The sequence below is a fragment of the Hyperoodon ampullatus genome, assembly GCF_949752795.1.
Source record: "Hyperoodon ampullatus genome assembly, chromosome: 13".
Classification (NCBI taxonomy): Eukaryota; Metazoa; Chordata; class Mammalia; order Artiodactyla; family Ziphiidae; genus Hyperoodon; species Hyperoodon ampullatus.
The window spans coordinates 74,902,266-74,974,354 of record NC_136926.1 but is presented as its reverse complement, the minus strand read 5'-3'; the positions used below and the strand labels follow the sequence as shown (position 1 = coordinate 74,974,354).

At 42.0% G+C, this 72,089-nt stretch overlaps 1 protein-coding gene across 1 annotated transcript; it reads right to left on the bottom strand.

Annotated features, from left to right (window-relative positions):
- Nucleotides 1–53,657: 53,657 nt before the first annotated feature.
- On the bottom strand, nt 53,658–56,362 carry PMAIP1 (phorbol-12-myristate-13-acetate-induced protein 1; the record flags this gene model as incomplete). The annotated part of the gene is made up of 2 exons (XM_079718057.1): nt 53,658–53,764; nt 56,305–56,362. The coding sequence occupies 2 exons, from the start codon at nt 56,360–56,362 to the stop codon at nt 53,658–53,660; spliced, it is 165 nt and encodes a 54-aa protein (XP_079574183.1).
- Nucleotides 56,363–72,089: the final 15,727 nt, after the last annotated feature.

Sequence of the window (72,089 nt, the reverse complement as noted above, 5' to 3'; positions counted from 1 at the left end):
TGGGTGACTTCAGCTATCATATCTTTCTTTCCCCTGTGAAGAGATATGACCAAATAAGAAAATGGGCAAAGAGGGGCATTGCAATTAAAGGGAGATGTCAGGCAGTGAGAGAGATTCTTGGTTACCTTCCACCCTTTATGGAAAGCTAAGAGGAGCCTATGCATATTGTCCTGGAAAAAGGATCTAAACCCATGTTAGCAAGCTGGGACTTTGGCCAAATTTTACACTGAAAACATTAAGAAGGGCAAGTATAAAAGGCTTTACTTGGGTGCAAGAATCCCAGCACCACATATACAGGCTAAGGACTAAAAGAACTAGCAGCCACGTGTTAAACTTTTTTAATTTGTAGAGTTGACCAGATACTCATTGTCAGTAAACAGTGAATTACGGCTGGAAAAACAAAAACACCAGTGCAGTTTCAGACAGAATCTGAAAGGAAGGAAGTATGTCCCAGCCAGGTCCATGGTGCATAACATCAGCATCTGGGCCATTGCATCTAATTCTGGACACCATGTTTTAAGAGTCGCTTGAATACATTTAAAGAACAGTAAAAACGGTGAGGAGACCAATAACTATTTTATGAGCAGGAATGGAAGAAACACAAAGAGAGCTGAGCTCCTATGGATATAAACAATGAGTGAAATCAAAGAGCAAACTAAGTCCTGCTGGACACAGAAAACATCTGTGGCACATTACAGGGCCTGTTTCCATCATGGTGGGCCCAGAGTAAAAAGGATTTCTTCTACTGGTATCACAGAGAGTGACTGGCTCATCTTTCTAGAATGTAAAATAAATTTTTAAGGTGCACCTAGTGATATAGATCAAGTGCCTAAGAATAAATAAAAATATAATTTACTTTAAAGGATTGAATGTATAAAGGGGTAGCATGACAGAATTTGGGGAGGTGATGGAATTGTTCTGTATCTTTTTTTTTTTTTTTTTTTGCGGTACGCGGGCCTCTCACTGTTGTGGCCTCTCCCGTTGCGGAACACAGGCTCCGGACGCGCAGGCTCAGCAGCCATGGCTCACGGGCCCAGCCGCTCCGCGGCACGTGGGATCTCCCCTGACCGGGGCACGAACCCGCGTTCCCTGCATCGGCAGGCGGACTCTCAACCACTGCGCCACCAGGGAAGCCCTGTTCAGTATCTTGACAGTGGAAGTAGTTACATGACCCTGCATGCGTCAAAATTCATAAATCTGTACACCAAAAAAGAAGAACTTTTACTGTTGTAAATTGTAAAATAAACAACTAGTCAAGACATTTTAAGTTTAAAATAAAACAATGCTAATTTTATCCAAAGAGAGCTTCTTGTCTATACTACACGACACACCAATTCCAGAGTAGAAAAAAGACACTCATGAGCGTCCAGGCCTTTAACCTTTTCGATGCTCTTTTGGTGGTTACCTGGAGGTATTAAGAAAGGTCCAGGACTTCCCTGGTGGTGCAGTGGTTGAGAGTCCGCCTGCTGATGCAGGGGACACAGGTTCGTGTCCCGGTCCAGGAAGATCCCACATGCCGTGGAGCGGCTGGGCCCATGAGCCGTGGCCGCTGGGCCTGCGCGTCCGGAGCCTGTGCTCCGCAACAGGAGAGGCCACAACAGTGAGAGGCCCGCGTACCGCAAAAAAAAAAAAAAAAAAAAAAAAGTCCATTTAAGTGTTTCTGGGGGGCGAGTGTTGGAGAAGAGAGACGAGCTTCTACCCCCCCTCCTGGCATAGGACAGATGGGAATATGCTCTATGATGCCTGGACAAGCCCAGTTGGCCCTTTGGCCTCTAAACTGTCTAAACTGAAAACTAAAAATAAACAAAAAAGAAAGAAATGCCCATTCACCCTTTCTCTTCCTCTTGTTTCTCCTTCCTTTAACCATAGAACTTATTTATTATTGAGTTTCTAGGATCTTAGCCTGACCTGGAAGTCTAAACGTAAGATCGTGTATTTGCTTAGAAAAGAAAAATAAATCTGTGTATGCATTCACATGAGCTTAGAGTTCCATTTTCAATGCGATATAATTCTCATTTTATGTCTTTTTCTTACATTGTGTTTCATCAGATAAGAAATAATGATTAAAAAAGTAAAAGTCAACTTATGAGTTCTCTAAGTTGGTGTAGTTTAAAGACACTGAGAGGGTTCAGTTATTAGGCCAGCAGATGGAAAGTTTCACATTTCGCATATGAATTCCAAGCTGTAGATATAATAATTTGTAATAACTCATAATTTGTAATAATTCATAATTCCAGTGCCATTGCTACCCGACACATGAGCAGAAAAGGCTGCCTGCAATAGAATAGGGTTTTGTAAACAGGAGCCTCATGCTTCATTGTGTGACCAAGATGTGATGCCTAGCTTCCTGCTCCAGATAAAGCCAGCCCCCGGCCAGCTGTCAACAAGTCCAGAGACCCTTGCCTCCTAAAGAAGACATCTGGGGGCAGGAGGCCTTGACTCTCTTCTGCTCCACCACACTCCTTGGAGACTGCAAGATAGAACAATTGCCCAGGGGCTCCCATAGAAGATATATTAAACCAGGTACCTTCCACTCAGAGATGATCATACAAATCCCTTATGCTTTATGAACACTTCAGCTCAGCCATCGGCAGAAGCCCAAGCCCGATAAGTCAGCCATCATCACCAAAACAACTAGGCACCTGCACTAATGTGACCCAATTCCCCTTCCTCTCCACACTTACAAATCCGCCAGTGTGTTCTGTGGAACTCACAGTGTATCATCAGACACTCCCTTCCCATCACTGGCTTCTCTAAGCTTTCTCTTGTCCCATGCCCTGTCTCAAACGTGGTTGTTCCATTAAAATGTCTCTTCCTCTTTCCCTACTGCCCTCTGGACTGGTGGCTCTCTTTCCTCCCCCCACCCCATTAACTTGGGGTCTGGAAATAAGGGTGTGTCCTTCTATCTTCCCATCGCAGAGATAAAACTCTCAATTTTCTTCTCTAAACCTGTTTCTCCCCTAGGCTTCCTCAGCCCAGGAAATAACAGAAATATCTACCAGATTGTTCAAAACTCTAGCAGTTCTGTTTGATGAACTTCTTTAATCATACCAGCATTCGGTCCCTCAGAAAACCTATCAGTTCTATCTCCAAAACACATCCCAACTCTGTCCTATTCTCTCCACCTTCACCTTCGCCACTGTAATCCCAGCCCTGCCAACTCCCTCCTACCCCATTTTCCTCCGCTCTAACCCTCCTATGGTCCACCTCCGCATAGGAGTCATCTTTCCTTTAAAGGACCATGATATCACATCTCTCTGCTTCTGAAAACTCACCAAGGGGCTCATTCCTTACCTTACCTTGCAAAGCCCTGTGTGATCTGGGCCCTGCCAACCTGTCTGCTTCCTCTTATACCACTTCCAGCCTTGTCCACTGCAGTGGGTTCACTTGTGTCCCCAGAAAAGATATCTTGAGTTCCTCACCACCCCTTCCATACCTGTAAGTGTGAACTTATTTGGAAATAGGATCTTTGCAGATGTAATCAATTTAGATGATATCAACACAGGATGCCCTTCTCCAATGACTGATGTCCTTATAAGAAGAGGAAAAATCCAAGTAAAGACAGAGACACAGGGACAACACCACGTGAAGACAGAGGCAGAGACTGGAGTGCTGCGTCTACCAGCCAAGGAACACCACGGATTTCCAGCAAGAACTGGAAGCTAGAAAGAGGCAAGGAAGTATCCTCCCCTGGGGTCTTCAGAGGAAGTATAGCCCTGCTAACAGCTTGATTTTAGACCTCTGACCTCCAGAATGTGAAGCAATAAATTCCTGTTATTTTAAGCTACTTAGTTTGTGGTAATTTGTCAGGAAGCCCTAGAAAACTAACACACCCACTAAACTCAAGTCACCTTGGCTCCTTTGGGTTTCTTAACTACACCAAGTTTATCCCAGACCTAGGAATTTTGTTCTAACTTTTCTCTTTGCCCAGAATGTTCTTTCCTTCTATCTTCATGTGACCATCTCCTCTGTGTCATTCAGCTCTCAGTTCAAATGTCACCTCCTCCATCACAAGCACTCAACCTAAAAGAGCCACCAAGAGACTTTCAATTACATTAACCTAATTGGTTACCTGTGTAACTTATATCTGATATGTTACATGAATATACATCATCTGTGTACCCTTCCAACAATAACACACACTCCATAAATAGTGACTTGGTCTGTCTTATTCATTGCTACATCCTGAGTGCCCAGACAGTGCTTTATACTTCGTAGGTAGGGGACCAATTGGTCCCGGTTTATCTGGGACTGTCCTAAGTTTTTTGTTTTTTTGTTTTTTTTTTTTGCGGTACATGGGCCTCCCACTGTTGTGGCCTCTCCCGTTGCAGAGCACAGGCTCTGGGGGCGCAGGCCCAGCAGCCATGGCTCACGGGCCCAGCCGCTCCGCGGCATGTGGGATCTTCCCGGACCAGGGCACGAACCTGTGTCCCCTGCATCAGCAGGCAGACTCCCAACCACTGTGCCACCAGGGAAGCCCTGTCCTAAGTTTTAAACCTAAGAGTCTAGTGTCCCTGGAGGCCCCTCAGTCTTGGGAAAGCAGGGATGGCTTATTATCTATTGGTAGACATTGTCAATCCAATTACCCACAACGCCAGGAACTGAATGAATGAATGAACATTTTAAAGAAATAAAGTTCTTACTGAACTCTAACACGATGTAGTTGAGCATTTCAGTCACAGGGTGGCACTAGACTACTAGATTTATTAACACACCAACTTTAAGTCAACTTGATGTGAGGTGATATTACATTCTAAAGTATTAAGGTATTCAGCTGTTTTTCATAGTACTATTAGATTTTCTTTAAGACTGAAGTATAGAACTATATACTTTTGAGGAACTTTTAATTCCAGTGCTTATTTCTGACACTCATAAAATTTTTCCATATAGAAAAAAGATGAACCAGTTTGCAAGGCAGAAACAGAGACAAAGATGTAGAGAACAAACGTATGGACACCAAGGGGGGAAAGCGGGGTGGGGGAGGGATGAATTGGGAGATTAGTATTGACATAGATACACTAATATGTATAAAATAGATAACTAATAAAAAAAGAAAAAAGTGAGTTTATAAACACTATGACTAATTTGCATTTTTAATTTTATTTCTAAAACTTGTGTCACACTAACATGAAAAAGTCTACCGTTGGACAGATAAAACTGTGACTACTATAGCATCTTGTATCCAGGGATTTAAAATATAGCAAGTATTTATGTATTCACTGGGTGACCACCTAAAGATTTTGATAGCTGCAGAAAAAAATCAACTTGCCAGAAAAATCGAATGTCAAAAATGTTCCAAAGCAAGCTTTCCTCAAGTTTACAGATCTTGGGTAAGAGATAATCCCAACTCCATTTTATTTTCTAGCAGAACCTTGTAAAGTCACCATGGCAAAACAGTTCACCTCCAGAATCCTTGTCTGTAGAAGAGATTTACTGCTCTGATTATTCTGGAAATTAAAATTTGCTCCAGGGAACAGCTGGGTTTTTTTGTTTGTTTGTTTTTGGTTTACTTCTCCTAGTATTACATTAAAAAAATTTTTTTTAATTGAAGTATAGTTAATTTACGATGTTGTATTAGTTTCGAGTGTACAGCAAAGTGATTCAGTTATATATATATAATATATATATATATTCTTTTGCAGATTCTTTTCCATTATAGGTTATTACAAGATACTGAGATATTGAGTATAGTTCCCTGTGCTATACAGTATTATTGTTTACCTATTTTACACATTCCAGGGAACAGTTTCTAAAACAGAGGTCATAATTTAAGGAAATTTCATCCTCTCTTATCCCCAGAGATTAAGGTAGTTCAATCTGATCTTGGAAAGACATGATACTATGTTTGTATCATGCAAGCAATAGTATATGTTATTTATAAAGAATATAAGTTTACACCTGAAGTAAAATAATGGGCTGACAGATACCATGCCGAAATCCTCATGGTGGTGGCTTTCAGGGGGAAATTAGATCAGGGAGGAGGTCAAGGGGACTGCAGCTTAATCAGCATTATTTATTTTACGAAAGAAATGACAAAAGTTTGGTACTTTCTTGTGTGTGCTAATGGTTGTTATATTATGTTCCATTGTCTTTCTTTTTAACTTTTCCAATTAAAAGAAGAAGAAAGAAAGAAAGAAGTATTGTTCCCAAGGGTCAGTTGACTTTCCTGCAACAAGTCTGGCAAGTCAAGGAAAGAACAGAACATGGGGCTTCCCTGGTGGTGCAGTAGTTAAGAATCAGCCTGCCAATGCAGGGGACACGGGTTTGAGCCCTGGTCCAGGAAGATCCCATGTGCCGCGGAGTAACTAAGCCCACGAGCCAGAACTACTGAGCCCTCGCTCCTACAGCCCCCACTCCTAGAGCCCGTGCTCCGCAACAAGAGAAGCCACCGCAATGAGAAGCCTGTGCACCACGATGAAGAGTAGCCCACACAGCAACAAAGACCCAACGCAGCCAAAAAAAAAAAAAAAAGAACAGAAGATATTCAAGATGAAGCAGCCTTGGCCTCCTCGACTGAAACTTTCATGAAGACATAAGAACCCAGGATGGGTTATTCCGATTGGAAACTGTTTTGTTTTGTTTTGTTTTGTTGGATATTTAATTTTTTTCTTCCAGTTTTATTGAGATGTAGTTGACATACAGCACTGTATAAGTTTAAGGTGTACAGCATAATGATTTGACTTACATACATCATGAAATGATGACCACAACAAGTTTAGTGAACATCTGTCTCATATAGATACAAGATAAAAGAAAAAGGAAAAATATTTTTTCCTTGTGATGAGAACTCTTAGGATTTCTTCTCTGAACGAGTTTCATATAAAACATTCAATAGTATTAATTATATTCATCATGTTGTACATTGCATCCCTAGTACTTATTTCTCTTATAACTGGAAATGTGCACTTTTTGACTGTCTTCATCCAATTCTCCCCTCCCCCAACCCCTGCCTCTGGTTACCACAGATCTGATCTCTTTTTCTATGAGTTTGTTTGTTTTGTTTTGTCTTTTTAGTTTGGGAAGGTTTAATGGAAGAATTGGTCCTACAGGACTGTGTTAGTTCCTAGTGCCCAGCATAGTGATTCAATATTTCTAGACATTACAGAACGATCACCGTGACAAATCTAGCTACCATCTATCACCATACAAAGATATTACATCATTATTAACTCTATTCTCCATACTGTTTATTTCATACCCATGACTCATTTATTTTGTAACTGGAAGTGTGTCCCTCTTAATCTCCCTCACCTATTTCTCTAAATCCCACCCCCCATCCCCCCGCATTAGAAGTTTCAATGGGTCAGTGGATAGGTGGGTTTCTTTCTTTTTAAGCTTGTTATTAGAAAAGAGTGTTTTGCAAAATGCAGTTCTGATGGGAGCGTTATATAGGTAATGGCCTCACACACTAGAGAAATGGAGGACGGATGAAAAGAGGAAGAGGTGAGAGGCTTGGAAAATGAGTCAGTGCAATTGGAAACCATTTACCACAAAACAGTTGAAGATGACAGACTCACAGGGAAATCTCTGGCATGTTTAAAATGTTCTTCTTGTGGTGACCGTTTTGCTTTACACAAATGCAGCATAATGCAGGCCAAAAACCCAAGGTTATGGGTGGGAAAAGTGTATGAAAAACTCTAGGCATCTTTCCCTGCTTTCAGTGTTTTTCAAGTAATTTTCAATGGCTTTGAAGTAGCTACTTTTTAGAGAAAAAAATATTTTAAATATATCTTTATATAGTGAGATTCTTTTCCTTTAATATTCTTCAGTATATTTATATCATTTGGTTTGGATCAGTTCAGATTCAATGAAAAAATGCTGTCTTATCATCAATGAGGTTCTAATCCACATTCCTAATTCCCTTTCAGGAAACTAAAGCACACACAGAGGTAAATAAAATACAGAAACAATGCATTGATCCAACATTTTGTGAAAGGTAAACAGGAATGAACAGATGAAGCATCCATATAATTCAAGTCTATTACAGATATACCCCATAACTTCATATTTGAGCACTTTGAATAAAATGCTTTCTAAAATTTATTTTATACTTCACTCTGTTTTATAGTACAAAACCCAATTTCACCTTTTCTTTTCTTCACATTCAAAAATGCTAGTTGTTACTATACATAAAATAGATAATCAACAAGTACCTACTATATGGCATAGTGAACTCTACTTAATACTATTTAATTACTCATATGGAAAAGAATCTGAAAAAGAATAGATATATGTATAACTGAATCACTTTGCTGTACATCTGAAACTAACACAACATTGTAAATCAACTATACTTCAATATAAAATAAAATTTTAAAAAAATGCTAGTTGTTTTCCTGACCAATGAGTAGAAAGGCATTCTCAGGAGCTACACTAAATGCTGTTTGTTTGTTTAGTTTTTGGTTTGTTTGCTAAGGATCTTATGTGCTTTGCTTGAAGGCTATCTTATTATTTGAACAGAGGTGGGAGTAGTAATGCTTGTTGATACGTTGTTCATTGAGGGATGCATTTTTGTATATTTGTTTGTTCCTCAGATGTGTTTTTGAATAGTTGTGACTTAATAAGAGGCCCAAAGAAAGTGTACATTTAGGACAGGAATCTACATAGACAGATTGGGGGTCAGGAATCTAAAAGATCCATGGAATTCTCTACACATCCCTGCAATTAATTAAACCCTCTCTCTTTTAGGGACAACAAGAAGGAAAAAAGATACCCTTCAAAACTTTCATCTTCCAAAATATGTTGATGCAGAGTCTCGTAAGAAACTAAATAGGTCCTGTTTTGATCAGAGAGGCAGCATACACAGTGCTTAGAAACAGACTCAACAAGACTGGTGACATTTACTTGAATTCCTATGCCCCTATTTCCTTATCCATAAAATGACCATTATACTAAGAGTACCTACCTCACAGAGTTTTCAAGAAGAAAAACATGAGTCAGGATTTGCAAAGCACTTAGAACTGTGTCTGGCACATAGAAAGTACAACTGTTATATAAGCCACATTATAGCCAAAAAAAAAAAAATGTTAAGGCAACATTTTTTTTGGTTCATATTCCTGACTGGAATATATGTTGTTGTTGTTTTCTAGGTGATTCTAAGAATAACTGTGTATCTGGGTACGTAACCCTGCCCAGGGCCAGCTTCACCGACGTGCCACCCACCCAGGGCCCCTACGCCCATCTCAGAAGGTCCCCGTGCTGAGTGTAATGCTCCTGTCTTGAAATTCGTCTTACCTTTTGAACAAGGGGTCCCCATTTCATTTTGCACTGGGCCCAGCAAATGATGTCCTTGCGTTGTCTTTGCCCACAGCACCCAGCAGACTGCGGCAGCGGAGGGGGAGGGGCTGAAAGGCCTGCTTTGCTCCCTTCTCCCTGCCTCAGACTTCCAAAGGGAATGCATCTGTAAATATGCCTTTACAGAGAGAAGCAAAAAGAGTTTTCCCTTCTTGCACACACAACTTACACAAAACTACGCTTTTTTCAGGGCCATTTCCCCTTGGGAGTGGAATGATCAAGTCCAGAGTTTCTCTTCTTCCCTTCGAGGTCTTACTTCCTTAGGAGGTGGCAGCAAAAGGCAGTAGGAGACTCTTTCATTCTAGCTGTACCACCTCAGACAGGCAGAGCAGCCAAGCACTCTTGGTCTCCCTTTCCAGTTGTTTTCAAATGAGGACAACAATAGTTGCAGATCCCCGGACCACATGAGATCCAAAGAAGATAATGGTAAAAAAAAAAAAAAATGTTATCATCTGGAAGGTGGGGGCGGTAGTCACAGCCTGAAATAATCTCTGCTCTTCTTCCTGGGGGGATGTGAGACCTAGTTACAAAGCAGCTGACTTCATTTTCCCAGTGGAAACTCTGAGTGCTGGGCACATTAAGTTACTCCATCAGAGTTTCATAATAAAGGTTAAACAAAGGTACACACATGAAATAATCACTGATTTTGTATCTAATCACTGATTATGTATCTAATCACTGATTATGTATCTTCTTTGAGTGAGTTACAGAAAAAAACACCAAGAAGTGGAATAAGAAACATGCATTTTCCTCTACATGCAGGAGTGAGGATTGAGGGGTAAATAGTTACCATGCAGGATGGTGGGCATTTTAATTAAGGAAAATGTAGACTGTGCTGAGGCATCATCTGTTCTCCCAGAGGGCCTTGGGGAAGGCTACAAAGGGAAGGCTAGAGGGAATTCACCATTCATTCAGGGAGGAGGTTATTCTGGTCAGAGCAGAGACCCAAAATGGGGAAGGTGCGTGGCATGAGAATTTGTCCAGGTAGGGCATCTGCGGAAAGAAATAAGGGACAAGGGGACTAACACAGGAGGATGGGGTGAGGACTTCTTTCTGTAGGTGAACCACTGGTCAGCCTTCACAGGTTTTTTTAATACAAGGTGCTGTGATCAGAATTGTTTAAGAAAGTAATCCTAGGGAATTCCCTGGCGGTCCAGTGGTTAGGACTCCACGCTTCCATTGCAGGGGGCATAGGTGCCATCCCTGGTCAGGGAACTAAGATCCCGCAAGCTGCTCAGGGTGGCCAAAAAAAAAAAAAAGAAAAGAAAAAGGAAAGTAATCCTGGACATGGTATAGATTACACATTGAAGTGAAGAAATCAAGAATCAAGGAGGCAAGGGAATTTAGTAATAGAAAGACTATTCCCCAAGTGTCCATCCACTGGCGAATGGCTAAACAAATGTGGTCCATCCACACAATGGAATATTATTTGGCCATAAAAAGGAACAAAGTACTGATACATATGGATGTATACGTATGGATATGGATGAACCTTGAAAACGATGCTAAGTGAAAGAAGCCAGTCATGAAAGATCAAATATGGTATGATTACATTTATATGGAATGTCCAGAATACACAGATCTATAGAGAGAGAAAGTAGACTGTTGGTTGCCAGGGGCTAGGGGAAGAGAAGGATGAGGAGTGACTGCTACTAGGTACAAAATTGTTTTTTGGGGTGATGAAATTGTTCTGGAATTAGTGGTGATGGTGCACAACTCTAAATATACTAAAAACCCACTGAATTGGACAACTTAAAATTATACAAATTAAAATTTTTAAAAAGAACTGAACAGAATTAGAACCAGAGAAAATAAATAGGATGGGCTCCAAAATATTTAGGAGATGCATTTGTAAGAAAATGCATTTAGAAAATATGGCAGTAAAAAAAAAAGAAAAAAGAGTTTTCCACCAGTCTTCCACACAAAGGCTGGATGGGGCTGAGACAGAGAACAGACAAAGGGGAAATATTCTTGCAAATATAGAGCTGCATTTCAGGTGTGGCAGGGCAAGCAGTTACACTAGGTTACATGAAGTTACTGCAGTTTATAGAGATGGAGTTAGCAGTCAGAAAAGAACCATTTTTTGTGGACCTTTTAAGGGGCTACATTTAGCAGAAAAATGTGTTTTTAATTATTACCTACTTTTTGTTTTGTTTCAAAAGGAATTGTGAAGCCATTTATTAAAATGCATAATATACAAATGCTATAGGATAAACAGTTTGATTGAAGCAAAGGGATATTAATAATAAAAATGGTCAGAGGAAGCTTGGGGATAAGTACTGCACAGCAATGTAACTCAGAAGATCTCTTGTCCTTTCTGAAAGTGGGTGCAAACTGAGCTCTGAGGTTTTTTGTGTTTTTTTTTTAACAGCAGGAACATGAAGTACAATTATTTGAGAAGCCTGATCAGTTTGTTACAAGTCTCTGGTCAATGAGGGATTTGGATTCTCAGCTTCCTGTTAATTGAGGTTTTGCTATATAAGGCTTTCCTGTTTTGCAGATGAAACCGCCACTGCTGTCACGTCCAGGTGTGTGTGTTTTGTAGCAAGCTGTGCCTCTCACCCACCAGGCCTGCGGTAGCCCTGCTGTTGGGCTCACAGAGCTGCAGGATCTCATCTGGTTCCAGGCACACCCTCCTCGGAAGGAAAGAGTCAAGCTTGGGAGACCAATTGCTGTTCCTTTCCAGCAGCAGCATTTAGCCACCCCAGCATTTGACCTTGGGCTCCTGTGTGTCTTCTCCAAAAAAAATGGGCCTCTGGAATATGTCAGTGAATTAAGAGAAGTGCCTTGACTACCAGAGTCTGAACATAACTCCATCAGTTCTAAGGAGATGCCTAAAGTCTCATCCTTTCCCATCCCACCCACCCTCTGTGCCCTAAAATACAGCAGCAGCTAAACTGCTTTAGTATCCAATTGGCTACTAAAAATAAATTTAAAATACATTGGACAATAACACTAAATATGGAAAAAATAACAAAGGTTACCTAGGGACTCATCTTACTGCTGAAATGCAATTGCTTCAGTTTCTCACAGCCGGCACAGAACTAAGGATTATTATTACCAACTGCGGTGGAGGGGTGGTTCTGGTTTTGAGATTCTGCTTTGATTTCTCTCTAGTAGGTCCAAGGGATGGACCTACTTTTAATCAGATGACAGCATCATCCAAACAAAGGCATTGCCTTTGGGATGGGATATTTTGCTGTTAAAGGGCAGCCTGAGGAACTAGAGGAGGTGGGGAGGAAGAGAGACGAGAAGGCAAATAGGACGCAGTGAAGAAAGAAGTGCTTCTAAAAATAAACAAGCTACAGGGATATATCGTACAACACAGGGAATATAGCCAATATTTTATAATAACTATAACTGGAACATAACTCTTAACAATTGTGAATTACTATGGTGTATACCTGAAACATATAATATTGTACATCAACGATACCTCAATAAAAACATAAATTAAAAAAAACTTTTAAAAAGAAGTTCTTCTAACAATGTGGTGGTGACAGTAGCAAACACCTTGAAATATCAAGTCATCTGTCACTTTCTAGAAAGGTCATGATACCTCATCTGCCAGCTTGTCCTTTTTCAACTTACTGTTTTAGGTTTTAGTATTTACAAGAGTTTTGGTTTTTAAGCCATTGGATATAGAGCAGTTTCTAAGACAACACAAGCAATCTTGTAGGAAGGCACAAGGGTCTTCTGGCCTTGGGAGACTCCAGTTCTAGCTCTGGCTCTGCAATTAACCAGCCCACTGGGCATAGGGCAGAGCCTCAGAGTCCTGATTTGTAAAAAGAGGTGTTTGACTAGACTGTTCCAGTCACCCTTCCATCCTGAACTTCCTCTGATAACCTGATGCAGTGTAGTGACCAAGAATAAGGTAACTGGCATTGGATAATGCCTGCCTTGAATCACGGTTTTGCTATTTATTTTGTAACCATGCTAAGCCTCGGTTTCCTCGTCTATAACACTAGTATAATGATAATGAATATATCACCTACTTCATAGAACAGTTATGGACACTAAGTAAGGATGTATATAAAATGCTTACCCAGGCACTGGCATATACGAAGCCTTAAAAAAAAGTTGTTTACTGTTACTGGTATTAAGAATCACCTAGGATTTCCCTGGTGGTCCAGTGGTTAAGACTCCACACTTCCAATGCAAGGGGCACGGGTTCGATCCCTGGTTGGGGAAGTTCTACATGTCACACAGTCTGGCCAAAAATGTAAAAAAATAAAATAAAAATAAAAATAAAGGAATCACCTAGAAGAAATAGACAGGTTCTAATACAGAAAGCACAAGTCACTTTACATTTAACAACACGGATGAAAATGAATCTTTTCATTAACCTTTTTTCTCATTTCAAAAGTAATATCTCATTCGAAGACGTTCAGAAAATATTTTTTAAGCATTAGTTCTTCTGAGGAAAGATACCCAGAAAGTGAGGCAGAATTTCTTCTAAAATACAACAACTTTGGAGGTAAAATGACCCAGTGATTTTAAACTGTACTATTACTGAATCCAAGTCTTTGAAACTTCAAAAGTCATCCATCCATTAAGCCACAGAATGCACAGTTCTAAAATCCTACATACAACCACTATAATTCATGTTCTATCTTTTGGGAGGCTCTGCCATTTTAAAGATTATTTCTTTTCAAGGAGGAAAGTTATGGAAACCATTAGCAAAATGTTTCTCCTCGACCCCCTGCTTGTGACCGCCCTGTTTCCGGTCAGCAAGCAGCAGCTGTTTTTGATATCCAGTTGCCATCTTCTGCACCTGCCCACTCGGCCAGGCAGAGAGAATTTGCAGCAAGCATGGCCTCAGAGCCAGGAGCCTGGCAGCCTTCCAGGGTCTTGATACATGGCTAGGAACAAGATCCTGCCTTCCCATATCAACTCACTATGGCTTACAGGTGATGCTAATGAAGCAGCTCAAGAAGTATTTATGAAGATCGATTTGTGCTGGGAACTATGGCAGATAGATATGGGACTATAAAGAGGGTGACAGAAGATGTCACCAGGGTTTTCACTCCTTGTGCCCCTGTAACTACACTATGACTGTTGCAGTAAGGTTTTATGATGCTAAAAGCCTGCCAAAAATATCATCAGCCATAAAAAGGGTAAAAAGGAAAGTTAGATATATGCTACAACACGGATGGACCTTGAAACCATTATGCTAAGTGAAATAAACCAGACACAGAAGAACAAATATTGTATGAGTCCACTTATACACGGTCCCTAGAAGAGGCAAATTCATGGAGCCAGAAAGTAGAATTGGGTTACCATGGGTTGAGGGGAGGGGAGAAAGGGGAATTGTTGCCTAACGGGTACCGAGTTTATGTTGGGGAGGACAATGGAGTTTTAGAAATAGATAGTGGCGATGGGTACACAACACTGCGCGTGAATATAATGTCACTGAATTATACACATACGTAGGTTAAAATGATAAATACTACGTTTTGTATATTTTACCACAATTGAAAGAAGCAAAGCAATCAAAGCAGTGGGGGAGGGGAAACCCTGTTACATTCAGTTTCTCAGAGAAACGAGCAGCTTCAGATCCAACTTAAGCACTAATAATTTGAACAACTTGCTTCGCTATCACACATACCAGCTTCAAGGGAGTGGCTGTCTTTGGAAGGATGGAAAGGATAAAATGAACAGTGGAGAGTTACTCTGACTATCTCTGTAACTGTTTGTTGTTGTTTTTTTTGGCTGGGCCAGGCAGCATGTGGGATCTTAGTTCCCCAAACAGGGATCAAGCCCGTGCCCCCTGCAATGGAAGAGCAGAGTCTTAACCACTGGACCACCAGGGAAGTCCCTGTAACTCTTTATTTAAAAAAAAATAAATCTGAACAAAGTACGGCAAAATGTTATGTTTGACCTGCAGTTGTTTATAAGTGTCTGTTACATTGTATTCTGTACTAAATAAACTTTTCACAACTTCGGCTTCTATCCTCAAATCTCCCCCATCCTCACTTTCTGTTGACCTTGCTTCCTACTTCCCAGAGAACATGGACACAAAGAGAACTTCCTGGGCCTCCCCCGCAACTCCATCCACCCACCCACCAATACCTAGACCCACACATTCTGCTTTCCTGCCCACTACCATACAGGGACTATCTAAATCCACTTCCTTCTTGGTCACTGGGTCCCACTGCCTGTCATCTATTCAAGGCCATCTCTGCAGTAATTCTTTATTGCCTATCTCCTCTGCCAGAACATACTCTCCATAAAGGTAGGGATCTTGGGGCTTCCCTGGTGGTGCAGTGGTTAAGAATCCTCCTGCCAATGCAAGGGACACGGGTTCGTGCCCCGGTCTGGGAGGATCCCACATGCCGCGGAGCGGCTGGGCCTGTGACCCATGGCCGCTGAGCCTGCGCGTCCGGAGCCTGTGCTCCACAACGGGAGAGGCCACAACAGTGAGAGGCCCGCATACCGCAAAAAAAAAAAAAAAAAAAAAAAAAAAATATATATATATATATATATATATATATATACACACACACATACACATAACACACATACAATGGAATACTACCCAGTCATAAAAATAAGAATGAAATAATGCCATTTGCAGCAACATGGATGGACGTAGAGATTATCATACGTAGAGATTATCATACTAAGAGAAGTAAGTCAGACAGAGAAAGACAAATATCATATGATATCACTTACATGTGGAATTTTAAAAATGGATACAAATGAACTTATTTACAAAACAGAAAGAGACTCACAGACTTTGAAAACAAACATGGTTATCAAAGGGGAAAGGTTGAGGGAGACATAAATTAGGAGTTTGGGGTTAACAAATACACACTACTATATGTAAAATATATACACAGCAAGGATCTACTGTATAGCACAGGGAACTATACTCAATATCTTGTAATAACCTATAGTGGAAAATAACCTGAAAAAGAATATATATATAATATATATATTATATATGTATGTATAGCTGAATCACCTTGCTGTATGCCTGAAAGTAACACATTCAACTTAAAATTTTTTCTTTTAATTAAAAAATAATTTTCTTAAAGAAAACAAAAAAAGAAAAAGAAATGTCCCAGAGGTACAAGTATTTCAACATCCAAGCCACATCTCCCAGAAGTCACACACAAAATACTTTGTCATCCATATGTCCCCAATATTGTTTTAGAAATAGGGCTGTCTCCCTTTCCACGGCACAGTGTCTCTGGACCTTGGACACCAAGGAATTTGTGCAACTCACATTCAAACACTGAAGAAATGTGAAAGTCACTTTAGTACAGACAAAATCAGGGCCATTAGAATAAAGGGGTTAAGAGCTGAATGCACTTTTTAGACAGCTGTTAAGTGCCAAGGCAAGTTCTCTGTGACTAATTATAATACTAAACACCTTTAGTCTGAATTACATATGCTATGTTTCTTAAAACACTAAATGAAGTGTGGGCTTAAGAGTACAGAAGTGGTTATTCTTTACTTGGTCTCTATACTTCCTGTCATCAAAGCAGAGCATGAAGATCATCATTAAAGAATTTTTTTCTTCTGACCTACTTGAGAACACTGTGAAATGATCAGTTGTAAAACGTTCTGGAAACTTGACAATGTTGGCCTTAACAGTGACAAAAAAAAAAAAAAAAGATGAAAAAAATGTGTGTCTCGAGGGAGGTCTCTTTCAGCAGAATTGTATAGATACTTTTCTGTTTTAAAATGTTTCGCTCTAATAAGTAACCTGATTCAAGTTGGAGGCTTGGGACAGCTTTTATGATGTTTTCTAAATTACAATTAAGAATAGATTAAGAGCCTTTTTAGCTTGCACGTAAGCTAATGAAAATTTAAATTTACCTTTACATACTGCATATTTTATCTCTACAGCTAGTTTTTCCATTGCATCTTAAATCCAATACAGTTAGTACTGGGGGGAAGATTTTAAAGATGCTTTCCCTTTGGCACATGGTACTTCGATGTAGGAGCAGCCTTGTGTACGTTTTGGGAGCGGGGTGTTAAGCTTTCAAGTTAAAGAATAGGATTTCTCTTCTATGTTCCATGACTTAATTTAGGGGAAAACCAGACCAGAGGATCAGAACAGCTCATTAAGATTCAAGAATTCTAATCATTTCTCTGGGCTTGTCTTTAATCTAAAGCATTAAACGATGGCTTTCACTTCTCTGTGGTTCACTGTTTATATCTAACCTCGAGACAAAAATGCCACCCAGAGTTTGTTAGGTCGGGGATTCAGTTCCCCTCTGGAGTCTCTTTGGCAACTCAGCTCCACATGTACATTCAGGACTGACATGCTTAGAAGTTGAAGTCTGTCATTGTCGGTGCTACCAAATGATTCGTGTTTATAAACTTCCTTGTTCTTAGCACAAGAATAAGTAATGTTTTTCTATTTCTCTTTTATTAGAACAAGTAAATATTTACAAAGGAGATCCAAGTATGGTATTCATTACAGCCTAAAGTCGAGATACAGAGTGAAAACCATTTATGGTAAAGGATGTCAAGTTTCTTAGCAAATTTCTTTTCAAACTACCTTAAAATTTAATCAAGTGTCATTTGTATAAACCCAACTCAAATCAAGGGGTCCTAATAAGCCTTTTCAAGATTAGTTGTTGTTGTCAAGTACTATTAAAATGGAAAAAAGTTACCATGTTTTCACTGATAGAGATGAGCTTATTTTAATATAGAGTTGCTATCAGAGTTCTATAGATTAGCAAATGAATATTAACTGTTATACTGGAGATATATATATATATCATACATATATGACTTGCCTTAATGTTTCATTATGAAGGCACTAAAAACCTTAGAATTAATTCAAGTATATTCTTTGTGTTTACAATGACATTTCCAAAAGAATGCTTTTTTAAAATCACTCAAATACTCTTTTGAGATTAAGACCTTTATTAATTAGTGTCCCATCTTACAGAAATCATGTCTTACTCATTTTTGTACTTCTAATAATTAACAAGATCCTGGGGATATATGGGACAATAATAAATATTTGCTGAGTACAAATGCAGGCACACACTGACATTAGCAAGTCATATTTAGAAATCTGTCTCCCTCTTTAGGACACAAGTTTTCGACATGCACAACTGAGTACCAATTTGATCTGGAAAACTTGGCCCTTACGGTATTTCCTTTAAGACGGATTTGTAATTTATCTCACTGCTTTTACTGAAGGTCATCAGTGGATCTGGGTTTGCTTACCCTTTCCCCCTTTCCCTCGGGTCTTCCTCAGGGACCATCCCCAAGGAGATGCCCTTCTGTCTACATTGGCTTATCTTGTCTACAGAGATGTCCTGAAAGTCTTCTACAGGCAGCAATTGCATGAAGATGATCACTGATTGAGGGAAAGATGGACCCAGTCTTCTGCTAAACAGGAACTATCTTCCATCCACCAGGGGAAGGACTGATGCCCTAAGAACAAGGATGGAATCATGGAAACCATCTGAAACCTGGAGGAACATGAGCAGCTTTTTATAGTGCAGGAAGGTGCAACCCTGCAGTCAGAGAAAATAAACATAACTTACCATGCTCATGGCCATTGCTTACAAGGAACGCTGTTCAGAGTGATCATTAACAAACCCAGCCACTCATGTTGCATTATTTGGGGTTAAAGCTGATTGCTTAGCACACTTCTCTAAGCCTCTTTAGAAGTAGATGCCTTTACCATTTATCACATCTCACTAATCAGAGAATAATCTAGAGGTGACTATTCTAGACACCTTTTGATGCAAAGCAGCAATGATGTGGGAAACTTAGGCTTGGAAAAATGTCAGGTTTTTATTCACTCCTGTTTTTATTCTGATTAAAAACATAAGGCTGGGCTTCCCTGGTGGTGCAGTGGTTGAGAGTCCGCCTGCCGGATGCAGGGGATGCGGGTTCGTGCCCCGGTCTGGGAAGGTCCCACGTGCCGCGGAGCGGCTGGGCCCATGAGCCATGGCCGCTGAGCCTGCGCGTCCGGAGCCTGTGCTCCGCAACGGGAGAGACCACAACAGTGAGAGGCCCGCGTACCGCAAAAAAAAAAAAAATTAAGGCTGAGCCTAGGTCAATTTCACCAACCTCATAACTTGCTAGGAGTTACAAAGGCAGATTTTGTAGCTACCTTACATGCTCAAAAGGCACACCCTACCTCGGTACCACGTCTGTTTCTGAGGTTCCACCTAAGTTTGTTTTTAATGAGTATAATCTCACATACCTCTTAAGATTGCGTCTCAAATCATTCCAGAGTCCCCTCTCTCTCACCTTTGTCTATAAAGCAAAATATACTCTATGGGATTCAGAAGAAAAGACATTTTATTCTTCCCTTGAGATACCCATCTCATGCAGAACCTGCAGCTGGATCCTCCCCTTGTCTTTTATAATTTAGCCATGGCCTTGGGATCTGGGGACTCTTAGCCCCAGCTGTTTTCAATGGCTTTCCTGAAAGCATTATGTACATTAAGACACTGAGCTCAATGGCCAGGTTAAACTCCCGGTCTCAATGAAGGAAAAGCAAGCTCATTAAGATAGATCTCTTTGTAAAAAGAGTACTTAAAATTAACATCCTGGGGAAACCAACAGAACTTGCTGTTATCTGAATTCTTTCCACATATGGTTCAATGCACCGCTAATGGCTTCCATTCGAAAAAGCAAATTCATTTAGAAAGAAGGATGTTTTGTAATGTATGTAAGATTTCGTGTTCTTAAGAATACACCAGTTCTTTAGAATTTGAGTGATTCAATCTAAGAATTGCCAGTCATAAGTTTTAAACATAATTAACCAGTATTTTATTATACTTGAAGTTGCAAACTTCATTGGTTCACAGTTGTGGGTTTATATACACACTGCTCAGTGAACTCTTTTACAAAAGTTAGAGGGATACGTGAGCACTGATAATTTTGTAGGATTAATATCATTTCCAAAAACATCTGCCTGAGAACCACCCTGCATATTCCCACACATTTTCCATGTTCACATCCCCTGCCGCAATGTTTTCTTCCATTTTGCAAAGGGCCCTACCTTCTACTCTGGTGCACTGCTCCAAGTACTAAAAATCTCTGTTAAAATGATGGGTGTTAAGGAAGCCATTTAATGAGAAATTAATTTGCTATAAACCTGCCTCACTACATATATTTCAATTAAGACCCAAATGTGACTTCAGCACCAAGAGTATTTTGGCTGAAGTCAGGATACTCCGAATTGAGATAGATGGTAGAGTAGAATGGTGGGAGAGACTTTTCCTTTTCCATACTCTAGTTTCAAACAACACAAATCTCTTTTAGGAGAGAACCTTGTGAGCAAAAGCAAAGGAAGCTTCAAACTGAAAACAGCTTTCCCAGTGTATAAGAGATATACTTAAAAGTGTTATGAAATATGACCTCTGTTCATGAACTTGAAAACCTGATTTGGTAACAGTCAACATATACCCTAATCTCTCTTTGTGATTTTGAGCCAATTTCTTTTAGGGGGTTTGGTACATGAATAATTAGATCATAAACCAATTTAAAGTTTGAGGTTCTACCTCTACATTGTTGGTGGGTATGTAAATTGGTGCAGCCACTATGGAAAACAGTATGGAGGTTCCTCAAAAAACTAAAAATAGAGTTGGTATATGATCCAGCAATCCCACACCTAGGCATATATATGGACAAAACTATAATTCAAAAAGATACATGCACCCCTATGGTCATAGCGGCACTATTCACAATAGGCAAGACATGGAAACATCCTAAATGTTTTATCCATCAAATGGATAAAGATGTGATATATTTATATACACAATGAGATACTACTCAGCCATAAAAAAGAACGAAATAATGCCATCTGCAGCAACATGGATGGACCTAGAGATTATCATACTAAATGAAGTAAGTCAGACAGAAAGACAAATATTATATATCACTTATATGTGGAATCTAAAAATATGACACAGATGGACTTATCTACGAAACAGAAACAGACTCACAGACATAGAGAACAGATTTGTGGTTGCCACGGGGGAGGAGAGAGGGAAGGATGGAGTGGGAGTTTGGGGTTAGCAGATGCCAATGATTATATAGAATGGATAAGCAACAAGGTCCTACTTGTTGTATAGCACAGAGAACTATATTCAATATCCTGTGATAAACCATAATGGAAAAGAATATGAAAAAGAATGTGTGTGTGTGTGTGTATAACTGAATCACTTTGCTGTACAGCAGAAATTAACACAGCATCGTAAATCAACTATAGTTCAATAAAATTAATTTAAAAAACAATAATAATTAAGTTTGAGGTTCTAGGAAGATAATTATGTTTCAAAGTAACTGGGTAAGCTGTTAACAGTTCAGAAGAGGCTATTTTCATTCTATCTAATCAGGGGCTCCATTTTATTTGTCTTCAAAAAGCAATACCATTTCACATTTACATTGCAATTTATAATTTGTAAGGATTTTTGACCTCTGTAACCTCATTTGATGTTTATACCAACCCCACATGGTGATCAGAGTTTTTTTATTGAGGGGACTGGGGCTCAGGGAGGAAAGCATGGAACCCAGAGCAAACTCTGGTCTCCCAGCTCCTGGTCCAGTGTTCTTTCTGTTCTATCAAACTGACTCTCAACAGTTAGATGAAACCCTCCATTGTTTGGGGCTGTGCCTTCATCTTTACATGAAAAACCATGGTGGACTTCCCAGGCGGTCCAGTGGTTAAGACTCCATGCTTCCACTGCAGGAGGTGCAGGTTCAATCATCCCTGGTCAGGGAACTAAGATCCCACATGCCACGTGGTGCAGCCAAGAAAAAAAAGGCAATAAATAAGCAGAGTGTAGTTGATTATGAAAATTTTTAGGCCAAGAAGCAATTGTTTTTGTTTTGTTTTGCTTTTATCAAGACTTCTTTTTTTCTTAGAGCAGTATTAGATTAATGGCAAAATTGAAGGGAGGGTACAGAGATTTCCCATATACTTCCTGACTCTGCACATGCATAAAGACAATAGTTTTAACCCTTTATTAAAACATAAATTTTAGTAAGAAATTTGGGAATGTAACATTTAGGCAGTTATTCAATATTCCCATTACATCATTGTGCGCTTTCAGACTTAGAACAAGACCATGTGGTTCTAAAACAGGATTGTGGTGATGGTCGTGAGACTATATAAACTTACTAAGACTCACGAAACTTAAAATGGGTAAAATTTATAGCACATAGATTATACCTCAATAAAGCTGTTAAAGCTACATACCCACTGGTATGCACTGAATTGGGTCCCCCCAAAATTCATATGTTGAAGTACTAATTCCAGCACTTCAGAATGTGATGGCATTTGGATAGGACCTTTAAAGAGGTAATTAAGTTAAAATGAGGTCATTAAAGTGGGCCTTAATCCAACATGATCGATATCCTTTAAGAAGAGAAGATTTGGACACAGACACACACAGAAGAAAGACCATGAGATGACCCAGGGATAAGATGGCCATCTACAAGCCAAGGAGAGAGGCCTCAGAAGAAACCAACCCTGCCAAAACCTTGATCTCAGACTCCTGCCTCCAGAACTGTGAGAAAATCAATTTCCGTTTTTTAAGTCACCTAGTCTGTGGTACTTTATTTTTGCAGTCCTAGTAAACACTCACCAAATCTACCCCCTAAAGATACACATACACATGGATGGACCTAGAGATTATCATACTGAGTGAAGTAAGTCAGACAGAGAAAGAAAAATATCATATGATATCACTTATATGTGAAATCTAAAAAGATGATACAAATGGACTTATTTACAAAACAGAAACAGACTCACAGACTTCGAAAACAAACATGGTTACCAAAAGGGAAAGGTTGGGAGAGAGATAAATTAGGAGTTTGGGGTTAACATATATACACTACTATATATAAAATAGATAATCAACAAGGATCTACTGTATAGCACAGGGAACTCTACTCAGTGTTCTGTAATAACCTATATGGAAAAGGAATCTGAAAAAGAATGGATATATGTATATGTATAACTGAACCACTTCACTGTACACCTGAAACTAACACAACATTGTAAATCAACTATACCCCAATATAAAATAAAAATTAAGGTGTATATATAAAAACAAATAAACAAACAAAAAAAGATACACACACACAGATACACACACACAAATGCTACATAACACAAACTATATGAAAACCTTTCCTGGGGCTTTCCTGGTGGCGCAGTGGTTGAGAGTCCGCCTGCCGATGCAGGGGACACAGGTTCGTGCCCTGGTCTGGGAAGATCCCACATGCCACGGAGCGGCTGGGCCCGTGAGCCATGGCCGCTGAGCCTGCACATCCAGAGCCTGTGCTCCGCAGCGGGAGAGGCCACAACAGTGAGAGGCCCGCGTACGGCAAAAAAAAAAAACAAAAAAAAAACCTTGCCTGTATGAGTAGCTTTGGATTTTTACTTCTCCCTTGGGACACTATTTTACCCACCAAATTTTGTATGCTTAAGTTTCAATTATTTATATTTTGATGTTACTTATTACAGACTTAATAACAAACTACCCAAATTCAACATATAAAAAAGCTACATAGCTTTTTTAGCTACATAGCTCAACTCTATAAAAATAGAAACAAGCCATGCTCGATGGTGAAGAATGACTTTCCTGAAGTTCCACAGTCACCGGTGGACACCCTGAGAACTGGGAGCCAATATCTGGGCATCTGTCTCTTTATTAAAAATACTGATAGTTGCCGTGGAGAAAGCCCAAAACGCCAGGCCAAAGAAAGAAAAGATGAAATTCTTGCTACACAAACTGTGTAGAGTTAGTATAATTAGAAAGCGTAGAAATCATACCATGAAGCAAGCACTATTTCTTACATTTCTTAACAGTAAAAATTTCCCTTGTTTCAATTCCTTTCTTAATTTTGTACCACAGTGACATATTTCAGTACAGTGAGATCCTGAAATGACAGAAAAACATTGAGGTTAAGTATTGTTTTTAGTCAGATGAGTTGTGAGTTGGGCAAAAATAAAGTTAGACATTGGCAGGCCATGGGATATTTCTTTCACATGCCCAATGTCACACTTCGTCGACAGGCTCGGGTGTAAAATGTGCATTGCTGGGTTCAACGTATAACGTTTGGCGGACTTTTTTTTTTTAATCACAATTGCAAACAAAAGTTTAACTTGATATAAAGAGAGATTAAAAGTCTAAGAACCATCTTTAAAACACAATACCATCCCCAGTTCTAAGAAAATAATTTGTTCGCTATAGAAGTTAAGGAAAGAAATTTCCCCCAACAGATGGAACTTACTGCTTTATAAAAAAAATGATGGCCAGGCCAATGAAATGTTGGGTGGTGTTCTATAACCCAGAGGTCTGTACCCCTGGTATCTGTTTTACTTCTTCTTTATGCCTTTATTTTGACCACTCAATTCTATTCTCTTTCATAGAGTCCGCAGAATTAGTGACCCATGAGGCCATCTGCCTCTCAAGACAATCACTAGTAAGTTCTGCTATGTTTAAAGATACCATCCCACTGTAGTAGTTCCCAAAACTCGGCTCTCTTTCTTCTCACGTTCTCTGGATTGACAATATTTAACAGCTACCGATTGGAACTGCCATTAAAGAAAGTACATATGTGAGACCCCATATCTCTCAAATTCTAAAATCCTGACTACATAAATCTAACACATTTCCTGCATTAGCTGGCTGCTTTAAAATGTTATGCTTAATTTATCTCCATGAAAGCTGTCTGTATTTCCAAGAACATGGCAACCATAGGCATTCACTTCATAGGCAAAGTTTCAGATCATCTAACCCTGTTGCATATTATGTTATTCCCTCACCTCTCAAATGCTTTCTCAAACCTTGTGATCATCTGGGTAAACAAGTAACAGCTCCATGCTTACAACAAGATTAGAGCATAGGATAGAAAAATCAAAACATTCAATCAGGTCTTCGACTCAATTTCACTGTGCTTCGTGGTAAATATCACCAAAAAACAAATATCTATGCTTGTATGATTATGTAGGTTAATGGCCAGACTTAGCCAATAGTCTTTAGTTTCCATCTTGGCTGTAAATCAGTATAGAGAAAGAACCCTGCCCTGCTATTCTGTCTTATTTTCCTATGTTGACATCAAGGGGACCCCTTTTCAACGAGAATGTTGGTTGGTCATTTCAGGGCACATACTTATGAACATGGAGTTCATTCCTGAGAGAAAAGGAAATTGAGAGTGCCAAAGGACGAGAATTTGGGCTGAGAATAGGAGGAAGAGCTGGCACTTATCCAGCTAGAAGACCTACACACAGATAGGAAAAATATAATTTAGAGCAAGTCCTTTATTCCATTAGCTCTCTGTGTAAAGGAGGCCATAACTCCCTTCTCATATGAACCCTGAGAAGAAAGTTCCTAAGACAATAAAGTATACTTTAATATACAATATACAATAAAGTATACTAGGGCAAAAGACGAAATGGAGTCTGATGAATGTACCAGAGAAGAACAACCAGCAAAATGATGAAGTAAACTCCTGTTTACATTTCTATTGTGATGGATCATCCCTTGTGAGTGTAAGTAATCTCTATGCTTTGATTTTAGCAATCAGCATATAAAAATATTGCCTAAGCCTCAAAAAACAAATCACCATAAAGGTTCATAGCCTCATAAAGTTTGGTAAATAAGCAACCGAATGGTTTGGAGTGCATTCATAGGACATAGAAACACAGCATTTGGAACTGTTAGCTGAAAGTAAAATTAAATAAGATGCATCTGTATAAGGCTTACCTTGGAGATGAAGGAAGATGCAAAATCAAATTATGAAAAGTAATATTTTCAGGGACTGCAATGTATGTTGTTTCTAGGTAGAGTTCAATTTACTGAAGATAAAGATACCATGAAGCATAGCAAACCTGACTATATTTAAAATAGAAAATCGTTTCTCTACTTGAAGGGAAGTCTATTAGCTACATTTTAGTAAACCCTGAACCAAAGAACCTGTGAACTTCACTCCTCCAGCAGGAAGTATCTTGAGTTGGTTCAGGCTGTATTACAGGCTGGTCATTACAACACTTAGAAAAAATGTTATTGTCATCTCCCTATTTTACCCAACCTAAGTATGATGGTTTCCTAGGGCCATAACAAAGTACCACAAACTTGGTGGCTTAAAACAACAGAGACTTATTCTCTCACAGTTCTGGAGGCCAGAAGTCTGAAATTAAAGTGTCAGCAGGGCCATACTTTTTCTGAAGGCTCCAGGGAAGACTCCCTCCTTGCCTCTTCCTAGCTTCTGGCAGTGGCCATCACTTCTTGGCTTGTAGACTCATCACTCCAGTATCTGCCTCTGTCCTCACAGGGAGTTTTTTGTGTATGTCTCTGTGTCTTGATATGGCCTTGTTTGGTTTTGGCCGTGCGGCTTGAGGATCTGAGTTCCCTGACCAGGGACTGAACCCGGGCCACAGCAGTGAAAGCACCAAGTCCTAACCACTGGACCACCAGGGAATTCCCAATATGGCCTTTTTATAAGGACACCAGTCACTGGATTTAGGGCCCAATCTAATCCAGTGTGATCCCAATTTAACCTAACCAGTTACATCTGCAAAACCCTGTTTCCAAATGAGGTCACATTTTGAGGTTCCAGGTGGACATGAATTTGCAAGGGACATGATCCAACCCAGTACACTAATCAATGATAAAAATATTTTTTAATAATCAAATATCTTCCAGGAGTCCACAATTTCTAAACATGTGCACTGTGTTTGGAGGCCAAATATAAGTACTCCAAATTATCCTTTTAAAAACAATGGATACATGTCCATGTAGGGCTGAGTCCCTTTGCTGTGCATCTGAAACTATCACAACATTGTTAATCGGCTAAACTCCAATATAAAATAAAAAGTTGAAAAAGAAAAAAAAAGGTTTTTTTTCTTGATCCTCAAATGACTGAAATTATATCTAAGCATCGAACAACTTCGGCTCTGGGGACAGTGATGCAGACTACTGTTGCTATTCTTTACTTCACTTTTTAAAATCATTTTTTTAAAACCAAAGATAGCTCCTTTTTTTAAAAAAATGCTTCAGGCTGTTGGGGAAATCCATCACCTGTTTATCCTTTTGGAACAGGACTTTCTTCAGGAACGTATTCTCATTTTATGTAGTCACAAAATGGATTTCATTTTTTCTTATGTACTCTATCATCCTGACTTAGATAAACTCACGATGTTTCTTGGCTTCAGTAAACAAATGAATAATGCTAGAGAAACAAATGACAGTCATCATGAAGATTAAAAAGCAAAGCCATGTGGTTAAAATATAAATTTGAAGTCTAGACTTACTGTTTTCATGTAGGGAGAGTGAAACATCTCAGACATTTTATATTCCAGAAATTGAATTTACAGTGGTGCTTATACAGGGAGAAGAAACAATTGTATATTTGAGGTTTTTTTTTTTAATAACCTAAGTTTTGGGCTAAGGCTTAAAGGAAAAAAAATTATTTCCCAAGAAATGGGAATTTTGTGAATTTTTGGATTTTTAACATTGATTTTATGGACCCTTTAATCTTCCATGCTCTTGGGCTCAGATATGTTCCTTAAAGATGTTTTAGTCCCTAAAAGAGGAGGGAATAGTCTAAGTCACACCCAAACCTCTGATTCTCATCCCACTCAGGTTCATGCAGGTTTAAAAAATTGGCAGAAGACCTAAATAGACATTTCTTCAAGGAAGACATACAGATGGCCAAGAGGCACATGAAAAGCTGCTCAACATCACTGATTATTAGAGAAATGCAAATCAGAACTACAATGAGGTATCACCTCACACCAGTTAGAATGGGCATCATCAGAAAATCTACAAACAACAAATGCTGGAGAGAGTGTGGAGAAAAGGGAACACTCTTGCACTGTTGGTGGGAATGTAAATTGATACAGCCACCATGGAGAACAGTATGGAGGTTCCTTAAAAAACTAAACATAGAACTACCATACGACCCAGCAATCCCACTACTGGGCATATACCCTGAGAAAAACATAATTCAAAAAGACACATGCACCCCAATGTTCAGTGCAGCACTATGTACAATAGCCAGGACATGGAAACAACCTAAACGCCCACCGACAGATGAATGGATAAAGAAGATGTGGTACATATACACAATGGAATATTACTCAGCCATAAAAAGGAATGAAATTGGGTCATTTGTAGAGACATGGATGGACCTAGAGTCTGTCATACAGAGTGAAGTAAGTCAGAAAGAGAAAAACAAATACCATATATTAACGCATATATGTGGAACCTAGAAAAATGGTACAGATGAACCGGTTTGCAGGGCAGAAATAGACATACAGATGTAGAGAACAAACGTATGGACACCAAGGGGGGAAAGCGGTGGGGGGGAGGGGTGGTGGTGTGATGAACTGGGAGATTGGGATTGACATGTATACACTAATATGTATAAAATAGATAACTAATAAGAACCTGCTGCATAAAAAAATAAACAAAATAAAATTCAAAAAAAAAAGTCATAGAAAAAGAGATCAAATGCATGGTTACCAGAGGTGGGGAGTGGGGTGGGGGGGACCTGGATGAAGGCAGTCAGAAGGTATGAACTTCCAGTTATAAGATAAATAAATACTAAGGATGTAATGTACAACATGATAAATATAATTGACACTGCTATATGTTATATGTGAAAGTTAAGAGAATAAATCCTAAGAGTTCTTATCACAAGGAAAAAAGGTTTTTTTCTTTTTCTTAATTTTGTATCTGTATGAGATGATGGATGTTCACTAACTTTATTGTGGTCCTCATTCCACGATGTATGTAAGTCAAATCAGGATGCTGTAACTTACACAGTGCTATATGTCCATTATATCTCAATAAAACTGGAAGAAAATAATTCACCCACAAAATAATAAAAATAAAAAGAGGAGAGGACACAAGACAGAGGCAGAGATTGAGGTGATGCTGCCACAAGCCACGGAATGCCAGGAGCCACCAGAAGCTGGAAGACACAAGAAAAGGTTATCTCTTGGAGCCTTCAGACGGAGCACGGCCCTGCCAACACCTCCATTTTGGACTCTGGCCTCTGGAACTGTGAGAGAATAAATTTTTGTTGTAAAGTCACCAAGTTAGGGCTTCCCTGGTGGCGCAGTGGTTGAGAGTCCGCCTGCCGATGCAGGGGACACGGGTTCGTGCCCCGGTCCGGGAAGATCCCACATGCGGCTGGGCCCGTGAGCCATGGCCGCAGAGCCTGCGCGTCCGGAACCTGTGCCCCACAACGGGAGAGGCCACAGCAGTGAGAGGCCCGCGTACCGCAAAAAAAAAAAAAAAAGTCACCGAGTTAGCAGCCTTATGAAAGTAATACAAACATCTCTTGCTTTTTATGACTCAGTTCTCTTTCTGCTATACCCTTTGCAAGAATGTGGTTATTAAACTCAACAAGTTAAAAAAAAATAAGGGGGTGGTGAGCTGCACTGCAGATCTGGGTAGTAGGTCTTGATTAGATCAGCTCCAACTTCTCGCTGAGGACCAGCAATTACATGGAGAGAAGGAAGAAGGAGGCAAAGCTATCCGCCCCACAGTGTTCACATTAAATATTCAGTAGTTAACTTCTTGTATTCTATTTGTGGCCGAGATGACGAAAGATTATTTGAAATCAGCACAGAATATTTTTTGCATCTGATTTTAAAGCTGTGCTTAAATATAGTGAGAAGAGCACAGCAAAATATGTATAGACAGAATCTTCTAGAGCAATCTCTTTCTGGAATTCCCCAAGACTCATGCCTGAGCAATACAGACATTACCTAATAGGTAGCTTTCTTGACTACATAAGCCAAGATAATTACATCAGCTGTTTCCACCCAGGCAGGATCCTACCTGGACAGGCTCCCTCGCAGACACCTGGTAAGGCTTCATAGGAAAAAGAAAATTTAACTAGCTTGGGCTAAAATATAAAAGTATTTCTTAATCTTTAGAGTTTAAATCATTACTAGTATTTCTAATTAGGTCCCCTAAAGTCCTCATTTCTGTGTCAGGATACTGATAATATTATCTAATAATATAACAGAAGGTATCATGCATTCATTTCCATCCACCCCAAAGACACAGCTTAATTTTACATTGTGCTTAATTGACATCACACCTCCCATGTGATAGAGACCTTTACTTTTTTTTTTTTTTTTTTTTTTTTTGTGGTATGTGGGCCTCTCACTGTTGTGGCCTCTCCCGTTGCGGAGCACAGGCTCCGGACGCACAGGCCCAGCGGCCATGGCTCACGGGCCCAGCCGCTCCGCGGCATGTGGGATCTTCCCAGACCGGGGCACGAACCCGTGTCCCCTGCATCGGCAGGCGGACTCTCAACCACTGCGCCACCAGGGAAGCCCTACTTTTTTATTTATATAGAATACATATATACAGAAAAGAGTTGGAAACATAATTCCCTGATAAAAAAGCTATGTATTTTAACATCTTTTTCTCTGTTATACAAATACACATCACTGAATTGTTTTAACAATTTAGAAACAAAATCTACTTAGTAATGATTTTTAACTGCTTCTGATTCAAGTCATTTAACTTTCTAATGGCCAAGACAACAGCACCCAGATGGGTGTTATCTGGGGAAATAAAGAAAAGATCACCTTGGCTGCACTCCCCCTCCCCATCCTCACCTCCCTTTGGCTTCACGTGGCATCTTCACTCTACCCAGGGTTATCAAAATCCAAAATTGTACATTGAAACACACTGACTTAGTTCTTTCTGGCTGCTGTAACGGGACATCGCAGGCTGGGTGGCTTATAAACAACAGAAATTTATTTCTCACAGTTCTGGAGGCTGGAAGTCAGAGATCAGGGTGCCAGCATGGTGGGGTTCCGGTGAGGACCCTCTTCAGGGTTGCAGATGGCTGTTTTCTCGTTGTATCCTGGAGGGAGAGAGGGAGGGAGAGGGAGAGAGAGAGAAAGAGGAAAAAGAGAGAGGGAGGGAGAGGGAGAGAGAGAGAAAGAAGAGAAAGGGAGAGGGAAAGGCAAGCTCCTGGGGACTCTTCTAAGGGCACTAATCCCATTCATGAGGGCACACTCATGACCTAATCACCTCCCCAAGACCCAACCTGCTGATACCATTACACTGGGGGGCTAGGGTTTCAAATTATGAATTTGGTGGGGGGGGACACAAACATTCAGTCCACAACACACACCCTTCTTGGATGGCAATCTCTACCTCTCAGCCTCACTCCCTTCCACCCACTACATCGCTCTTCAATGTCATCAGGACCTCTAGGCACCTGAGCCCTTTTCTGTTGATCAGCCACGCCCACTCCCTTCCTTACCCGCAAAACATGTGGTGGTTCCTCACCTCCTTTCCTACCAAGCTCTTCAACCCCCTAGTTCCCCTGTCCTTCTGCCATGCTGATCCCCTAAAACCCCAACCTAGATCTAACCAACTCTCCACCTTGTCGTGGCCGTTGTGAACGGCTGGAGGAAATCTCTCCGCCCCCAGATGGAACTTGACATCGAGGCTGCCAATTGTAGGCGCATGTTTTCTGCCTCAGCTGTTCCCCTCATGCTCCAGGGGCTATTTTCAACCTTCTCAGCTTTCTTCAAACCTTCGACCCCAGGATGGCAGATACAGCCAGCTGGGGAGCCCACCAATGTCCTCTTCTTCCAGGACACCCAGGAAAACTACACTCCACAGCCCCTTGCCTCTGGTGTGGTCGTGCTGCTGAGAGTAGTTTCAGGAGGTGGGCGGGGTGACGCTCCTCTCCCCCACCCCCGGGCCTGGCCCAGCCAAACCTCCCGTAAATGTTCCTCCGTCTCTTCCCTCTTCTGCAGAGCAGATGCTAAGGCCTGGGGCAGACTTGGATGTAGCCAGCTAAGAATCAGAGCCTCTGTCCAAAGTGGCCCTGAATGATTTTGCGAAGCACATCCCAGGCACGCACACACACACACCCTCCTACCTGCCCTCTCCACTGTGTCACGTGAGTGTCACGTGAACGAGAAATAAACTTAGGTTAATGAACTTAGGCTAAACACCCTGGAGAGGACACCACGTCCAGCTGCTGGGCTGACCTAATCCCCACCCCACCCTCATACAGCACGGGGCCTTGCCTCCCGTTCTCCCGAAGAAGAAAAATGAAAACGTATTTTGTTCTCTAATAAGTGATGGAGGCCAACGAAAGACAGCCCGAGTAATAGGCTTTAATGTTACCTGTTGTCTTCGGGGCGATGATCTTACAGAATTCATAAGGCCGCCAGCCTCTCAAACTCAGCGTGGAGGGGAGATCTGAGGCCAGGAGGCCTTCACAGGCCCTGGCTCTGAGCTCCGCCTTTCCCGTCAGAATTCTAACCAACTGTAATAGTTTTATACCCGAAAGTCTTTTATTGATCTTCCTTATGTTTCTATAACAAAAATAGGTTTATAGGGCTTCCCTGGTGGCACAGTGGTTGAGAGTCCTCCTGCCGATGCAGGGGACACGGGTTCGTGCCCCGGTCCGGGAAGATGCCACATGCCGCGGAGCGACATGGCCATGGCCGCTCAGCCTGCGTGTCTGGAGCCTGTGCTCCGCAACGGGAGAGGCCACAGCAGTGAGAGGCCCGCGTACAGCAAAAAAAAAAAAAAAAAATAGGTTTATAAATTGAAACTGAAAAATTATTTCCTCTGACCACAAAGGTCTATGTTGAAAAAATTATTTTTTCTGGATTGAATTATCTTTACAATTATTATCAGTAAATAGTTGATCAAAGTACCTAAATATTATATATTTTAAGTAATTAAATAATAAGTAAGGGCTTCCCTGGTGGCGCAGTGGTTGAGAGTCCGCCTGCCGATGCAGGGGACACGGGCTCGTGCCCCGGTCCGGGAAGATCCCACATGCCGCAGAGCGGCTGGGCACTGAGCCTGCGCGTCCGGAGCCTGCGCGTCCGGAGCCTGTGCTCCGCAACGGGAGAGGCCACAACAGTGAGAGGCCCGCGTACCGCAAAAAAAAAAAAAAAAAATAATAATAATAATAATAATAATAAGTAAATATAAAGTAAAGCATAAGATAAAAAAGTATAAAGCAAAATATGGAGTTCCCTGCTGGTCCCGTGGTTAGGGCTCCACGCTTCCACTGCAGGGGACACGGGGTTTGATCCTTGGTCAGGAAACTAAGATCTCACAGGCCAAACAGCCCCGAAAAACAAACAAACAAATGAAAAAAAAATATATATATATATATATATATAAAGCAAAATACAATAAAATGTGCTGGGAATGAAGCTCTTTAGAGAGGAATGGGTCTATTTTGTTTAATGGTTTGGGGGTTTTTCAATTATTAAATGTATCCGTGGATGATGGACTGAAACTAGCTTAACATCAACTTTATTCCTATTTTCACTTTTTTGAAACAATTGAGAAAACTTTTTGCACATACACAGATAGAAAGTATGTGGGTATAAAATGGTACTCAATTATCTGAACAACTTCTCTGTTTTACTGATAAAATAAAATTCTTTTGAAGATATGTCACTAAAAATAAGTTACATTGTTAGTTGTCTACCACTAAAAACAAATCGCTGAAATGACTAAAAGCTAACAGCCAGCTCTGTCCTTCTCTGATTGAAAACTCCCTGATCTGTCAAAGAACCCACCAGCAACTCCCTAGTCACTGGCTTCCTCAGCACCCCGCCCACATTTCCAACTGTCCTTCCCTTTCATAATCAGGGGCATTCACACCCGGGGCAGAACCTCAGTTAGATTCATGATGAATGGGTAAGAGGTGGTTGTAAAAGGCGACCTGAAGGCAAACTCTCAGGCAGATTAAATTTTACGAAGATACACATATGGAAACTGAGCACCAGGAAGTTCATTCCTTAAATCTCTCCGGGTTTGGGTGCCCCTTAGAAAGCCTTTGCACCCTGTCCAAATATATGCAGACCATAGATTGAACGCCATTAACCTAATGAATTGATAGGGTCCCCAGAGGAACCCCCTTTAGGGTCTGCACCCCAAAAGGCAAACGCCACTTTGTAAAGAGAGTCTCTTCCTTTCATAGCGGAGACAGTTCTCTTCAAGTCATTAAAATCTTTGAGTATAATCCAGGCCGATGCCACTGGAGTAAGAAGCAGTAGTTAGGATTTTAGGTGCAGGTATTATGTTTGACTGACTATGGGCTGGTTATTTTTTTTAAAAATAGGTGTGTTCTTATGCCGAGCTTTTTTGGGGCTAGCCCTGCAACAAGTTGCACTATGTGGCTGCCTGTCCTGGGGCAGTTTGGATAACAAGACATCTACTCACCCCTGGAGGCTTTTGGCCCTGCTGAGATGGCCTGGTGGACTTGCTGCTTCTCTCTAATTAGATGAGGCAAGACCCAGTGTTTTCTAGGACAAGAACCTCGGGGGAAACAGCGGCTCCAGTCCCCTTCTCTGCAATGAGTGACCGCTGGCCCCCGAGCATTGTGGTAAGAAATTCCAATCCTTAACTCACTTTTGGACAGGAACATTACTCTCCTTTACTCCCTCTGGGTCTAGGGAGGAAGAGAGGCAGCATTAAAACTTGCTTTGTTATTCATACTGTGACTGTTTTGTATGTAAAGAGAATCTGGAACTAGAAAGTGACTGTTAAGCAAATCAACTCACTAGAGATTCTGACTGGGTTAGGTGGTCCGTGGTTGAACAAAGCTCTTCATAGCACATAATTTCACAGGCTGACTGTCAACTTCTAGAGCATCATTTAATAAATGGTGTTGGGACAACGATTTTGCAGATAAATAAATCCAGATCCCAACACTGCTCCTTAAGCCAAAAGAGATTCCAGATGAACCAAAAGCTTAAACATAAAAAAACAAAAAACTATTTTTTAATATAAATTTATTTATTTATTTTTGGCTGTGTTGGGTCTTCATTGCTGCACACAGGCTTTCTCTAGTTGCAGCGAGCAGGGGGCTAGTCTTCCTTACTGTGCGCAGGCTCCTCATTGCGGTGGCTACTCTTGTTCCGGAGCACGGGCTCTAGGCGTGCAGGCTTCAGTAGTTGTGGTTCACGGGCTTAGCTGCTCTGCAGCATGTGGAATCTTCCTGAACCAGGGCTCGAACCCGTGTCCCCTGCATTGGCAGGCAGATTCTTAACCATTGTACCACCAGGGAAGCCCAGCATAAAACTATTTTGCATAGACTTGAGTGGGGAAAGCATTTCTAAGTAGGGTTACAAAATTCTCATATTTAAAGGAAAAGAGTATTAAATCTGTTGACATAAAAACATGAAATATATCTACATTAAACTGTAACGTTATTCAATAAATTAATAAAGGTAAAGGGCAAACAACAAAAAAGTCCAAATGGCTTACTGACTTTGGTTATTAATTCTAATATTTTTTTCTTTTCCAATATTTATACAGATTATTTAATCTTTTATTGCATTAGCTAGACCCTCCAAAGCAATGTAGAAGTAATAAGTACGTTGACATAGTAAGTATACTTGTCATATTTCTGATTTTAATTCAAATGACTTCTTTTGCACTGTAACTCTTGGTATAATGTTTGCTTTTGTGTTTTGGTAAAACTTACCATACTTAAGTAGCTTTTATTTTTTAATGGATACTGAATTATCTCATGCCTTTTGAATACCTATTAATATGTGGGGTTTTTCTTTTAATTTGTTACTGTAATGAATTTTCATTTATAGATCTTTTTCAATGTTGAACAATTCTTGCATTCCAGGATAAGACTACTCAACCTTGGTATGTTATTCTCTGATACAATACTACGTTTGACTTGTGAATAGTTTGACTGTTCCTGAGTTGGATCCTTTATAATAAGCTGGTAAGTGTAAGTAAAGCATTCTTCTGAGTTCTGTGAGCCATTCTAGCAATTATCAAACCTGAGAAGGGGGTTGAGGGAACCCCCAGTTTATAGCCAGTCAGTACAGGTGTAAGGGCAGCCTTGGGGGTCTGTGCTAACCCAGGTGGGTAGTGTCAGAATTGAACTGAATCCAGAGAACTGGAAAATTGCTCGGTGGCAGGTCAGGGGGGCGGTGGGGGCAGGAGCACCCACACACTTGGTGTCAGAAGTGTCATGCGTTAATGCGGTTCAGAAGCCAGTTATCTCAGACGCCAGTAAGCTGGGGAGAGAGTGGCCCCTCCACTTCCCCCGGGGCGCTTACGCAATACCAGCTGAAGTGGGGAAAGCAAATGAACGGCTCTCTCCCCTGTCTTCCTACTCCATTAGGAAAGCCTGGAGGCAGCGTTTGGTTTTTGTTTTACTCACACCCCAGGCAACTGGCTTCCACTCAGTTGGAAGAAGAAGAATTTCTTCTACCTCTGGAACTAGAAACTTTGCCTTGAATCCAACTCGTTCGGTCAATTTTACACCACCTATTTTTCAAATGAGAGCACTGAGACTTTGACACTTAAACCTAATTTTCCCAAGTTCATACAGCAATGTGGTGTCAGAGCCTAACAGTTGTGCTCTCTGCTCAGTTAAATTCAAGACAGTCTGCTTTAAGAAGGGATCTCTGCTTTCACGGACCACTACTCCATCACCCCCACTCCATATAAGGCCTTCAATTATTCTCCCCACACACATACCTATCCCTAAATTCACCCACATTTGGAAAGGTCTTCTGGTTCAAAATTTCGTTGGGAAGGCTGATGTTCTCAAGTGCTGTTAGAGCAGGGGAGAAGAAAGATAACCTTCCCTTGAGCACGAAGGGAGAACTAGAAGGTTGGCAAGGACAAGGCGTGCTTAGTCTTCTGGATGCGTCCTGACAGACCCGACAAGAACTCTTCGTGAAAAGTCAAAGAAGAGAAGGTCCCATGGTAAGCAACTGTGTCCTCCCCTCCCCCAATCTTATTCACCTACCTCCAGAAATAAGTTTTATTCTGACTCAGCCCCAGAATTTGAGTCACGGACACACCCACACATACTTGGCAAGTCTTGGCCTAGATGTTCTGCCTGCTCAGACCTCTAGCCTTCTCTAACTGCTTGGAGATTAAGCTTGGTCTTTCTCACCAATCACACGGTTCTTTTCTCTGTTAAAACAACAACACTGCAGCTCAGAATAAAATTGCCACACGCTGCTTTGTGTGGCCCGTGGGGCAGGTCTGGAGAACTGGGCAAGATATCCAGGGCGGTGATTGGGACAATGGGTTTGAAGTGTGGGTCTTTCCTAAAGCAGGGGAATTCTGAGGCACCTGTTAGGAAGCGTACCTGGACTTGTGAGTCTCCAAGACTGGTGCTCATTTTCTTGTTTCGGCCTCTTGTGCAACTGTCCTCATTTTTTAAGTTAACCTGTTAGCTTTCTTCACAATGATAGTTTCCACTCTTCCTGAAAAATGTGATGCCAGTGCAGAAAGACATTGGCAGCTTTATGTCCACAGACAGTAATAATACCTTGCTAGGGGCTTCCCTGGTGGCGCAGTGGCTGAGAATCTGCCTGCTAATTCAGGGGACACGGGTTCGAGCCCTGGTCTGGGAGGATCCCATATGCCGCGGAGCAACTAGGCCCGTGAGCCACAACTACTGAGCTTGCGCGTCTGGAGCCTGTGCTCCGCAACAAGAGAGGCCGCGACAGTGAGAGGCCCGCGCACCGCGATGAAGAGTGGCCCCTGCTTGCCACGACTAGAGAGAGCCCTCGCACAGAAATGAAGACCCAACACAGCAAAAATAAATAAATTAATTAATAAACTCCTACCCCCAACATCTAAAAAAAAAAAAAAACTATATAATACCTTGCTAGGAATGGATAACAGTAATAGCAAACACTTATGTAATACCTACTATATGCCAGACACTGTTTTAAGTTCTTCCCATGTATTAAGTCGTTTCATCCACACAGCAACCCTAGAAGGTCAGTCCTGCTATTACCCCTGTTTGCAGATGGGAAAACTGAACCACAGAGAGGTTAAGTACCTTGCCCAGTGTCTCACAGCTAATGAGTGATGGGTTCAAAACCAGACTTTATACTCTTCGCTACCACACAACTCCTGCTTCTCAGATGATGTATTTCTGAACAGAGCTCAATAGTCTCAGGCATCAGTGGAAGGACAAGCAATAGTCTCAAACATCAGTGGAAACCGAAACCATCATTCAGACCACAGGAGCCTCCCATTCTCCAACGGTTGTGACGGATCCCAAATACAAACACAAAAACTGTGAGACAGGCTTTTGGTCAACTACTCATTTCTGAACATCTTCACAGCAGTAAATTGTGAGAAAAAAAAAATGGAGGAAATTAGTGTGCATACAGATTTTGAAAACTTATTGGGAAAAATGGAATTCTGTTTAAGAAATGAAGTTGACTGTTTTCTGAACTGGTTTATAGAGACCCAAACCAACCTAAGTCTCCTATATAAAAGATCTAATATCCTTCATAACAGAAAATAATAATCTGTGCGTTATTATTTTTATGAGGACAGTTCTCTGAATCTCTGTTTAATTATAAATGCAAACATAGAACAACAACCAAAAAAACTACACAAATTTCAAACCATGAGACATTTACCTAAAAAAAAAGTAGGAAGATTGTTTTTCCCTCCCTGACTCTCTGATCTAGTGTCCCTAACTTCCAGGAAAAAGGAGATAGCTAAACCTTCTATTAAATAGGTACTAATTTTGAATATGATTTTTTTCTTTTCAATTTTTTCACTGTGGTATGTACCATATATATCTAAGAGTGTTTAAAACAATTTAAAGAATAATTATAAGTGAACACTTGTGAAACCACAACTCGTGACTAGATTCTGGGCCAGGGAATATAGCTGGAAAGGTACACATCACTTCCACCACGGACAGACCTGACCACAGAGAGGTCCCAGGGAGGGTTCTCCAATCTCTCTCCCCTCATCTGTTCTCAGGATTATGCTAAAGTGACTGTATTCGTTTGCTCAGGCTGCCTTAACAAATACCACAGACGGGATGGCAGAATTTTTTTTCTCACAATTCTGGAAACTAGAAGCCCTAGATCAAGGGGTCGGTATGTTTGCTTTCTCCCAAGGCCCCTCACCTTGGTTTGTGTGGCTTCTCGCTGTGTCCTCTCGTGGTCTTTTGTCTGTGCATGTGCATCCTTAGTGTCTCTTTATGTGTCCAAATTCCCTGTCCTTATATGGACACCAGTCAGATTGGATTAGGAGTCACCCTGAGAGCCTCCTTTCAACTTAATCACCTTTTTAAAGGTCCTAGCTCCAATACAGTCACATTTTGAGGTACTAGAGGTTAAGGTTTCAACATATGAATGGGGGGGGAACAATTCAGCTCATAACAGTGACCTTGAAGCCAAAAGATGGCAAAGCTTCAAGATGGAAGGATCCTGGGTCCCTGAACCACCTCTTGGAAGAGAGAAGACTAGAGGACCTCTCAACCAGGAACATCAGCATTAAACTTTATGTGACCAACAAACGAAATTTTCATTTTGCTAACTCAGACTTTGGGATTGTTTATAACAGTGAGCTTACACTGAATAATACTCAAGTGAAAGAAAACTCATCCATCCCCTACTGAGTTTATCTCATGAAATCTGGTATTAATATACTAGCTTCAGGTGATGACAAAAGAGTGCAAACAAAGAGAACTGATTCTCAAGTTGTATCCTCCCAAATTGATTTGGTGAAATTGACCATGCACATTAGGTTCTATAATGAATTAAAACATTAATTAACACTAAATCATATGAATAATTCATACCAAATTTTCTTTAAGTGCAACAAATAGTTCTGGTCTTTATGTGTGCCTGAAAGCATCACAGAATTAACACTTCTGAATTAGTTAATCTGCAGGTGTTTGGGAAATTGATCAAGCCTCACATTCTGATGGTTTTAGGATCTCTCCTAGGTCTGTTGAAGTGACAACTGGAAACAGAGGGCCTGCCAACACCCAATATTCTTCTGTTCAGAGGCAGTAAATTAGAATTTTAAGAGAAGAACAAAAGAAACTATAAAGGCACCCCCCTGACAGCTTAAATGTCCTCTGCTGCTGAAAGGAGGATTTCCCACAGTGAGCTGTAAGAAGATCCTGAGCACTGATTTGGGATACAGGCAAGTGATGCTTATGGACAGTCTCCCTGAACGAAAGGATACCTAAGGCATGTAGGAGATGAAGGATGCTCATGAAGAAAGCCGGGAGTCTGGAGGTCCCACAGAAGCTCCCTCACAGCTCCCTGGTGCTGGAGACAGACAGTGGGACTAGAGCTGACCCTGCTACTGTCCACATCTGCTCCCTGGTACCCAGCCTCACTGATCTCTCCCCTCTTCAGGTCTTCTCTGTCTCGGGGAACTTTATTTCATCTTCAGTGGTGGGAGAACTGGCTCTGCTTAACCATCTCTTCCTCCAAATCTTCTTTATCTTACACCTAGTTGTTGGCTTTTGGAACCAAAATCACGAGTGTTTTCCTGTTTCTCTGGTTCTGTTAAGACAGTTCTGCCTGGACGCAACAGAGCTTGGTTTCTGTCTGCCCGCCAGAAGGAAGCTCATGAAGTACCCCACCAAAAACCCAGTCAATATATCACAGCATCTCCCTGCCATGCTATCAAAATAAAGAGCTGGAAAAATGTCGCCCTCATTTATATTCGGTTGGGGAAGAAAACAGTGAAAGAAAGCTGCAACTTATCTAAGGAAACATTTACAGGCAAAGACAACCTGTCCTCCTGTAGGAACTCTCAGCAAGAAATCCTACAGGAGGATGGGGTCACACTGGACTTGACAGAGAAACTGCCTGCCATCAGGTAAAATGAAACACTCCTCAGAGACAGCATGAAGTTTACAGGTTACCAAGCACTGGTGTCTTCTTGCAAAAGAAGCGTAGCCCTGTTTGGTGGCATTCCATAGGTGCATGTCATCTAGGGTGTTCAAGTCTGAGCTACAAGCGTGGAAAAAGTGCTTCCTGTTTAGACGACAAGGCAATATTTAGCAAGGTTTAGAAATACTACATTTGACATAGAATTAAACATTTGCCAGTCTGGGATGGCTTTTTCCCTTCTGTTTCACAGCAGGTTGAACAAGATAAAAGTCAGCCTTATAGAATGTTTAAAGCATTAAAAAGTTGAAATGATATACAAGTGGTCAGACCTCAAGACCAGAACATTCGACAAGGCTCTTATCATTGTGAGACTTTCTGCATTTTAGAGTATCAGGAAGTGACAGGTGACTATCAGTATTTTGGCCACAGCTGAGAGTATTATTTAGGGTGGGTGGAATCCTCAATTTTTTTCACCCTTTCTTTGAAGATGGAAGGCTCTGAAAAAGACCAGAGGATCTTCCTCAGATTCAGAAATAGCCAAGGATCAGCATAGACATACACAAAACAGCACTAAGAGCTGCTTCCTGATGCTGGGCTTAGTCCAGGGAATCTGAGCAAGAGATGGTAAATGTTGCTGAGATGGATTTTGGTGGTTTGGTTGGTTGGGTAGGAGGGCATTTGATCTGGTTTATTGCTTCATACAGTGCATAGAATAGGTGGCAAATCACAGGACAGTTAGCCAAGATCATGAATCTTTGATGGGAGTTAAGGAATTACTCATCCCCCATCCCTCCCCCTCCACCCTGACATTTTCTCCATGTGGGAACTAGCATCAGGAGAGTGAGTGACTTTGCAAGTTCTCCCAGCAAGTTCATTGCAACACTTGGACAAGAACCTGGTTCTCCTATCTCTGAGCCTAAGGTTCTCCCCACTTCAAACTCATTGCCTCTGTGATGGTCGTGGGCTTTATCATAAAAGTCACCAACCGGCCATGAGCCAAGACATCTTCCTTCACCACAAGCATGCCTTCTGCATGATGGCCCGGCTATCGATATAGCTTGCACAATGCAAACTCATGTGAAGGGCAATACCACAACTGTGCGAAGTTCTGAGACAGGAAGCTGGATGCACCACGCATAGTAGGTGCTGAATAAGTAGTTTATTAATGAATAAATCAATACTTGAATAAGGTATGGTGTGTTGTCAGGGCATTAGACACACAAGGAGCAGCCCTTGATGTATTATGTATTTCTTAGGTCTAATATACGTCAAATACTTGGCTGACAACACTAAACTTAGTAAGGATGCTAAACATAGACCCCAAATTCGGCTCACTCTCGTGTTCAAACACTGTAAGTCAAGCATCAAAATTCAATATTGTAGGGCTTCCCTGGTGGCACAGTGGTTGAGAGTCTGCCTGCCGATGCAGGGGACACGGGTTCGTGCCCCGGTCCGGGAAGATCCCACATGCCGCGGAGAGGCTGGGCCCGTGAGCCATGGCCGCTGGGCCTGTGCGTCCGGAGCCTGTGCTCCACAGCGGGAGAGGCCACAGCGGTGAGAGGCCCGCGTACCGCAAAAAAAATAAATAAATAAATAAATAAAATCAACAAATCTATATCAGGTGGTGAAGACGGATAAAGCAGGGCTGGGGGCTGGCGAATGATGGCGCAGGTTTTAAAAGGACTCTCACAGAAGGCTTCTCTGATAAGATGCTATTCAAGCTGGGTCTAAAGGGACAAGCGAGGGACAAAGTGGGGGACTCTTTAGGGGACCCTGACAGTGATCCAGATGAGGGATGACAGTGGCCCTGACTGCAGGAGAACAGAGAAGGGTCATCCTCAGAAGGTACAGCTGACAGAATTGCCAATGGAGCGACAGAATGTGAGATGGAACAGAACAGGAAGGTGCCCTGGTGGTGTCAAGACACCTGAGTTTGGCCTGCGTGCACTTTGCTTCAGAACTAGCCAGCTAAAACCCAGGTATCTTGTGAAAGGTGAATGCAGCTGCGCTTTTCTGAGCACCTGTTACTTTTCAACACACCATCCTCAGCTTTCCCTTGTCTAGATTCACAACAGTCCCGTTATCTCCATTTTAGAGAAATTATACTTACAAGGTGCTTAATGCAGGAGCTGGCACACATCAAGCAATGGGAAAGGGTAAACTGTTACTAAAGCAGGGACCTAGAGGCAGTATTTAATCCCTCCCCGTCCCCCAGACAACAGTACAGTTCCTATCAAACCTGTTGTAAGACCCTGTCGCTTAAAATAAAGCAACCGGGGAGGTCTCTGGTGCTCAGCTACACTCAGCCCCACCCTGGAAGGCCCCGCAGTGTGACTGAAGAACGCGGTCTGAGTCATCCCAGCTGCCGGCAGGGCAATTTTAAGTCCCACAGGGCCCTGTGCCTGACGAGATCCACAACACCCCACACCCAGCTTTCCTGCCTGCGGAGAGATAAATGACAAAGGGGAAAACCGCGTGTGTTTCTGGGTGTCTGGACAATCAACTAGGGGACAGGGTCTTATCTGAGCCTCTATCCAGCTTTGATTTACGTATCGATGGCAAAGAGAACCCTGGCTTCTACAATACCAGCCTGCAGAGAAAAGCAGAGAAGTGTGGCTCATTAGATTTGTGTGGGTAGCTAATTAAACAATGAAAGCGATTTTCATATCTGACATAAGAAGCTGAAATCCTTTTCAATTCTGTTAACTTACCTGTTTGTTTGTTCCCCTTCACTAGCTCCTTTAAAAAAAAAAAAAAAAAGACACTTCCTGATAATTACCCTGCTGAGTCACCCAACAGCTGTGGCCCATTTTCAGGATAGGTCTTTGAACAGGTTTACGTTCGAGGCCCCATCCTCATCACCTTCCTAGTTGTGGGGATGGTTGCTTGGACTCCCCCTCTCTCACTGCAGCCCCTTGGAAGCTATCCAGTATCCTCCTCTTTTGTGCTCATTCTTCCTGCGTGCATAATGGTATAGGGAGAGGTGGAGAGAAGCCTCAGGAGCCAGTCCGCCTCTCTCCCCTCATACCCTGTGCAGTGGCAGAATCCACCAGAGGCTTACAGGAAATTCTTGAAATATACACCAGAAGAATCTCAAATCATAATACTCATGGGGCTCAACAGACTCTAGTTCATCATGCATTTATTCTTGTTGTTTCCTGTGAGAGAAATAAGCTAGTTAACTTCTCGTTCTTTAAGATTCATTGTGGTGGTTGACAGACTTTAAAAATGGATCTCAAGGGCTTCCCTGGTGGCGCAGTGGTTGAGAGTCCACCTGCCAGTGCAGGGGACGCAGGTTTGTGCCCCGGTCCGGGAGGATCCCACATGCCGCGGAGCGGCTGGGCCCATGAGCCATGGCCGCTGAGCCTGTGCGTCCGGAGCCTGTGCTCCGCAACGGGAGAGGCCACAACAGTGAGAGGCCCATGTACCGCAAAAAAAGAAAAAAAAAGGATCTCAAAAATACCCAGTTCCTGGTATTTATGCCCTAGTAATCCCTTCCCCTTGCATGTGGGTTGAACCTAGGAACTTGTTTCTAATATCACAAAAGTGATGGGGTGTCTCTTCCATGATTAGGTTATAAAGACTGTGACTTCTGCCTTGTTCTCTCTCTCTGTCTCTCTCATTCTTCTCCAGTACTTGCTCTGATAAAGTAAGCTGGAGAGGCTCATGTGGCAAGACATTGAGGGTGGCCTCTAGCCAACCACCAGTTAGAAACTGATGTTGTCAGCTCAACAACCAGATGAGAGAACTTGGAAGTAAATCCTTCCCCACTTGAGCCTTCAGATGAGACCATGACTGTAGTCAACACCTTGACTGAAGGCTTGTGAGAGACCCTGAAACAGAAGATTCAGCTACTTCGTGCCTAGACTCCTAACCACATGTACTCTGGGATAATAAATGTGTATTGTTTAAAGCTACTAAATTTGGGGTTAATTTGTTACAGAGAAATATATAACTTATACACTCATCTCAGGCAACCTCTATTCCATGAAGACTTCAATACCTCCTGCCAAACACACACACACACACACACACACACACTTTGTGAGTCTCAGAGCTCCCTCAGCACTTTATGCTCACCCCTTAGCACGATACTTAAAAATATTAATTGTAATCTTCTGTTTTTGTCTTGGTCTCCCCGCTAGAGAGACATGTGTTCTTTATATCTGTAGTATCAAACGTAGTTTTTGGCACATATGATCAAAATTATTTTATGGATGAATGAATAAATGAATGAATGAATGAGTGAATGAATGCCATTTTGCTAAGTGATGCAGGGGATTGAAAAATAAATTAGATCTCTGTTCCACCTGTAGGAGCTTATAATCAAGTTGGAGAAGCAGACATAAAATTAACATAAATGTGAATGAAATCAGTGTTGTGTCATGATAAGAAAAATGTGCTATGGAAACATAAAAGATAGGCTGTCCTTTCTGATTGGGGAATCTGAAAATACTTCCTGAGGAAATGACTTTTGACATTGGCCTTGAAGGATAACAGAGCTTTGAGCAGCAAAGATGAGAAGGAAAGGAATCCAAAATTAATGAAAACTACAAACAAATCCTAGAAAGTCAAGAAATCAATCTAGCCAGAGGACAGAGTCAGGCTAGTGCCCATGCGGAGAAGCCAGATGGAGATGAAAATTGGAAGTCAATCAGCTTAAAGGGGCACGTGAGGTCATTACTCTTAGAGAACATGTTGAAAGCAGAACCTTGGAAAACTGACATTTAAAAACCAAGAGGAAAGAGGAACTTGCTAAAAGTTTAGAGGACTTTACATAAGTTTGAAGGAAGAGGTGAGGCTCAGAGGTTGGACATCATGCAACATAAAAAGAGGCCTTGGGATGTGGCAGCTGGGTTGCTAGTGACCTTTAAGAAAACAGTATCTATGAAAAAGTGGAGATGGAAGACAGATTACAAAATGATAAAAATAGAGTATGTCTGAGGAAACCAACCAAAGAAGAGTAGCCTTTGGAGAAGCATCCCAGTGATAACTCTGGTGATTTTGATAGTGAAAAAACTCATCTAACAAAAAACATCTTTATTTGAAATAAAAAATACCTGACCCTATCAATTTGTCTATACCTCTACCAGTAATATGCCAACATAATTACTATCAATTTATAATGTTTTGCTTTTTGGTAGTTCAAGTACTCACTTTTTATTCCAAACAGCAGTTCATTGGGATATTATTTTGCCTACTTTGGGGGCTTTGCTCTTCCATGTACATTATGATTAAAATTGCAGTGGATCTATAAAAACATTGCAAAAGAATTAAAATTAAATTCATCATTTAATTAGATTTTCTTTTGAACGGTTTTCAAAAGTTTTTAAACTCCATCACAATCTTGCATTCTTTCTGGATTCTTTTCTTTACTTTTTTTGCCTTATAAATTATCCCTATTTTTAAATTGTGTTAAAAGTATATTTCTGGTGTACAAAATAGACTTATGCACTTTAATGCTATATCCAGCCAATTGCTTTAGTCTCATTCATTTTAATAGTTTACATTTAGATTGTCTTGTATTTTCTATGGTGACAATCATGTTACCTGCAAATAAATGACAATTTTCTTCCTTTATAACTCTTTTATTTTTTCTGATTTTACTGCGGCGACTGGAACTCAAATAGAACCTTGAATACAAGCTTTGAAAAAAAAAACAAAACTGACCCTACCCGACATTTTTCTTTTCTCTAGTGAACAACTTCACAGCTTATAACTGTTAATTCTGGACCATTTGTAAATGGTTCATCTGGTTTTGCTCATCTGTGTCCTCAACTAAACTGTAAAATCCCTAAGTCAGGGAGGTTGCTTTCTGCATCTCTTCACTCAGTATGTACTTAATAATTCCAGTAAAACCATGATAACATTCACTTTTCGTAAACTCTTTGTAATCCCGCAGAGTATTTTTTTCAGCAATGATTTATTGGGAGCTTACTAACTGCCAGGCCCTGGGCTGAGAGCTTTGCATTCAGGATCTCTTTTAATCCCCTTATGAACTTTTTGATTCCACAGGGCTGGGAGTTATGACTACCACTTTCTTACAAATGAGCCAAAAGTAGGAAAAAGAAGTGGGATATAGATTACTTAGATGGAGAGCCTCAGAGTTAAATCGACTAAAGATACACTTGTAAGCACATTACAACCACACAAGGGTGACCAACTGTCCTGGGCTCGCCCAGAACTGAGGCCATTTCCAGGACATGAGACTTGCAGTTTTAAAACCAGGCACACCAGGACCAGAGAACTTTCCATAGTCTTCAGGGATGAAACAATAAAATGTTGCAATGATAAAAGGGGCCAGGAGCTGTGTCCCTTCAGGAATATTTATTATGAAGAGAATTCCAATGTAACTGTAATATGATTTGGGTTGAAAATTATAGTGGAGTATGTTTCCAAACAGGTAGAAATACGCAGTTTTTCATTTCACCAGCTTATTCTTGGAAAAGTGTGGTTGACAAGTAAGCCACACCTAGAGCATATTACCACCATTTTCCCTCCTTTATGTTAATTAAAATCTGGAGGAAAAGCCCAGATTTATCATCCTGGCTGGTACTTTCCCAGGGCCCCAAGGAGTCATCTGTGAAGTATTAGCCTGACTTCCACATTTTGAAAGTTAAATAAAAGTTTTAGTCTTGATTTGCTTAATTCTCACCAATCTGTCCTTTTTGATGTGACACCAGTACAAACTTCAAAAGGAGGAAAGGAGACTTTTTCTCACTTTAGCTACAGGTGCTGTATTGTGTTGCACATCTCTTTGTTTCAAGTTGTGATGTTTTTCCTCCTCTTCTCTCGGATGAACTGATTAATGTGTATGCTGCCTGAAGACAGAGGATCTGGGAATCTCTTAATAAAAAGTAACCTTCATAAAACCAGAGGATTTCATAATCCACACAACCACTCATTGCTCCCTGCCTCTCCACCACTAGTCCGAATGAATCATCCAGAACCCAGACTGGTTAATTTTGATGTTCTCCATTGTTTGCTTTTTAATAATGGTGGCACCAATTTCTTCTTCCTTCCTAATTACTGCTTAGCTTTGCTGAAATCAAGCAGATACTGCAGGCAGCCGACAAAACACACGAATTGCTGTTTTGACTGGATTCTTTGAATCGTTTTCTTTCCCATTACAAATAGCTCCTGCAGGTCTGTCTCAGTAGGTGCTTGTTTGGGCATTAGCTGGTAAAAAGCGAGCCAGTGGGGAGTGTATCTTTCAGAATTAATTCCACACTTGTCCAACACAAAATCCCTCCCGGGATGCGATGCGGCATCACCTTCCCTGCTGGCTCACCCAGGTTTCTTGGAATAATGTGAGCCAGCTTCCTGAGGTTGCATATGCATCGATGGAGGTTGGGGAGCAATCGGCAGCAGTGCTGAGCTAAAGGAATTCCAACTGGCGAGGCACTTATCAGTATTTTTCATTTATCAGCTGGTTTAATAATCAACCTTCAACCCTCAAACAACTCAGGGGTAGAAAACCTGGCTGAGGGCACTGGGCTGGAAAACAACTAGCTTTGCTCTGAAATGAGGACCCTCCCCTAACCCATCCTGCTGGCAAGAGAGGAGAGCTCTGAGGTCAGAAAGGCACAAGTTCAAATCCTGTGTCTTCCACTCATTTGCCAGTTAACTTTGGGGAAATTGCTGATTCGCTGAGGCAGTTCCCTTCACTGTAGAATAGGAAGGATTATCGTATTTTCCAATAGAAAGATTGTAAGCACTAAGTGAAATAATAAGACTATTGTTTCTAAAACGTCAGGCCCATCATGGGTGATCAGTAAATGGTATTTATCTTGAGGAAGTTTTGTTCACAGAAGGACAGACTCAGAGTAGCCCTATGGAAACCCCACGGGTGGATGCCACTCAAGTTCCCTAAAGGCAGGGCTTGACCTCTGTCCTCCAAATGAGCAAATTTTCAGTTTCATCTCAGAGGAGAGCCCGCACTTCAGAACCTCACAGTTGAAAAGAGCCTTATCCAAATCTAGTCCAAACTAACTCTTGAGGTGATATTGTGTAAATCAGGACCAGAATTTTTATATGAATACGTGAAGGGGCTTCAGGAGATTCAATAGTATTGATGAAACCTAATACATACGAGGGGACAATAAATGTTCCGCCATTGCTGAGAGGTTACAAATTAAAAGCAGATGGTCCCATCAAGGGAAAAACTGCCACTTCCTCTCTGGCTCCACCACTGCCCTACTGCCTTCCTTCAGAAGGTTTCATTTTAGTCTAATAATCTTAATTGGGCAAGATCTTCCATAGCTTGGTAAAGAAGCTAATATTTAACCCTCCATTTTGAAGCTAAAGTTAAGGACATTCACAGAGCGTGACTGAGCCAGACGTCAGGCACTTTCTTACCTCATTTGATTCTCAAGATGGTTTGAAATAGGTGCATTTTACACCATTTTATAAGAAAATAGAAATCAAGTAATTTATCCAGAGTTCCCCCAAGAGTAAGTGGTAAAATAACTGACGGATTTGAAAGTCAGGAGCCAATGACAATTGCGGGCGGAGGAACTTTGTGGTTTTGATAATAGCTGGATGAAGATGTGAAGCTGGAAATGAACAAATCTCAGAAGCTCCGTCAGAGACCGTTAGTGAGAGAGCATGACACAAAGGAGAGAAGACTTTTTCTAAAACACTAGAAATATCAAGGGGTTATTTTGTTTATTCTATTTTCAACCCAAACCCAAGCCCAGGCTCCATGCACTGCGCAGTTTGTAATCACAGAGTAGAGAGGACTGCAGGAAGCAGTCTGGGACCTGGACTTCTAAGTAAAGGAACCCCAAATCCCGACCTATAACTCTCATCAATTTTCTGACTTTTCTGGTGTTCTAAAAAGTAGCCAATTTGGGCTTCCCTGGTGACGCAGTGGTTGAGTGTCCGCCTGCCGATACAGGGGATATGGGTTCGTGCCCCGGTCTGGGAAGATCCCACATGCCGTGGAGCAGCTGGGCCCGTGAGCCATGGCCGCTGAGCCTGCGCGTCCGGAGCCTGTGCTCCGCAACGGGAGAGGCCACAACAGTGAGAGGCCCGCGTACAGCCAAAAAAAAAAAAAAAAAAAGTAGCCAATTTGGAAGAAGACAGTAAGTGGGTGTGACCGTCTGACTCTGAATGTGTTAAAGCAATTTCTGAAAGCCCTTAAAAAGAGAAGGTCCAGTTAGTGCCTGGATTGATTGACAAAGGTTTTGCTCTTGAACCATGACCTGTTCCATAAGAACACTCAGGTGATTACACAGCCAGGTGTGTTCTGTCAGGTGACCCCCAACTATGTTCAGCCTCGTATAAGAAGCAGCCCTGACAGAGTGACACCACTATCAGGGCAGCCAGAGCGCATGGGGGATTCTCATTTCCCAGAAGATACAAGTCCAAGAAGTTCCTGCACAGCTTCCTGCAGAGCTTAGAATCAATGTTGGGGAGAAGGATCTGGATGGTAGTTGGTTTTTTGTTTTTGTTTTTCTGGGGTTTTGGCTTTTTACATCCACTCTTTTACTTCTTTTAGCAAATCCTTCAGTTCTCTCTTAATACTGTCTGAAATGAGGGGGGCGGGTAGGGCTAGGAGTGTGATGGGGGACCTTCTTCAGAGCCCTTTGTCACCCCATTATCTGCTTCACACCACGAGGAACTCTGCAGATCTGGGTCTCTTGATTTCAGAGGAATAACTGGCTTAGACAGGCTATCTCACTCAGGGTCACACAGCTCAGCAATGGTTTTGCCTTGAGAGTCTGGCTCCAGCATTCCCAAGTGGGGTGTCCTTTGCATCTCATCACTCCCCACTACCATTCTCTTTTCAAGGTGTCAGTTATCTCCTGGGACATCTTTCTCTCTGTCAAAGGTTTGAGGAGTTTGACAGGATTCTCACCATTTATGCTGTTCCTGCCCAGTGTTGTGTATGTATGTGGGCAGTTATTGCAAGGGATTAAAAGCCCCAAATCACAGGCCCCAGCGTCTTCAGAGAACAACTTGCTTCATTCATAGATACATGATAGATGATGGATATATAGATGCTTTACAAATATAGACTTTTGAGATTTTCTTTTAAATCTAAGTACAAATCAAAAAGTATTTTTAATTCATAGTAGCTATTTGTCGGTCAATAGATACAATTATGTGGACATGATGCGAATTTTTTGACATTAAAATAGAGTTCTCAGAAAATAATTCTCATACCTGAAGATTGTGAAGTGTGCCTTAGCCTTCCTGTGTGATGCCCTTATACAGTATAAAAGAGCATCAGGGGGGCTTCCCTGGTGGCGCAGTGGTTGAGAGTCCGCCTGCTGATGCAGGGGACACGGGTTCGTGCCCCGGTCTGGGAAGATCCCACATGCCGCGGAGCGGCTGGGCCCGTGAGCCATGGCCGCTGAGCCTGCGCGTCCGGAGCCTGTGCTCTGCAACGGGAGAGGCCACAGCAGTGAGAGGCCCGTGTACTGCAAAAAAAAAAAAAAAAAAAGAGCATCAGGGGTACTTTGGCAAAACTAATTAACACCAGTGGCTCAATTCTGGTTATGCAAAGAGGCCTAGGGACACAGCCATGGACAAAAGTTCCTCTGCCCGTGACCCTCACCTCAGATCACACACTGACCCCACCCTTTATGAAGCCAATCTCCCCGCCTGCTCCAAGTTCTGTAGCTGTCATCTCCCGTTCACCTTCCTCCCTTTTCCCCACTCTCACCATTTAAGGGAGGCAATTTACATCCCAGGACTTCAGCAGACTCAGAGGGCAGGGGCGGGTTGGTGATGTGGATCTTAGATCAAGGCTACAAATTAGGGGTATCTTTTGAGTTCTCACTCAAACAGGAAGGCCACTTGCACCACACCTACTTCTGCACATGACTAGCTTCAGATGAAGCAATACTTGCTGCTTGCCCTACCACTAATTAGATCACTCTCTGTAGGCTACTTGAAATAAATCACTCTCCAGGCATCAACCTAAGGTATGCAGCAGCACTCAAGACCTACGCCTGGCATTCATTTCCTATATTTCACTACTTCCTTTCCCAATTAAAGTATAAGTCCCTTGACAGCAGAAATCACGTCCAATTGCCCTGTATTCCCCACTCGCACCACACAACTGGAACGAAGGACATGGTTAGGTCAGAAGGTAACTGCTGATGGAAGTCAGTTAAAATATTCTGGTTTCATAATGAACACTCAGTAGCTTACGGGATGAAGAAATAAACACACAGAAAAGAATGGTGGTAATTTTTAATAGTTTACAGCTATAGTATCAAATTTTATATGTATATATATATGTATAAATACAGTTACAGACCATAAATATCCACAAGGCAAAATACCTGCCACTAGGCAGACCCCCCCCCCACAAAAAATCTTTGCAACTAAATAAACTAACAGCTTAAGTAATACTGAAGAAAAACAGATGCTGAGGTAATTTTTCATCTAAAGTGACTACAGCCTATATTAAAACATTCTTACTGTAAGAGTTCAAGTAGTTATGAAACCCTTGTCACAAAACCCCCAAATGCAACTTTAATATATAGATTCAAACTAAACAAAAAATATTTTAATTATAAATAGGTAAAATAAATAAGATTATTCCTGCTGAAATTCAATCATGACAGTATTATTTCTTTTTTTATATATCTAGGGACTTTGTTGATAACCTGGCCAAAAAAAACAATAGAATTCATGAAACCTTTCTCAAAAACTACATATTACTCTAATGCCATATATATATATATCTTCAGATGAATATATGTATATGTATATAAATGGGATTTTCATTCTGGATGAGCAATCTGTTCCTTTAAAAATATATGTATGTATCCCAAATATGAAAACATGCTTAATTTCTCTTAAAAGATCACTCTTATACAATGCACACTGACTAGTATGAGAAGGGACATTTTACAGATTTTAGAAACTTTAGAAACACATTTATTTTCTTACCAACAGTTACGTTAGAATATTTGTTTTACTAAGTTATAGTTACAGCAGTAAAAAAAATCTGTCACTTATTTTTCATTATTGCCAGTTTTGCAAAAATCCCCATGCTTCTTTATCTTTTAATATTCAACCTGCAAGAATCCACTGGCACCAAGTAACACTTCAAATTTTTTCAAAGCATATAATTTCCCAGTTAAGACCCATAGGAACACATTTAATAAAAGGTCATCTGAACAGAAACCATACATTTTGAGTAAAAAGAAACTATCAAATTAGTTTATATTTTGTAGTGACCTATGAAATCAACATTCACTATGACATTCCGTGTTCTCAGAAAAAAATTTTACTTTTAAGAAGATAATATATATAAACCAAAGATTATACATTGTTCTGGAGTTGTCATCCAAAAGTAGAAACAAACATTGAACATGTTCTGTTTCTTGGCCCCTGCCCATAGTCCAATCATTTGTCAACTCCTCATACACTGGGCAGCAACCTTTAGCAAAAATACTAGAACAAGTCTCTAAGCAAAACCAAAATGTATAAATAATTAATTTCCTTTTTTTCAAAGCTCTTCCATTCTTGTTTTAAAATAAACAAAGTGTTTTTTTAATGTTCTCACATCCCAAACGATGACTTCTGGAAAACCTCCAACAACAATTCATTTTTGATGTATCCATCTTCGTGTCCGAGGGCATCTGGAAGCAAGTGAGAGCTCCTTCACGTTGTTCATCTCCATTACAAGGCAGTCTCTCCTCTAATTGATGAAATTTGCACTTACTGGGGAATCTTCCGTTTGAAAGGAGTCTCTTCATTCTTCATTCGAAAGCTTCTAAAGTCAGGTTCCTGAGCGGAAGAGTTTGGATATCAAATTCAGAAGTTTCTGCCGGAAATTCAGTTTGTCTCCAATTCTCCTGAACTGGATGGCACACTCAACTTCAGGATCTGAAGAGGAAAGCAAAACATCAAAGTTACACTGACAACACTGCAAACTGCAACCAGCAAGAATTAATATGTCCATCCCAGGGATGAGTTGAGTATTCATCCCATGAAGCATTATCTTAACTTTATGTATACTTGTTTTCTGAATGTGAGAAAGGCTACTTTCTCTCACACACACACGCACATGCACACAGGCATGCACGATGTAAACGAACATCGTGGTGACTCTAAACAACAAAAAAAAGTTAAGGCAAGAATAAAGACATTTACTTTGCAATCTTTTTTTTTAAGCATCCTGGATGAGGCAAATGTTATCTTACTTTCAAAATACAGACATTTATGTCATACACCACAAAGAGAAAGTGAGTCTTTGCCAGCCTCAGGTGATGTCATCCTTTTCTTTCCCATGTAAGATTGGTTAGGGAAATAAAAGTCAAATTCTAAACTCTTTTATGTTATTTTCCAGTACAATTTATTGTGTAAATGGCAATAGTTCTGATTATGCCCTCATAATAGGTAAATCTAAATGTGTTCTTATCCTCATTTAAACAACTCTGAAATTTTCTCATGAAAGACTCATAAAATCTTATTCCAAAATTAAGTCCACATTTTCTAAAATAACTTAAAATTTACATCTTACTCTAAACCAAATTCTTCCCAATCTGTACCAATCCATTGCCTCTGTGGAAATGAGTGAAGCACAAAACAAACTAATGTTTAATTCACATGTTTACTATTTTTTATGATTAAGGTATTGCAAAAAACTGAGTATTAGGGAAAAGTAATGTTTATAATCTAATTTCTAAGTAAACTTTTAAAGTAAATGAAGTTAACACCAAGCCTATACTGATCCATAATTACAATTTTCTTGTATATTTCAAAGAGCAATTCAGCTTCTTTTTGGTACACTTCAATATCATGATTATGATCACTAAAAATCATTACGACTACAAATTAAAATCTGATTTATTTCGTAAAGAGACCCTGCAAATACCCTATTCAGGCTCAAAATAAATGAAAACTGTAAATATATACTAAAGTGGATGTTTAAACCTACATTTTAGCCAATTTCTCTTTCTACTAGAGCTGGGTTAAATTTTTGTAATTCCTAAAAAAAAAAAAAAAAAAAATGCATAATCCCTAACAAGTTCTTTTCAGTGAGTGGGATATATTAACATACAATCCTAAAAAAACAATTATCATTCAGGCTACCATTTTAGAAGCCCTGAACTGTAAGAGAAAAAATTATACCTTTCATCAAAAACAACAACAACAACAAAAAGGCAGAAAATAGCACCTAGTTGTTTCCGTAATCCTTTTTGTTACATCTATAAATGTAACCATGTGTGGTGATGGATGTTAACTTATTATGGTAATCATGTCACAATACATACATATACCAAATCATTGCGTCATACACCTAAAACTAATACAGTGTTATATGTCACTTATATCTCAACTTTTTTACATGTCTTAATATCTAATCAAGTTTCAGAGGGACATTTCTGCTGTCGCTTATTAATGGGGACTAAGTTGGATCGTGAAGGTTATGCGGTTTTTTGCAACACAGCCAGAACTCTCTCGAACATCACGAAAGGTAGACAAAGCTTTTTCCCTCCCAAACAAGAGCTAGAGAGAGCAGCCTGGTGCCAATTTCGCCATGGTCAATGCACCACTTCCTTTGCACGCCCCATGGGCTCTATAAAATTTCACTAAGTTTAAAAGGGGCCTAATACCGTCTGATGTAACAGCAGTATGAACCACACAGATTTCCAGCCCACAGTCTTACTTGCCTTCTTTGCTACCGACCTGAAGTTATTCGATGGGGCTACATGTGATGGGGAAGGGCGTTGGAATGGATGGATTAAAAAACATTGCGGACAAACTCCTGTTCTCCCATCCCATTTCTGTAACTAATTAGGGATTGTTAAAATGTTATACTTTTAACAAAGAAGCAAGACTGTCTAGGCTTCTGACGTCGGTGTTCCTTGCGGGGCCTCCGTAACCCTCCAACAGTCCTTTGTGGGAAAGCTGTGATAGTACCAAGCGTCATTACCGCTTTTGTTGGTGAAACAGAGAGAGCAAAGCAGGGCACTCACCGGAGCCTGGACTCCGGAGGAAGCGGGCCTGTCTCAGGAAGCGCCGGGAGGCCGAGGCTCCCGGAGCCTCTCTCGGCCCCGGCCCCACCTGCCGTGACAATTACTTTCTCCGAGTGGCTGTAGCCCGTACTTGCACTTTTTCTCCCCGTGGCCCCGGGACAGGGCACGTGGGGATGGAAGGCAGGCGAAGGAGAAGCGGCTTTTGGCATCCGCTCAAATGCATCTGCATCCCGATCCCAAACCCAGCTCCCTCCCCCGCCTTCTCCAAGGTCCGGGGTAAAACCCCCGAAGAACTTCCTGGAGGCTTCCCTAAAGCACGTGCAAGGGAGCAGAACGGGCCCGACTCTGAGACCCTGAGCAGACGGGCTGACCCTGGCCCGAACAAGACCTCGACCCCGGCCCCCGCCTCGGCCAGGATCTCCGCGAGCCCCAGATGCTCCCTACCTGCCGGGGCCCGCGTCGGGCTCTGCTGAGCGCTCTTACGAGCCCTCCTTCCAGGCATCTCTGTAAGCAGCCGCCGGGAACTGTGCTGCAGAATCCGGGAACTCAGTCCTCCAACCCTGGCACCTTGGGTCTGCAGGACTGGGGCTGCGCGCGGGGCGCACGGGCCGAAGCGGGCGGGCGGGACGGAGCTGGAGGCTGCACACCGTCCGCCTCCAGGAAACTCTGAGGTATGGGCGCCCGCCGCTGCCCGCGCTCCGGTATGATGGGGACTTCCTGGTGACGTAGCGAAACTTGACGCCGGGCCCGCCCCTGTCCCCGCCCCCGCGGGCCGCCGCGCCGGGAGGGAGCGGGCGTCCGGACCAGGCCCGCGGGGAACCCCGCGCCGCGCGACCTGCCGGGACCCGCTGACGACCCGCGGCGGCGCCGATCGGCGGGGTGGGGACGCGGGCCCCTACACTACTCTCTTGACCAACGGGTCAGCTGCAGGCGCGGCGGGGTCTAGGAGTCGCGAGCGGGGAAAGGTTCTCCTAGCGGGAAAGTTGGGGACCGAGAGGCCTGGAGCTTCGTCCCTATCATAAACGGGCAATTAGAGACTTTCGTAAACAAACCCCGGAAGGAGTTCGGGACAGGACCGTTTGCAGACTCAGTGAGTGTGGGAAGTTCCAGGGAAGGGAAATGAAGAGAACACTTAATAACAATAGAAATGGTGCCGGAAGTCACGGGAGAAAAGTACCAGATTGAAACTGAAACTGCTGGGAAGTGAACTGCAAGTTGAAACCCTGCAGCTTGGGAGCAAACACTGTTTGGACTTGGGGAAGGGGGGCGGGGGGAGAGAGAAGGAAAGTGGATGGGAGAGAGAGAGAAGGAAAGTGGATGGGAGAAGTAGCCAGTTCTCCGCCCGGGTGAGGACTGAGATTTTGAAAGAAAAGCATATTCCCCCTGGGTAGGTCTCATTGCTCGTTCCAGATGCTTAGTAACACAAAAAAAATAGTAGGTCATCATGTAGACAACTTTCAGAGGCCCTCGTGGAGGGAGCAACGAGGTATTTGGGAATATGAAGTTATTTGCCCGATGTTTGGCTGGCCCTTGAATAATTCCATTATTCTAAAGAGAAGGAGTCATTCGGGCTAGGCAACAGACACTGAGGGCTTCGTGCTGAGGGCTTCCTCGGACATTTTCTCACTGTCCTCAGAACAACCCGACCAAGCGGACATTCTTACAATCGTGGCCACTTTGCAGGTGTGAAAACTGAGGTTTATGGAGATGGAGCTGCGCAAGCTCACATAGGCAGAGAGCAGTGGCAGGATCTGAACCCAGGCAGAGGCCCATACTAAGCAAGACCTCTTACCCTCTGTGGCCTTCCCAGGAATCACAGTTTCTTAGAAAATGAGTGTTCTTTTTCCATCTGAGCTATATAATGCAGAGGTTGCACATTGGTTGCTGAGGGCTGCGTGGCTTCCTGGGAGGTTTGGGTTTGGTTGACAGTACTGGTCTTGTGAAAATCTGAATTGGTTACCAACATTTAAACATTGAGAGACTGCATTAAAAGCTGGGATTTCTGGCGTTCTTTGGGAAATCATTAGCTCAAAACCCAAGATTCGTTTTCCGAAAGTGCGGAGCCGGCTAGAAGCCTGGATGCAGCGGCTGCCCTTAGACGTCGGGCGGATCTCTTTGGTTGGCCACACTCCCTACTGTTTGTTTTTCTCATTTACATTATCTGGCCCCAGTAGGCATTTGAACTTGTTTATTTACCTTAAATCACTCAATCAACACAAACCTGCAGGTATTTGTGGCTTGGTCCTGCAGAAATACAGACAATGCTGTAAGCGTGGAACAAAAGTACTCTTGAATTTAAACAACTTAGTTTTGAGCATGGTAAACACATAGGGTTAAGAGTGGACAAAATTCAGGAGTTACCACCACATGTCACAGGAAGCCCAGCAGAGATTCTGCCTAGAAAGCTGTTGTCTTGAACCCGGTGTCCCAAAACCATTCTCAAGGCTCATTTTGACTGACAATACTTAAGTAACACCATTAGCTTCTCGACTGGATAAATTAGTAAACATCTCATCAAACCATGCACCCTGAAATGCAATATATACATTCAACGAAAGAAAAACAAATCATATCATGTTTACCCACAAAGGGTGTGTCAATCTTGACCTCTAACATTATCATTATGAAAGGTCATTAGCCACATGACCCATACTTGATGCAAACCTTAGGCAAGTTGTGACTTTTAGGGAATCGAAAATTTAACTCTCTGGAAGGAAAAGGGAGGAGAGAAGATTAGAAGGTGCGCTTCAGAGATGGGTCAAATCAGCCATTTATGGAGGACTTGTTAAGATTTTGAATTTGAGATGGTCCATAAACTCTTTTTCAGATCTAATATTCTATTAAGAGAATTAGAAGCTGTGTGTGAAAAGGCTTTCTTAACTATTTGGACCCGGAGAATGACAAAATAATGATTTATCATGAAGCATTAGAATCCCCTGTTATTTCTTTTTTTTTTAAAGGACTGGTGAAGACAATTTTTAAAACTATTACCAGGTTTTAGTTTTCATGGACAAGTTCAAAAATGACAGTGCAAATCTGGCCACGTCTGTGTTGTCACTTAGAGTGTTAAAAAAATTACTAAAAACAAAACAAAACAAAATAGTAGACATGATTACTAATAGAATAGTCATTCATCTCTGTCATGCAGAAAATAAGATTTGGTAGGAAATGAGGATATGAGAGATGAATGAGGGGGAATTTAAAGGAAGCCTTTGACAAAATGTATAGGCTGTAGGCCTGAGTCTGTTTATTCTGATAAAAGGGGACTTGTTTTTTTCCTGTATAGCATGTTTGTTAACATGAAATCAGCCTCATGCATTGATCATTTCAGTCTCTATTTTAATGAAATCAGCCTCATGCATTGATCATTTCAATCTCTATTTTAAGACAGACACTGTGCTGGGTTCTGGGGAGACAATACTTCCTACCCCCATGGGACCTACCTTGAAGAGACCAGTACCACGCAAATTCAGTGTGCCTCAAGAATCACTTGAGTATCTTGTTCAAATACACATCTGATTGTGGAGATGTGGCTGGGCTTGAGATTCTGCATCTTAAACTCGGTGATCCTGATGCTTCTGGTCTATAGATACCACTTTGAGGAGCAAGTCTAGAGGACGATACAGGTAAGTACACAGGCAGGTGCAAAAAGATGTACATCAGGGCTGTGTCAGGGAAATTATGGCAGACTGTGGGACCGCCTGGGAGGGCAATTAAGCAGGAAAGGCATCTCCACAGAGACCCAAGGCATAAACAGGAGTTGGCCAAGCAATGAGGCCAAAGGGAAGAAATATGTTCCATGCAGAGACTGAAGAGCAGTCGGGGGGTGGGGAGGGAGAAGCCACCTGAGGAGTTTGCGCATTATTGTGGGGACAATGGGGGCACCACTGAAGGTTTTAAGCACGTGGGTGATATGATCAAACTCTAGAAAGTTCACTCTGGCTGCAGCGTGACTAGATTAACCAAGCTGAGACCGGAGACAGTGTGACTGATCAAGATATACATTATGGTCATTCTCACACAAGATGGTAGTGTCAGCAAAGACAGTCCCTGTTTCAACCCTGTCTTTATTAAAATTCCCATATTTCCTGACTAGGATAGGACCAAATTCTATCAGAGCAAGACTTGATATTTGTCAGCGTTAAGTGTAATTGACATTTTCACCTATGTTAGTTTCCTAAGGCTGCCATAACAAAGTACCACAAATTGAGCGGTTTAAAACAATAGAAATGTATTCCCACACAGTTCTGGAGGCTAGAAGTTTGAAAGCAAATTTGGTGTCCGCAGAGCTGTGCTCTCTCTGAAGCCTATAGGGGAGAAATCCTAGCCTCTTCTAACTACTGCTGGTTGCCAGCAATCCTTGGCAATCTTTGACTTTTAGATGCATCAGCCCTATCTCTGCCTCCGTCTTTTTATGGCCTTCTCCCCTGTGTGTCAAGTGTCCAAATTTCCCTCTTCTTATACAAACATCAATCATTGGATTAGGGCTCACCCCCATCTAGTATGACCTCATTTTACATCTGCAAAGACCCTATTTCCAAATGGAGTCGCATTCACAGGTTGGAGGGCGGCGAGGGGGAAATGGAGGATTAGGACCTCAGCATACCTTTTTGAGAGAGACACCGTTCAACCCCTGACATCTCCCTTTATCAACTGCCTTAAAAAAAAGTTCTATATATACATATTGTTCATCCTGTTTGCAATTTGCACATTTACAAATCAAAAGGACTTTAGTAAACTTGACAATGGATTTGAAGCAGCCTGAAATAAAGATCAAAAGCAATATAGATAAGATAAGAAATAAAATGACGTCTGAGGGAACAGGTTTAGAGCATCTGTCAGGCACAGAAAGCGTGTGTACCCCACCACACATTCTTAGTTGAAGATTGTGGTGTGACACCTCACCCCCCAGCCACCCCCCAACCCTAGGCTTCCCATTCACAAAGCCAAACAAGATTTCAAGAAATGCTTTGATGGAGCTTGAAAGTAAATATAATTTCTATTAGTGCAACTTATAAGCACATTATAAAATATGGAAAACAGAGGAAACACCTTTTTTAATTTCCCAAGGTTTCTGTTCTTTATTTTATTCTCCTCTGTTTACTAATTCTTTTCTGGATTTTTTTTTTTTTTTTTTTGGATTTTCACAGATAATGATCATCAAGCATGTTTGTACTTTTTTTTTTTTTTTTGCGGTTCGCGGGCCTCTCACTGTTGTGGCCTCTCCCGTTGCGGAGCACAGGCTCCGGACGCGCAGGCTCAGTGGTCATGGCTCACGGGCCCAGCCGCTCCGCAGCATGTGGGATCTTCCCGGACCGGGGCACGAACCCGTGTCCCTTGCATCGGCAGGCAGACTCCCAACCACTGCGCCACCAGGGAAGCCCTGTACTTTTTTTAACTGCAAGAAATAGGCAGTGGAACGGTTCAACAAGCATCAGCAGAATGATGGAAATAGGTCAGGACTACCTATACATTTGTTATCTGAATTATTGATTTTCAACAAGTAAGTAAATCCAACTAGTTTAGAGCATTTCATTGAAGAAACTATTAGTAAATGCTATGCTAATTAGAACGCAGAATATCTAATGATATCTAATGATAAACAAAATGATTTTTAGGTTGTCAATGAGTAACTACTAGGAAGGTAATTCAGTCTTGTGTAAGAGTTAGAAAGCAATGATTGTCCAAGTGCAATCTGAATCAATTGATGAGCTTATTTAAAAGTAGACCTGCCTGACCTCAGGTTAGTGAATCACAATCTCTGGGGTCCTAGCCTGGAAATACACATTTTAACAAACTTCTATGATAACGTTGGTACACTAACGGAGAGGATGAAAAGGCACTTGAGAAGTGATATTTGACCTCAAGTAGCTTACACTCTGGTGAAAAAAATTAAATATATATGAATTAGTAGCAAATAATTGAAAGTGGATTATAATTTATTGTGCAGTTATGGGACACATGAAAATATTTTTACATAATAGCTAAGTGAAAATAATTTGTGCTTTGTATACTTTCCCGGTTTAGTGTTGTAGTTCACAATTTAAACAATTTAGGTAGGGGAAGAAAAAGAAAAAGACCTCTTAATTATCGTCAGGAGACAAAAGAAACCTGCACCTTCAGGATAAATAGGCTTAGGAAAAAAAGAGAAAAACAATAATAATACATACACAACTGACCCAGAGCTTATACCCTGTGAATGGGTCAGAGGCAGAGCTGAAATGCATGGTAATCATGATCCAGAAGAGGCAAAACAAAGACACAATTGGTAAGAAGAGGGAAACAGGGAATTAGAAGATGTTTTGAGCATCCGGAAGCTTTGAGCATTACGGATGCAAGCAGAATTGTTATCCAGCTGTGTGGATAATCAATAGTTGCTTCCTCTGGAAGGGGATACAATTTCACGCTGCGTAGACTTGGAAAATGAGGGAGGCTGAATTCTTAATTACCCTCATTCGCGCCTAATCTAATCTAACTGCACCCACAAAGTGGATTGAGTATCACTGATACAGAACTGTCAGCCTTGGATTCCCGTTAGTGGGACTCCAATGCTTCTGACTGGGACTCCCCGGGCCATCTTCCTCAAACTCTCAGTTTGCTTCCTGCTTTTGAGCCTCTGCCCTTGCCCTTGACTCTGCCTAGAATGCTTTCTCCTGATCTTTCCTTGTCTAGATCCTTCTGGCTACTCAAGTCTCAGAACAAATGCTATATTCTCAGAAAGCACCCCCTGACTGTCCTGTCTCAAATTGCCCGTCCCTACCCTCCAAAGGACTATCTACCATGAAATTGACTGTGTTTAGTTGACTGACTTGTTTATCATCTACTTCCCCTTTTGAAGTCAAACTCCATATGAGCTCAGACCTTATAGGCTTGTTCTCCACTGTCCCCAGTGACTGGACCCATGGGGCTAGGCACAGAGCAGATGAGAACACCAAAGCTGAAGGAGGTTAAGTTGTTTGCCTAAATTCACAGCGCTAATAAGTAAACTAGTCGCCCCTGTAATCCAAACCTTCTTAATCTACACCTAGTTCATCACAGTCATTGGTTGATAAGAAAGCTTGACCATAATCAGAAGAGATCACAAACACTGGGCATTAAAATTCTGCCTTTTGTTTTTCTATTAAAGTATTTCTCTTTAACAGTAAACCTCCAGGGACTTCCCTGGCTGTCCAGTGGTTAGAACTCCACGCTTCCACTGCAGGGGGCTTGGGTTCGATCCCTGATCAGGGAACTAAGATCCTGCAAGCCACGCAGTGTGGCCAAAAACAAACAAAAAACAAAAACACAATAAACCTCCATATCTAAAAGTTTAGAAGCTCAGAGGGAGAGGCTAGACTGAGCACCCTTAGGAATTAACGCTGTCCCAAGCTTTCTACTGCTCCTCTTGCTTCTCTTGGCCCTCCTGGGTCCCCTTTGCTGCTGCCCTCCTGGAGCAGGCCATTGCAAGCGCACTGACTCATGCCTCTCCCCCTACGCAGTCTCCAGCATTCTCACAGCCCATTCTCAGAGATTTCGTCCCTGCACCACCCACATTCCAAACCTCAGTGTGGAATTTCCCCACATCCCCTTACACGTTCTGAAACTTCAAATTTGTATGGTTCAAAAGTGAACTCATAGGGCTTCCCTGGTGGCGCAGTGGTTGAGAGTCCGCCTGCCGATGCAGGGGACACGGGTTCGTGCCCCGGTCCGGGAAGATCCCACATGCCGCGGAGCGGCTGGGCCCGTGAGCCATGGCCGCTGAGCCTGCGCGTCCGGAGCCTGTGCTCCGCAACGGGAGAGGCTGCAACGGTGAGAGGCCCGCGTACCGCAAAAAAAAAAAAAAAAAAGTGAACTCATAGAGCTTCCACTCAACCTCCAGATTTGAAGTCTCCATGCACAGCAGCATCCCCGTGACCCCCTTCCAGATGTTCAAGCAGGAGACCCGGGACCCACCCTCCGCACCTCCCTCTATAGCACTTTCACGGCCAATCTATGTGAAGTCATCCTGAACGCCCCTGGAGGCTCTACCTTGCTCTCCATATTCTGGGCCAGTCCCTCCTGCACCTGGGCCACAGCAGGGCTCCTCCCTGGCCTTCCCCTCCATACCTGCCCCTCTTTCATCTATACTCACTTCAGCCAGCCTGACTTTCTTTAATGCTAATTTTCCCTTGTCTCTTTTTAAAATCTTTCTATCCATTGTCCACACTGCCTCCAGAGTGGTCAGATTTTTATTTTTAAAAGATAGAATTCCTTCTCTGCTCTAAAGTCTTTTGGGGGTCTCCAGATGCCCCTAGAGTCAAATCAAATATGGAAAGCCACGTGCCACCCTAAGTGTCCATGGACAGATGAATGGATAAAGAAGATGTGGCACATATATACAATGGAATATTACTCAGCCATAAAAGGAAATGAAATTGAGTTATTTGTAGTGAGGTGGATGGACCTAGAGTCTGTCATACAGAGTGAAGTAAGTCAGAAAAAGAAAAAATACCATATGCTACCACATATATATGGAATCTAAAAAGAAAAAAAAGATTGGTTCTGAAGAACCTAGGGGCAGGACAGGAATAAAGACGCAGACGTAGAGAATGGACTTGAGGACACGGGGAGGGGGAAGGGTAAGCTGGGATGAAGTGAGAGAGTGGCATGGACATATATACACTACCAAAGGTAAAATAGATAGCTAGTGGGAAGCAGCCTCATAGCACAAGGAGATCAGCTTGAGCTTTGTGACCACCTAGAGGGGTGGGATAGGGAGGGTGGGAGGGAGGGAGATGCAAGAGGGAGAAGATATGGGGATATATGCATATGTATAGCTGATTCACTTTGTTATACAGCAGAAACTAACACACCATTGTAAAGCAATTACACTCCAATAAAGATGTTAAAAAAAAAAACAAAAAAAACCGTGCCAGAGCCGAAGGGAAAAAAGGGAGTGAGCGCTTGTTCATTGCTTCTTATTCCCAGATAGGACAGTGGAGTGGGGGCAGCGCCCAGGAGGAGTTATCCACGTGAGGAAGAGGACAGATGGGAATGTGTGTGTGTGTGTGTGTGTGTGTGTGTGTGTGAGAGAGAGAGAGAGAGAGAGAGAGAGAGAGAGAGAGAGAGAGAGAATGAGATAGCGAGGTCTTAGCAGGACAAAGAGTGAGAAAGAAGAGCCATTAGAAATCAGAAGAGATTTCAGGTTAGATACCACATCAGTATTCTAAAATAGCCTTCTGATAGTCCAACAATAACTACATAGAAAATATAATGTTTTAAAAAATACCACCCATTTCTAATACAAAAAAATATATTATAAATGCACTCCCCAAGGCATATGCAAAATCTGAATGGAGAATCCTGGTTGTGTCCTGTAGGACTTGAACGAAGAACTACTCCTGGATGAGAGGACTCTGTCCAGTGACTCTGTGAATGTGATACAGTGCCAGTTAAAGTCCCAGGGAGATTTCCTGAGGAATGTACCAGATTGAGAACTAGCTCTTTCATTTATTAAAATATTCTAAAGCAGATGTAAAGACAAAAGTAGGACGACCAATAGGTGAACAGAGCAAAGAGTTAAAGATACAGGCCTCAAAACAGGTGAGAATAAATTATAGGATGGAGCTGGTATTTCAATTCAGTGGAAACAAGGTAGATTACTCCATAAACAGCTGTAAGGTGATTGACTATACATCCATGAAAAAAAAAAAGTCTGATTCCTATCTCATTATCTGCATCAAAACAAACTCCAAAGCGTTCACAGGTTTAAATATAAATATTGGACACATTAAAAAGTACTTGAAGCAATCATGGGTGAATATTTCCATAATCTTGGAATTGGATTGACCTGTGAATACCAAGTCCCAAGGACACATTTGTTTTTTTTTTGTTTTTGTGGTACGTGGGCCTCTCACTGTTGTGGCCTCTCCCGTTGTGGAGCACAGGCTCCGGACGCGCAGGCTCAGTGGCCATGGCTCACGGGCCCAGCCGCTCCGTGGCATGTGGGATCTTCCCGGACCGGGGCACGAACCCACGTTCCCTGCATCGGCAGGCAGACTCTCAACCGCTGCGCCACCAGAGAAGCCCCCAAGGACACATTTGATTTCTTAGAAATGTAAAACTTTGGGTCAGTAAAATAACACTATGAACAAAGTCAGTAGACAACAGAACTCCTGAAGAGCAAAGGCGGAGGCTGGACCAGGGTGTGATCCAGGGTCTGCAGCAGAGGTGACAGAAGCATCACGGCACTGGCCCTTCCTCAGGTCCCTCTTTTCTGAACGCGTGGAGGGACCGATCTGATTCTAGCATGCCTCCCCCTCCCCATCTCCTAGGTATGAGGCAAGGCCCAGAGAAGGCTGGAGTAAAGCCTTAGAGAAAGTTTCACGGCGCCCCTGGAAGTTAGGTATCCGTCCTTTCAAGCTCACCTTTACAGAAACCCAAGTCATAAGTATTCCATCGTCCCAGAGCAGAACACTGGAAACCACCGTCAGCAGTTGACGTCTCACCTCTTCTTTATCCCCTGTATTCAAGCTCTCATCAATCCTAGTACATCTTTCTTCAAAAGGACCTTTGGGTTTAACCTTCCTCCACAAGTTCCTCTGCCTACAGAGTGTGTGATTTCACTCTGATTTTATTGCAAAAGTCTTCTACCTGGAGGCCTGTTCTTCGCTGCCAGTGGGGCCCCCCACCCTTCAGTCTGCCTATAAAACACCAGTTCCTTGACAGTCATTCCTTTGCTGAAGAATTTGTAGATATTTCTCCATTGTCCATGCAAACAGGTCTGTACCCACGTCCTCTGGCTCATTGGTACCACAGGTCACTCATTGTCTTATGGGTCCCTTAAAATAGAGCTGCACATGTCCCAAAGCCAGGACTTACCCCCTTCTCCTTCATCGCTACCTTTCCTCCAAACTATCTTAGCTGCTTCTGTTACCCAGGGCCAATCTTCATCCTCATCTTCATCAAAACCCTCAGGGGATTTAAAAAAAAATCTGTCAAACTTGGGGTGGTGCTTGAAATGCTAGAATAATCAGCTTTATCTTCTTCAACAACAGTTAATGACCGACATAATGATCTAAGTCTCAAAGAATTACACTACATAGACACAAGTCAGGTTAATGGGGAAATTTTGTTCGAAGTTCTCTTATGCCTTTTTTAAAAAAAAATTTGTCTGCCAGCTTCACTATTTACTTGATATGTATATGTAAACAAGTTACTTCACTTCTCTGAACCGAGGTTTCCTATTTGGGGAAGGGAGAATAATACTGCTACCTCCCTTACAGGGCTTTTTTGGGGGGGAGGGGGCGGGGAGGAGTAAGAAATCGAATAACACAGGCAAATGGGCTACTTCAGTGGGCTTCCTATCCAGAAGACTCAGGTCAATTGGGTCCTTCTCCGCCTGCCTCCCCCAACCAGCGTTCCCAGAATGAGGAGGGCAGGGCAAGAAAGTGCCAGCCTTTCCACCCTGAAGGTCCGCATTTACAATGCCCACGTGCCTCACCCCAAACACAGAAGCCCCGCCTGGGAAAACTCAGATAGCTGCTCCAGCATAAGGATGACAGGTCCAACTCCACCCGGCATTCGTCAATTATAAACAGGATCACTTTGCTGAGTTCTGCAGAGAAAGGAAAAAGGTAACAGGCAGAGAAAGGAAACTAAAAGAAAAAGAGGAAATGAATCACTTTCTGAGCCTCAGACCTCAACAAACACAGAGCAGGCTGAGGAGTGACAGCGAGAGGAGTGGTCGGTTCATCGTCAGGTGACTTGGTTTTTTTTTTTTTTTTTTTTTGATCTGTCTCTTGGGAAACATGTGAGAGCAAATATCAAAATGTATGTGACTAAATAAAATTCTGGCGGGAAAGGAGCGTGGGATCGGAAACCAAGAGTCTCGCCGTCTCCTTTCCAGGCTCCAAGGACTCTTGGAGGCGGAGCTAAAGGAGGCCTGGGCTCAGGCCCCCGGCCTTTAGAGAGCTGTGGCCAAGGGGAGGAACGGAAGCCCTGATACAGATTTTGTCCGTTTTCATATCGCTGCTGTCAGATATTAACTTCAATTCCTGAGTGCAGGAAGGATTCCAAGTTTGAGAGCCAGAAGTCCGCTCTGCCACTTAAAACCTCGTATCTTCTTAGGCAAAGGACTTCCCTGGGGTCCAGGTAGCCCATCTGTTAAATGCTAGTCCTAACCCTGTACCTACCTCATAAGTTTGGGAGAAGATTAAATAGGTGAGACAGTATATTTTAAAATATATGTGGTATAAACTGTAGAGTAATGGACATATATGATTGGTATTGTTAGGCCAGCCGTTCATCATTTAGGATGTGGTTATAAAGTTGTAATTGTAACACTGATAAAACATGGCAGTTCCAAGAAATAAAAAAAAAGGGGGGGTTTTTAAGAAATCAGTAACTGTGTGCTTCTTAGAAGGAGAATGAGTGGTTGGTGGAAAGGGGTTTGAGGGGTGTGTATTCATATTAATTGCTCAGAGAATATGCAAAGACAACTGTAAAAAGGATAAGTACATTGCTGTCTATTCCCACCGTGGAATCCTATACAGTACCCAGAATAAATGATCTACAACCATCCAGATGACGAAACATGGAACACTATGACAATATGGAGTGAAGCAAGTCAGATACAAGAGCACAGAGTGTATCAGATGTAGAGAACAAATGTATGAACACCAACGGGGGACAGCAGCAGGAGGCGAGGGTGGCAGGGTTTGGGTGGGATGAACTGGGAGATTGGGATTGACATGTATACACTAATACGTATAAAACAGATAACTAATAAGAACCTGCCATATAAAAAAAAATTCAAAAGAAAAAGCGTACAGAGTATGTGCTCTCATCTATAAAAAGCTGTAAAGGCGGCACAACTAGTCTGTGCTAGTAGAAGTCCTGACAGTGATTACACTGGGAGGAGTTAGTGACTAAAAAGTCATGGAAATGTTTCTCAGTTGTTGATAATCTTCCATTTCTTGATCTGGGTGCTCTTTGTGTGGGTGTGCTCAGTTTGTGAAAACGCATCACACTCTTTTCTGTCTGTGTGTTATACATCCATTCAACATATAAATAAATAAATATTGAAGCGGGTAGGAGCCATGCTAATGGGACTCACAGAGAAATGATACAACTATAAAAGAAAAAAAAAATTTTTTTAAAGGGCTTCAAATGCTTGGCTTTTTATTTATTTATTTATTTTTGCTGGGTTGGGTCTTCGTTTCTGTGTGAGGGCTTTCTCTAGTTGTGGCAAGCGGGGGCCACTCTTCATCGCGGTGTGCGGGCCTCTCACTATCGCGGCCTCTCTTGTTGCGGAGCACAGGCTCCAGACGCGCAGGCTCAGTGATGGTGGCTCACGGGCCTAGTTGCTCCGTGGCATGTGGGGTCTTCCCAGACCAGGGCTCGAACCCGTGTCCCCTGCATTAGCAGGCAGATTCTCAACCACTGAGCCACCAGGGAAGCCCCTATAAAAGAAATTTTGATTCAAGCTTTTTCAGTATTCACTAGGTGGTATCCTTCGATCTCTAAGTGGCGGTTTAAGAAATCCAGAGAGGCTGGCATGTGTTAGTGGCAGCAGAAATGAATATTCAGAGCCAAATGTGATATTAAAATCCGAGTCCAGGTGAATTGGTATCTTTTTCAGTCCAACCAAGTAATGGAACAGTGAAATAAAGATCTGATATATGATTGGGAAACCTGTCAGGATCTTGAAAGGAAGAGGTGGCAATATTAAAATACTAGAACCAAGAAGTGTGAGTGTAAAAGACAACTTTATATTCCTCAGAAATGGAAAATGTCACCGTATAGTGTAGGAAACAGCAGTAAGTATCCAAAATAGAAGTCAGGTGAAATATGAGATTGGCCATCTCATCTCAGTGGTCATCAAGATGCAGACAACAGGGGCTTCCCTGGTGGCGCAGTGGTTGAGAGTCCGCCTGCCGATGCAGGGGACACGGGTTCGTTCCCCGGTCTGGGAGGATCCCACATGCCGTGGAGCGGCTGGGCCCGTGAGCCGTGGCCGCTGGGCCTGCGCGTCCGGAGCCTGTGCTCCGCAACGGGAGAGGCCACAGCAGTGAGAAGCCCACGTACCACACACACACACAAAAAAAGAATTCAGAGTAATGATAGTAAAGATGATCCAAAATCTTGAAAATAGAATGCAGAAAATACAAGAAATGTTTAACAAGGACCTAGAGCAACTAAAGAGCAAACAAACAATGATGAACAACACAATAAATGAAATTAAAAAAAAAAAAAAAAAAAAGATGCAGACAACAGGTCTAACCACTGTATCTTACAACCTCAATCCCGGGGCTAAACTGTATAGGCACAAAGCTGGTAGACAGTGGGGTTGTGGTTTGACCCTAGATCTTTGAAGTCCAACATCCAAGCATCTTGGACCTCTCTCTGTTTCCAGATCACATGCAGCTCTTTCTTTGCTCAAAGCTTTAGCCCTTATTTGTACTTGCCCTAGACTCTGTGGAGGGTGATCCTTCTTATCCTCCAGATCCTTCCTGAAATGCCCTTGAGAACTTCTCTGCCACCTAATCGGAAATCGTTTTCCCTCTAGATAGCCATTCCTTGCTTGCTTTCTTTATAACAGGTCAGAAACTGTAGTTGCTTAATTTCCTGGGTGGCGGTATTTGTATTTAGTTATCAGTCTCCCAAACTAGACTACAAGCTCAGTGAGGAGACGGCCACGTTCTCTGTGTCTCCCGCTCTTCTTCCTGCACCTGGCATGGAGAAGATGCTCAACAGATGACTATTTTAAATAAATCAGCCTTAACTTGTGCCAGGGGAACATGAGTTGTCCGATCCCATCGACCAAGAGCAGTAGCTGAAACCTCAGCCTGCCATTGACCTTCTGTGTTCTTGAATGAGAAGCTTCCTCTCTCTGGACCACTGTTTCCTCATGTGTAAAATAAAGGCTTGGAGCGATTACCTGCTCTCGAAATGTTCTCCATTCTAATTCCCACTCCCTTAATTAAACTAATTCACAACAACCTGTGAGTGGCTGGTGGCTTATTACCATTCCCAGAGAGGGCTGCATTTTAAATAGATAATGCTCCATGTTAATCTCTATTTTTAAGCTATCAAGCAGCATGATAAGTGAAAACAGTGGAACTGATTGGAGAGAGATAATTTTGGTGAGAGGGCAGCCTAGCCTGAAAGTCTGCCCCTATGAGTCAGCTGCACTCAGAGTTCCTGCTTTTCTCAGCTTCAGCTTCTTCCCTTCTGATTTCAACTCAGACTTCAAAAGGACTAGGATTTTAAAAATCATTCCTGCCCTGCCCCCCTTCCAGGACGGCAGCAGCCCCTCTGAAGTCCTTCTCTCCCAGCGGGGTCTGATCTCTAGAAACCCCAGATTTCTACTTTCCAAGCGTGGGGTTCTATCTGGTGGGCAGACGCTGTGGTTTCGCATGTGGGGTGATAATCATCTCTTGTCAAGCCTCCAGTTATTCATCAGGTTACCCTTCCAGAATTCAAAGTGTCCTAACCAGGAAAATTAATGTCTGAGCGACAGGGACAAAGCTTGGCTCAGAAGAACAAAGAGAGGAAGCATTCGGTAGTAATAACAATTGGTTTCTGTGGCAAAATGTAGAACTTGACCAGGATGGCTCTGTTCACAGTCTCCTCTTGAGTTGTTTTGATCCAGTTGTTATAAAAATCTGTAGCAGTGAGGGCTCCCCGTCCCACCGCTCTCCTTACACACACACACTGTCTCTCCCTCTAATCTGAGTCCTCCAGAGCTCTGACCAAGGGCTCTGTGATTGGCCCAGCTGATCCTCCCTCCTGATGAAAGTGAGGGTACATTTTGTCTAGTCACAGGGACCCCACCCTTGTTTTTTCCTTTGGCTATCATTTTCCTCCTGGCAGCTGGGCTTCGAGGTGGGCCTCTTTGATGCCTGTGTCATAACTAACCCAAAGGGATGTTGCTGTCAGGCCGTACTGGACACCTGCATCTCCATCACCAGCATTGAAGTGACGATTGAAAGACTAATTGAATGAATTTGGTCATTGTTTCTTCAGCCAGTGTTTTCTTTCATCTCAGCCTCAAAACTCGGCCTCCCTGCCCTAAAGGTTTATTACCAGAGGAGTTTATTTAAATAAATAGCCACTAAGCCAAAACGTTCTGGCTCCCACCTCAGTCATAGAATCGTTTTCTTTTTTTCGTGGGTCCCATATTTCAAGAGATCTGGGCGATTTCCAGTGCCATCACCATTAACACGCTGAAAGACAAAGATCCAAGAAAAGGCGAGAGATTTTCAAGT